The following is a 72,089-nucleotide window of genomic DNA, read 5'->3' as shown; positions in this document are numbered from 1 at the left end:
GAGGGCGCGCAATTCAAATAAATAAACATAACAATTATGGATATTAAACATTTATACAAGTATTTTATGTTGGTTAAAAGCTTCAATTCGTGTTAATCTCTTACATCTAGACGTTCCGCTATCCACCGTGGCTGCCTTCCAAGCAATGGGAAGAGAGACGGGTTATAAAAAGTCAGAGATGATAGGGGCAGAAACCTTAAAACCTCTTACATCTAGATGTTCCGCTAGCGGAACACCGCTCCAATATCCAATGATAGGGCGTGGCGCGAATTACAAACTCCTCAAAAATCCCAAAACTTCAATTTTTCAAACATATGACTATTTTACACCATTTTAAAGACAAGACTCTCCTTTATCTAACCACACTGTCCGATTTCAAAAAGGCTTTACAACGAAAGCAAAACATTAGATTATGTCAGGAGAGTACCCAGCCAGACATAATCAGACACCCATTTTTCAAGCTAGCATATAATGTCACAAAAAACCAAAACCACAGCTAAATGCAGCACTAACCTTTGATGATCTTCATCAGATGACACTCCTAGGACATTATGTTATACAATACATGCATTTTTGTTCAATCAAGTTCATATTTATATCAAAAACCAGCTTTTTACATTAGCATGTGACGTTCAGAACTAGCATTCCCACCGAACTCCTTTATCCCGATGTCCGATTTTAAAATAGCTTTTCGGTGAAAGCACATTTTGCAATATTCTGAGTAGATAGCCCGGCCATCACAGGCTAGCTATTTTGACACCCACCAAGTTTGGTACTAACCAAACTCAGATTTACTATAAGAAAAATTGGATTACCTTTGCTGTTCTTTGTCAGAATGCACTCCCAGGGCTTCTACTTCAACAACAAATGTTGGTTTGGTTCCAAATAATCCATAGTTATATCCAAATAGCGGCGTTTTGTTCGTGCGTTCAAGACACTATCTGAAGGGTAACGAAGGGTGACGCGCCGGCGCATATCGTGACAAAAAATTTCAAAATATTCCATTACCGTACTTCGAAGCATGTCAAACGCTGTTTAAAATCAATTTTTATGGAATTTTCTCGTAAAATAGCGATAATATTCCGACCGGGAGTCGTTGTTTTCGTTCAAAGACTGAAAATGCAAAATGGACTCTTCACGTGCACGCGCACACCCATCTCATTGTTCTCAGATCGACCACTATCCAAATGCGCTACTGTTTTTCAGCCAGGGGCTGCAAAGTCATCATTCAATGTTCTGGCGCCTTCTGAGAGCCTATGAAAGTGTCACGTTACAGCAGAGATCCTCTGTTTTCAATAAAGAGGGTATAGAAGGCCAAGAAATGGTCAGAGAGGGCACTTCCTGTTTGGAATCTTCTCAGGTTTTGGCCTGCCATATGAGTTCTGTTATACTCACAGACACCATTCAAACAGTTTTAGAAACTTTAGGGTGTTTTCTATCCAAATCAAACAATTATATGCATATTCTAGTTTCTGGGCAGGAGTAATAAACAGAATAAATCGGGTACGTTTTTTATCCGGCCGTGAAAATACTGCCCCCTATCCATAACAGGTTAATCTAACTGCATTTACAAAAGGCTTTACAGTGAAAGCATGTCATGCGATTGTTTGAGGACGGCGCCCCACATCAAAATATTTTTCAACCAGCACAGGCTTCCTAAAATCACAAATAGCGATTAAATATTCACTTACTTTTTGAAAAGGGTCCCAGCTACAAGATGCATGGTTGTTTTGTTAATCCTTCTTTATATCCCAAAAAGTCAGTTTAGTTGGCGCCATCGAAAGGAATCCAAAAAGCTACCGCTAAACTTTGTTAAAACAAGTGAAACTATGTTTCTATTTAATCCTCAGGTACCCTAAAATGTAAATAAACAATGATATTTCATACGGAAAGAAGTGCAATAGAAAAGCAAAATTAGTAGGCGCGCCTCTTCATCTCGCGCGCACAGACTGATTTCCAACTGTTGGTTCCTGTATCAAAACTTCCTCGTTTGGGAAGAAACAAGCCTAAAACCTTGAACAAAGACTATTGACATTTTGTGGAAGCCATAGGAATTGCAATCTGAGAGCTGGATTTAACATTGTCCCTATACGTTCTAATGGAAGAGCACGGGATTTAAACAAAAAAAAAAGTTCTGGTTGGTTTTTCTTTGGATTTTCTCCTACCATATCTATTGTGTTATAGTCTCATACATTATTTTTAACATTTCTACAAACATCAAAGTGCTTTCTATCCAATGATACCAATTATATGCATATCCTGGCTTCTGGGCCTGAATAACAGGCAGTTTACTTTGGGCACGGCCCACATAGCCTACATATCAATATATACAGTGGGGGGGAAAGTATTTGATCCCCTGCTGATTTTGTACGTTTTCCCAATGACAAAGAAATGATCAGTCTATAATTTTAATGATAGGTTTATTTCAACAGTGAGAGACAGAATAACAACAACAAAAAATCCAGTAAAACGTATGTCAAAAATGCTAGAAATTTATTTGCATTTTAATGCGGGAAATAAGTATTTGACCCCCTCTCAATCAGAAAGATTTCTGGCTCCCAGGTGTCTTTTATACAGGTAATGAGCTGAGATTAGGAGCACACTCTTAAAGGGAGTGCTCCTAATCTCAGCTCATTACCTGTATAAAAGACACCTGTCCACAGAAGCAATCAATCAATCACATTCCAAACTCTCCACCATGGCCAAGACCAAAGAGCTCTCCAAGGATGTCAGGGACAAGATTGTAGACCTACACAAGGCTGGAATGGGTTACAAGACCATCGCCAAGCAGCTTGGTGAGAAGGTGACCACAGTTGGTGCGATTATTCGCAAATGGAAGAAACACAAAAGAACTGTCAATATCCCTCGGCCTGGGGCTCCATGCAAGATCTCACCTCGTGGGGTTGCAATGATCATGAGAACGGTGAGGAATCAGCCCAGAACTACACGGGAGGATCTTGTCAATGATCCCAAGGCAGCTGAGACCATAGTCACCAAGAAAACAATTGGTAACACACTACGCCGTGACGGACTGAAAACCTGCAGCAAGGTCCCCCTGCTCACGAAAGCACATATACATGCCCGTCTGAAGTTTGCCAATGAACATCTGAATGATTCAGAGGACAACTGGGTGAAAGAGTTGTGGTCAGATGAGACCAAAATGGAGCTCTTTGGCATCAACTCAACCCGCCATGTTTGGAGGAGGAGGAATGCTGCCTATGACCCCAAGAACACCATCCCCACTGTCAAACATGGAGGTGGAAACATTATGCTTTGGGGGTGTTTTTCTGCTAAGGGGACAGGACAACTTCACCGCATCAACGGGACGATGGACGGGATCATGTACCGTCAAATCTTGGGTGAGAACCTCCTTCCCTCAGCCAGGGCATTGAAAATGGGTCGTGGATGGGTATTCCAGCATGACAATGACCCAAAACACACGGCCAAGGCAACAAAGGAGTGGCTCAAGAAGAAGCACATCAAGGTCCTGGAGTGGCCTAGCCAGTGTCCAGACCTTAATCCCATAGAAAATCTGTGGAGGGAGCTGAAGGTTTGAGTTGCCAAACGTCAGACTCGAAACCTTAATGACTTGGAGAAGATCTGCAAAGAGGAGTGGGACAAAATCCCTCCTGAGATGTGTGCAAACCTGGTGGCCAACTACAAGAATCGTCTGACCTCTGTGATTGCCAACAAGAGTTTTGCCACCAAGTACTAAGTCATGTTTTGCAGAGGGGTCAAATACTTATTTCCCTCATTAAAATGCAAATCATTTTATAACATTTTTGACATGCGTTTTTCTGGATTTTTTTGTTGTTATTCTGTCTCTCACTGTTCAAATAAACCTACCATTAAAATTATAGACTGATCATTTCTTTGTCAGTGGGCAAACGTACAAAATCAGCAGGGGATAAAATACTTTTTTCTCTCACTGTACACACAAAATATCTAGGTCAAATAGGGGAGAGGCGTTGTGCTGTAAGGTGTTACTTTATCTGTTTTTTGAAACCAGGTTTGTTGTTCATTTGAGCAATATGAGATGGGAGGGAGTTCCATGCAGTAATTGCTCTATATAATACTGTACTCTACTACTTGTATCTGCTTGGCTGGGTACTACTAGTTCATCAAACAGGGTATTTTTTAATACAATTTTTCACATAACACACATTACCGTTGTTGATCTCGGGTCAAGCTAATTCTAGGTCGTTAATAGTTACCACATGCACAAAGTCATAAAGCCTGCCTATTTCTATAATTTCTCTTCTTGTCACGACTCCTACCGAAGGTAGTTCCCCCTCCTGCTCGGGTGGCGCTTAGCGGTCGTCTTCACCGGCCTACTAGCTGCCACTGATTCCCTTTTTTCCCCCCTTTCCGTTTATTTTTTGCACCTGTTTTTGTGTTGGGCTGATTAGCTGGGCTATTTTAGCCAGTAGGCCCGCCTGCTCTGTGTGCCGGGATTATTGATCTGTGTGTTGCTTATGTACACGCTCATTGTGTTTATGGTGCTAATGCGTGTTTTGCGCCGACTATTTTCTTTCCCCTGTGTTTTGGGGCACTTTGGTTTTGTGTGCGCTCTGGATCGCTGTGGGGTGGCGTGTGTTCGCTGCTTCCTGCGCCTGACTCCTCACCCACAATACCCAAGCTTTACACTTCTTAAAATTGTTATTTTAAACCTAACCCTAAATTTAACAGTGACCTGCTAACCTTATGCCTAAACCTATTTTAAATTAAGCAAAAAAAAAAAAAAAAGGTTTTCATGAATTTCTACTATATAACCGATTTAGACTTTGTGGTTGTGGTAACTAGTGGAAACCCCTTAATTCAATGCGTTACAGATGTTGATTGACTGTGGCTCCAGATTAGATTCAGGCCGGTGACACGGTTACGGTTTGTTGCTCCTGTATTGGTCACACTCAGACATGAGGTAGCTACCACCGTAGATGTATACATTTATTTAGTTTTGCTCTAGACAATAAATAATACACTTCTATCAGCTACGAAGTAACTTGCATATCGTACTTGTAGGCTAACATTAGCTAGCCTGTGTCTATATCTGATCTGGTTTGGTAACATTATCAAATTATAACGTTACATGACTAGCAGCATGTAGACAATACACAATAAACTTGTATTGTCTACGACCTAATTCAATTGTAATAAGGTAGCTAGCTAACGATAGCTAAAAATGTTAGCTAGTCTGGCTCACTTCATCAAAAGATTGCTACCCAGCAACAACTTTAGCGAACATCTTTAGCTAACATATACCAGACAGGTCATTATATTCCAGTTTATCTGGGTATACTCACAACCACTGGTCGTTGTACACCAAGCTAGCGTTACTGCTGCAGACTTGGGGACTGACGAACTCCAATCACCTATTCCGCGTACTAGGGTCCTTCGGCAGGGCATGGCGTGAATTTTAGCTTTGGAGGCAACGTCAATCTGTATGTTGACTATAATCTGGGCAACCCATAGCTAATGTTGATTATAATCTGGACAACCCATAGCTAATGTTGATTATAATCTGGTCAACCCATAGCTAATGTTGATTATAATCTGGTCAACCCATAGCTAATGTTGACTATAATCTGGTCAACCCATAGCTAATGTTGACTATAATCTGGACAACCGAAAGGTAATGTTGATTATAATCTGGTCAACTCATAGCTAATGTTGATTATAATAAAACCTTAATGCACCCACATCATGATGTATACACCTGGTCAAAAACCTGGTCAGAAACCTGGTCAAAAACCTGGTCAGAAACCTGGTCAGAAACCTGGTCAGGAACCTGGTCAAGGGGCTGGGAGTAGACATTGAGTACATATTTAGCATCAGATTACCAATAGCCTCAAATCCTTAACTAAGGGAGTAATGAAAACATTTCTGACACTATATCAGTGGTTAGGGGCAACCAAGCTACTCCTTGATAAATCCATCACACCCATTAAATTACTGTTACTAGAATGAGCAAAGCCCCTAGACCGGATTACAATTTGACTTTAAAACTACCTCTACTAACTGCAGCCAGAGCAGTACCTTACTATCTCTACCACCTGTAGCCAGAGCAGCACCTTACTATCTCTACCACCTGTAGCCAGAACAGTACCTTACTATCTCTACCAACTGTAGCCAGACCTTACTATCTCTACCACCTGTAGCCAGAACAGTACCTTACTATCTCTACCAACTGTAGCCAGAACAGTACCTTACCATATCTACCACCTGTAGCCAGAACAGTACCTTACTATCTCTACCAACTGTATCCAGACCTTAGTATCTCTACCAACTGTATCCAGACCTTACTATCTCTACCACCTGTAGCCAGAACAGTACCTTACCATATCTACCACCTGTAGCCAGAACAGTACCTTACTATCTCTACCACCTGTAGCCAGAACAGTACCTTACTATCTCTACCACCTGTAGCCAGAACAGTACCTTACTATATTTACCACCTGTAGCCAGAGCAGTACCTTAGTATCTCTACCACCTGTAGCCAGACCTTAGTATCTCTACCACCTGTAGCCAGAACAGTACCTTACTATCTCCACCACCTGTAGCCAGAGAAGTACCTTACTATCTCTACCACCTGTAGCCAAACCTTACTATCTCTACCACCTGTAGCCAGAAGAGCACCTTACTATCTCTACCACCTGTAGCTAGAACAGTACCTTACTATCTCTACCACCTGTAGCCAGAACAGTACCTTATTATTTCTACCACCTGTAGCCAGACCTTACTATCTCTACCACCTGTAGCCAGAACAGTACCTTACTATCTCTACCAACTGTAGCCAGACCTTACTATCTCTACCACCTGTAGCCAGAGCAGAACCTTATTATCTCTACCACCTGTAGCCAGACCTTACTATCTTTACCACCTGTAGCCAGAGCAGTACCTTAGTATCTCTACCACCTGTAGCCAGACTTTACTATCTCCACCCCCTGTAGCCAGAGAAGTACCTTACTATCTCTACCACCTGTATCCAGACCTTAGTATCTCTACCACCTGTAGCCAGAACAGTACCTTACTATCTCTACCACCTGTAGCCAGACCTTAGTATCTCTACCACCTGTAGCCAGACCTTACTATCTCTACCACCTGTAGCCAGAGCAGTACCTTACTATCTCTACCACCTGTAGCCAGAACAGTACCTTACTATCTCTACCACCTGTAGCCAGAACAGTACCATACTATCTCTACCACCTGTAGCCAGAACAGTACCTTACTATCTCTACCAACTGTAGCCAGAACAGTACCTTACTATCTCTACCACCTGTAGCCAGAACAGTACCTTACTATCTCTACCACCTGTATCCAGACCTTACTATCTCTACCACCTGTAGCCAGAACAGTACCTTACTATCTCTACCACCTGTAGCCAGAACAGTACCTTACTATCTCTACCAACTGTAGCCAGAACAGTACCTTACTATCTCTACCACCTGTAGCCAAAACAGTACCTTACTGTCTCTACCACCTGTAGCCAGAACAGTATCTTACTATCTTTACCACCTGTAGCCAGACCTTACTATCTCTACCACCTGTAGCCAGAACAGTACCTTACGATCTCTACCACCTGTAGCCAGACCTTACTACCTCTACCACCTGTAGCCAGAACAGTACCTTACTATCTCTACCACCTGTAGCCAGAACAGTACCTTACTATCTCTACCAACTGTAGCCAGACCTTACTATCTCTACCACCTGTAGCCAGAATAGTACCTTACTATCTCTACTACCTGTAGCCAGACCTTACTGTCTCTACCACCTTTAGCCAACAACATATTGATGCAGTAGTATCTAAGATGGGGAGAAGTCTGTCTATAATAAAGGGCTGCTCTACCTTCTTAACAACACTATCAACAAGGCAGGTCCTTCAGGCCCAAGTTTTTTCGCACCTTGACTACTGTTCAGTCATGTGGTCAGGTGCCACAAAAAAGTACTTAGGAAAATTGCAATTGGCTCTGAACAGGGCAGCACGGCAGGCTCTTGGATGTACACAGAGAGCTAATATTAATAACATGCATGTCAATCTCTCCTGGCTGAAAGTGGAGGAGAGATTGACTTCATCACTACTTGTATTTATGAGAGGTATTGACATGTTGAATGCACCGAGCTGTCTGTCTAAACTACTGGCACACAGCTCGGACACCCATGCATACCCTACAAGACATGGCACAAGAGGTCTCTTCACAGTCCCCAAGTCCAGAACAGACTATGGGAGGCACACAGTACTACATAGAGCCATGACTACATGGAACTCTATTCCACATCAGGTAACTGATGCAGCAGTAGAATCAGATTTAATAAACAGATTAAAAAAAACACCTTATGGAACAGCGGGGACCGTGAAGCAACACACACACACACACACACACACACACACACACACACACACACACACACACACGATGACATACGCACTATACATCCACATGGATTTAGTAATGTAGATACTGTATGTGGTAGTGGTGGAGTAGGGGGCCTGAGGACACATGGTATGTTGTGAAATCTGTGAAAGTATTGTAATGTTTTAAAATTGTATAAAAACGGCGTTTAATTTTGTTGGACCCCAGGAAGAGTTGCCGTATCTATCACCTATAGCCAGAACAGTACGACCGACCCATGACCACTTTACCAGTTGGCTTAATAACCTCTCTGGGCTATGTGGGACGATTTCGTCCCACCTACGTAACAGCCACTTCAATCCAGTGGCGCGATTTTTGAATCGTTAGAAATGCTATAACTTCAATTTCTCAAACATATGACTATTTCACAGCTATTTAAAGACAAGAATCTCGTTAATCTAACCCCACTGTCCGATTTCAAAAAGGCTTTACAACAAAAGCAAAACATTAGATTATGTCAGCAGAGTACCCAGCCAGAAATAATCACACAGCCATTTTTCAAGCTAGCATATCATGTCACATAAACCCAAACCATATCTAAATGCAGCACTAACCTTTGATGATCTTCATCAGATGACACACCTAGGACATTGTGTTATACAATACATGCATGTCTGTTCAATCAAGTTCATATTTATATCAAAAACCAGCTTTTTACATTAGCATGTGACGTTCAGAACTAGCATTCCCACCGAACACTTCCGGTGATTTTACTAAATTACTCACGATAAACGTTCACAAAAAGCATAACAATTATTTTAAGAATTATAGATACATTACCCCTCTATGCACTCGATATGTCCGATTTTAAAATAGCTTTTCGGATGAAGCACATTTTGCAATAATCTAAGTACATAGCCCGGCATTACAGGGCTAGCTATTTAGATACCCACCCAGTTCAGCCTCCACCAAAATCACATTTCCTATAAGAAAAATGTTCTTACCTTGCTTGTTCTTCATCAGAATACACTGCCAGGACTTCTACTTCAATAACAAATGTTGGTTTGGTCCCAAATAATCCATCGTTATATCCAAACAGCGACGTTTTGTTCGTGAGTTGTAGAATGCTTCTTCGCGGTGTCGCGCATGGCGCATTGGCGTGTCAAAAATGTCTAAATATTCCATTACCGTACTTCGAAGCATGTCAACCGCTGTTTAAAACCAATTTTTATGCCATTTATGTCATAGAGAAGTGTTAATATTCCGACCGGGAGTATGCATTGAGCCTAAACAGCCGAATAAAATTTCTCCTCAGAAGCGACTCATGCACGCGCATCATTGAAAGGTCCTCCGAGCATCCACTTACAAAAGGCGATAATATATTTCAACCTGAGGTTCCCTCGTAAACCTTCAGTTATTTCGCGGGCTCTGAGAGCCTATTGGAGCCCTGGGAATTGTCACGTTACAGCTAAGATCCTTACTTTTCAATAAAAAGAGGTAAGACGCACGACTCCTTGTCAGACAGGGTACTTCCTGCTTGAAGCCTTGTCAGGTTTTTGCCTGCCATAGGAGTTCTGTTATACTCACAGACACCATTCAAACAGTTTTAGAAAATTCAGAGTGTTTTCTATCCAAACCTGAACAATAATATGCATATTCTAGCTTCTGAGTTGGTGTAGGAGGCCGTTAAAAATGGGAACATATTTTTTCCAAAATTCTCAATACTGCCCCCTATACCAAACAGGTTTTAACGCCTGAGGACTAGACAGACAGACAGACAGACAGACAGACAGACAGACAGACAGACAGACAGACACTCAGGCCCTACAAAGCTTCTGAGAGGCCCATGGCACCAAAGATAATAAATAAATATAGAGAACCCCCCTGCACTCCTCGCCCCTCCATCCACTTTCCAAACAAATCCTATCTAATCTGATGAGCAAAGCAGATTTACTTTCCATTTGATTTCCCCCCCGCACCCCCCCCACCCAACCATCACAGACAGACAGACAGACAGACAGACAGACAGACAGACAGACAGACAGACAGACAGACAGACAGACAGACAGACAGACAGACAGACAGACAGGATTCTGATCCTGCATCCTGTAAACTTGCCGATATGTAAACAACATGCCTGCTGCTATGACCACCTATTTGAGGAAAAATACGGTAGCTCCTCTGGTTGTTCTTGTTCTGAAGTTTGTGAATATTGGAGTTGTCGTTTATAATATATTTTTTTATCAAAATAGTGTTTAATTATTGATGATCTGAAGAGATCTCGTGAGAGGAGAGAGAGAGAGAAGGTGAAACATCTACTCTATCAAATCACATCGTGCTGTAGTTGAAAACGTTACTGAAATGACAGAAAGACATGGATAGAGCAATCGTCAGTATGAACAATGGGACAACAGTGTTTGTAGGCTTGGACAGTATCCCTTTAAAAGCATTGTGTTGTGCTGATGTGTTTTGGGCCTGGACCTTCAATGTATTGATGTGTGTCTACGGTCATAGCCCGGGGCTATGTCAACCCTGGGGACACAGCAAGAAAGACTGTGTGTGTGTGTCTGTGTGTGTGTGTGTGTGTGTGTGTGTGTGTGTGTGTGTGTGTGTGTGTGTGTGTGTGTGTGTGTGTGTGTGTGGGTGTGGGTGTGTGTCTGTGGGAGTGTGTGTGTGTGTGTGTGTGTGTGTGTGTGTGTTTGTGTGTGTGTGTGTGTGTGTGTGTGTGTGTTCTAGCATCACTATAACCATCTCTGACACCTCATCACCCTCATTGTACCTCTCAATTTGTGGGGTTCACACACACACACCACACACACCACACACACACATACACCCACACACACACACCCGCACACACACACACACACACACACACACACACACACACACACACACACACACACACACACACACACACACACACACACACACACACACACACACACACACACACACCAGACACACACCATTCGTGGGGTGTCTTGAGTTGAGCTGCACTATGAGCACCATCTGTCACTACGGTGTCAAGTGACTGTTGCCTGGAATGATTAGGACTGGAGCTGCCTGGTGTGTGTGTGTGTGTGTGTGTGTGTGTGTGTGTGTGTGTGTGTGTGTGTGTGTGTGTGTGTGTGTGTTGTGTGTGTGTGTGTGTGTGTGTGTGTGTGTGTGTGTGTGTGTGTGTGTGTGTGTTGTGTGTGTGTGTGTGTGTGTGTGTGTGTGTGTGTGTGTGTGTGTGTGTGTGTATGTGCGGGTGTGAGTGTTTGTTGAAGCCTGCCTCAGGTGGTCTGGGGCCAACCAGCGGAACTAGGGAAGGGCATATGGTCTGTGAGCATCACAGCTGCACAGTGTGGTCTGGTCAGACAGCAACACCAAGGAGAGTCCCTGTCAATCCCCATGTCTGTCTGCACATCCCCTTGTTGTCATATCCTTCCTGACTGTCGCCCAGCAGACAGGAGAGTCCCTGTCCATCCCCATTTCTGTCTGCACATCCCCTTGTTGTCATATCTTTCCTGACTGTCGCCCAGCAGACAGGAGAGTCCCTGCCCATCCCCATGTCTGTCTGCACATCCCCTTGTTGTCATATCCTTCCTGACTGTCGCACCCAGGAGAGTCCCTGTCCGTCCCCCAGCACCCAGGAGAGTCCCTGTCCATCCCCCATCACCCAGGAGAGTCCCTGTCCATCCCCCAGCACCCAGGAGAGTTCCTGACTGTCCCCCAGCACCCAGGAGAGTCCCTGTCCATCCCCCAGCACCCAGGAGAGTCCCTGTCCATCCATCCCCCAGCACCCAGGAGAGTCCCTGTCCATCCCCCAGCACCCAGGAGAGTCCCTGACTGTCCCCCAGCACCCAGGAGAGTCCCTGTCCATCCCCCAGCACCCAGGAGAGTCCCTGTCCATCCCCCAACACCCAGGAGAGTCCCTGTCCATCCCCCAGCACCCAGGAGAGTTCCTGACTGTCCCCCAGCACGCAGGAGAGTCCCTGTCCGTTCCCCAGCACCCAGGAGAGTCCCTGTCCATCCCCCAGCACCCAGGAGAGTCCCTGTCCATCCCCCAGCACCCAGGAGAGTTCCTGACTGTCCCCCAGCACCCAGGAGAGTCCCTGTCCATCCCCCAGCACCCAGGAGAGTCCCTGTCCATCCATCCCCCAGCACCCAGGAGAGTCCCTGTCCATCCCCCAGCACCCAGGAGAGTTCCTGACTGTCCCCCAGCACCCAGGAGAGTCCCTGTCCATCCCCCAGCACCCAGGAGAGTCCCTGTCCATCCCCCAACACCCAGGAGAGTCCCTGTCCATCCCCCAGCACCCAGGAGAGTTCCTGACTGTCCCCCAGCACCCAGGAGAGTCCCTGTCCGTTCCTCAGCACCCAGGAGAGTCCTTGTCCATCCCCCAGCACCCAGGAGAGTCCCTGACTGTCTCCATGTACGTCCTCCTGTATGTCCCCCTGTCCGTCCCCCATTGCCCAGGAGTCACTCATAACCCTATTCCTATCCCTTGTCCTTCCATTGTATGTTCTGCTGTATGTCCCTGATTCCCCTGACCCTGACCCTTGTCCGTCCCCACTCCGAGCCCTTACAAAAGCATGGCAGCAAATGTTTCTCCCCTCGGATCTAAAACCAGAAGGAACCACAAACTTCTATGACAATTATCTTAAAATTAAAAAACCTATCTAATGTTCCCGTACCTCAATAACATTGTTGCTGTGGAGGGCTTGCTAGCTAGCTACAGAGTTTGACTCACCTCAGCTGTTTTCTTATGAAACAGGTAGCAATGCTAGCTAGCTAATGTTAGGTAGACTGTGTCTAGACTCAGGAGCTCATCATAGGCTTCAGGAGCCAGCTGGTGAGATATGGGGGCTTCAGGAGCCAGCTGGTGAGATATGGGGGCTTCAGGAGCCAGCTGGTGAGATATGGGGGTTTCAGGAGCCAGCTGGTGAGATATGGGGGCTTCAGGAGCCAGCTGGTTAGATATGGGGGCTTCAGGAGCCAGCTGCTGAGATATGGGGGCTTCAGGAGCCAGCTGGTTAGATATGGGGGTTTCAGGAGCCAGCTGGTTAGATATGGGGGTTTCAGGAGCCAGCTGGTTAGATATGGGGGTTTCAGGAGCCAGCTGGTTAGATATGGGGGTTTCAGGAGCCAGCTGGTTAGATATGGGGGCTTCAGGAGCCAGCTGGTGAGATATGGGGGTTTCAGGAGCCAGCTGGTGAGATATGGGGGTTTCAGGAGCCAGCTGGTGAGATATGGGGGTTTCAGGAGCCAGCTGGTGAGATATGGGGGTTTCAGGAGCCAGCTGGTGAGATATGGGGGCTTCAGGAGCCAGCTGGTGAGATATGGGGGCTTCAGGAGCCAGCTGGTGAGATATGGGGGCTTCAGGAGCCAGCTGGTGAGATATGGGGGTTTCAGGAGCCAGCTGGTGAGATATGGGGGCTTCAGGAGCCAGCTGGTTAGATATGGGGGCTTCAGGAGCCAGCTGGTTAGATATGGGGGCTTCAGGAGCCAGCTGGTTCGATATGGGGGCTTCAGGAGCCAGCTGGTTCGATATGGGGGCTTCAGGAGCCAGCTGGTGAGATATGGGGGCTTCAGGAGCCAGCTGGTGAGATATGGGGGCTTCAGGAGCCAGCTGGTGAGATATGGGGGCTTCAGGAGCCAGCTGGTGAGATATGGGGGTTTCAGGAGCCAGCTGGTTAGATATGGGGGCTTCAGGAGCCAGCTGGTTAGATATGGGGGCTTCAGGAGCCAGCTGGTGAGATATGGGGGCTTCAGGAGCCAGCTGGTTAGATATGGGGGCTTCAGGAGCCAGCTGGTGAGATATGGGGGTTTCAGGAGCCAGCTGGTTAGATATGGGGGCTTCATGAGCCAGCTGGTGAGATATGGGGGTTTCAGGAGCCAGCTGGTTAGATATGGGGGCTTCAGGAGCCAGCTGGTTAGATATGGGGGCTTCAGGAGCCAGCTAGTGAGATATGGGGGCTTCAGAGCCAGTTGGTTAGATATGGGGGTTTCAGGAGCCAGCTGGTTAGATATGGGGGCTTCAGGAGCCAGCTGGTGAGATATGGGTGCATCAGAGCCAGATAGTTAGATACGGTGGCTTCAGGAGCCAGCTGGTTAGATATGGTGGCTTCAGGAGCAAGATGGTTAGATATGGGTGCTTCAGAGCCAGATGGTTAGATATGGTGGCTTCAGGAGCCAGCTGGTTAGATATGGTGGCTTCAGAGCCAGATGGTTAGATATGGTGGCTTCAGGAGCCAGCTGGTTAGATATGGGTGCATCAGAGCCATATAGTTAGATACGGTGGCTTCAGGAGCCAGCTGGTTAGATATGGTGGCTTCAGAGCCAGATGGTTAGATATGGTGGCTTCAGGAGACAGCTGGTTAGATATGGGTGCATCAGAGCCAGATAGTTAGATACGGTGGCTTCACGAGCCAGCTGGTTAGATATGGTGGCTTCAGGAGCAAGATGGTTAGATATGGGTGCTTCAGGAGCCAGCTGGTTAAATATGGGGGCTTTAGGAGAAAGCTGATTAGATATTGGGGCTTCAGGAGACAGCTGGTTAGATATGGGGGCTTAAGGAACCAGCTGGTGAGATATGGGGGCTTCAGGAGACAGCTGGTTAGATATGATTCCACCGTGAGCAACAAAAACTGGCTACTTGTTCCTTTTCAGACAAATATGTTCAACTCCGAGGTAGTTTATCCACTGTCCAACACATTTAGAGGGATAGCCACAGACTGAAATGGCTCTGACGCTGGTCATGCAATATCTAACTAGCTAGGTAACAGTTAGATAATCATGGATGCCAAACAACGACGCTAGCTAGACTCGGGAGCTCATGGGTAACATTAGCCAACTGGTTAGACATGACAACACAATGGGTTACATTAGCTGGCGGCTAGTTTGTTTTCAGACAAATGTCTTCAGCTGATAGTTAGTTTATCCACTGCATTTAGGAAGATAGCTAAATTAGGCCTAGTGAAATGTAGCTAGCTAGTTCACTGACCACTGCATTTAGGAAGATAGCTAAATTAGGCCTAGTGAAATGTAGCTAGCTAGCTCACTGACCACTGCATTTAGGAAGATATCTAAATTAAGCCTAGTGAAATGTAGCTAGCTAGCTCACTGACCAGGCAGTAGCCACTACTAGCCAACTAATCATTGAGGACCTATTCTTTGATAAATTTGGGTTAACTCATATCAAGCAACAGAGAGTTTGTGTCGTGGACTCATTTTATGAATGATCGGACAGTGAAACTTAAATAGATTGGTAGCTAGCTGGTGAGGCTTTTCATTAATTAGTTAATTCAGCTGAAGCTGGGGTTCCCAAGTCGTTCGGTGCTTACTGCTCATGCCGGCGAGCAAGCTCCAGACGGCTCTGCAGCTCATCTGTGTGACGTCACACACCCAAGAAGACTTAATCAATCACGGACATACCTCATGAATATTAATGACTTTGCCCGCGGCTATTCTACAAAATAAATGTTCACGTCATGTTCCCCCTCTATCTCCCTGTCCTCCCATCCCCTATCGCCATGTACCTCCCATCCACCCATCCTCCCCTCCACCCGTCCTCCTGTCTCCCATCCCTCCCTGTCCTCCCATCCCCTATCCCCATGTACCTCCCCTCCACCCGTCCTCCCCTTTTCTCGTCCTCCTGTCCCCATCCCTCCCTGTCCTTCCATCCCCTATCCCCATGTACCTCCCCTCCACCCGTCCTCCCCTCTTCTCATCCTCCTGTCCCCATCCCTCCCTGTCCTCCCATCCCCTATCCCAATGTACCTCCCCTCCACCCGTCCTCCCCTTTTCTCATCCTCCTGTCCCCATCCCTCCCTGTCCTTCAATCCCCTATACCCATGTACCTCCCCTCCACCCGTCCTCCCCTCTTCTCGTCCTCCTGTCCCCCATCCCTTCCTGTCCTCCCATCCCCTATACCCATGCACCTCCCATCCACCCGTCCTCCCCTCTTCTCGTCCTCCTGTCCCCCATCCCTTCCTGTCCTCCCATCCCCTATACCCATGTACCTCCCATCCACCCGTCCTCCCCTCTTCTCGTCCTCCTGTCCCCCATCCCTTCCGGTCCTCCCATCCCCTATACCCATGTACCTCCCCTCCACCCGTCCTCCCCTCTTCTCGTCCTCCTGTCCCCCATCCCTCCCTGTCCTCCCATCCCCTATCCCCATGTACCTCCCCTCCACCCGTCCTCCCCTTTTCTCGTCCTCCTGTCCCCCATCCCTCCCTGTCCTCCCATCCCCTATCCCCATGTACCTCCCCTCCACCCGTCCTCCCCTTTTCTCGTCCTCCTGTCCCCCATCCCTTCCTGTCCTCCCATCCCCATACCCATGTACCTCCGCTCCATCTGTCCTCCTGTCCATCCCACCGTCGGACTCCAGTCCTTCCCACTTGACTGTCCCCAACCCCTTTCTCTCCCCCTGTTTCTCCAGCACCCAAGAGAGGTCCCGTCCTTTCGCCCTGTCCTCCGTGTCCTTCCCACTTGACTGTCCACCTTGACTATCCCCCACATCACCCTGCCCCCCCCCCCCCCGCCCCTCTAGCCACCCGTTCCCTCCTCCTAGTAGACCACCTGCAGTAGAGGTCCTTGGAGACATGGAGTGGTCCTTTCTCCGACATTAGACTAATGTTGAGTGGCTGTGTGATGGCAGGTTGACAGGTATCATTCAGGGTCTGGGACTTATTGAAGGAGGACATGGTGACAGGGCTTTCATGCTATTCACAATGTTCTTTATGGAAATAGGAGTTTTTTGGGGGATTGCAAGAGTATGTATGATTCTAGTACATACCTATTGTACTCTGATGCAAGGTCAAGCTAGATACTGTAATCTTGTGTGTGTATTGACCACCAAATTGCTAAATATTACCTCTATTGGTTTAAATTAATGTTGACGCAAAACATCACCTATTGAAAAAAACCTTTAAAAAAACCTTCCCTTTTAAAAGGAGAAAAACAACTAAAACAAATTGTGAGAGATTTATTAAATGTGTCTGAACCATCCCTTTTATCCTACTACTGTATCCAGTAGTGATTTTAGCATGGAAATCGAAGCGAAGCCACTACACCAATACACCACTAAACAATAAATTAAATGCACTACAACGGTGACCGACAGTTATTAATGGCCACAAACTGTTAGGCTCTACATAAAGCTATCCAGACAGCGGAACTTTCATTTCAGCACCACGGAGTGAAACCTTACCACTGCTACACCTGGCTATCACTGCTACACCTGGCTATCACTGTTACACCTGGTTACCACTGCTACACCTGGCTATCACTGTTACACCTGGTTACCACTGCTACACCTGGTTACCACTGCTACACCTGGTTACCACTGTTACACCTGTTTACCACTGATACACCTGGTTACCACTGATACACCTGGCTATCACTGTTACACCTGGTTATCACTGTTACACCTGGTTACCACTGATACACCTGGTTACCACTGATACACCTGGCTATCACTGCTACACCTGGTTACCACTGATACACCTGGTTACCACTGTTACACCTGGTTACAACTGATACACCTGGTTACCACTGATACACCTGGCTATCACTGCTACACCTGGTTACCACTGATACACCTGGTTACCACTGTTACACCTGGTTACCACTGTTACACCTGGCTAACACTGCTACACCTGGCTATCACTGTTACACCTGGTTACCACTGCTACACCTGGTTACCACTGTTACACCTGGTTACCACTGATACACCTGGTTACCACTGATACACCTGGCTATCACTGTTACACCTGGTTATCACTGTTACACCTGGTTACTACTGATACACCTGGTTACCACTGATACACCTGGCTATCACTGCTACACCTGGTTACCACTGATACACCTGGTTACCACTGTTACACCTGGTTACCACTGATACACCTGGTTACCACTGATACACCTGGCTATCACTGTTACACCTGGTTACCACTGATACACCTGGTTACCACTGATACACCTGGTTACCACTGATACACCTGGTTACCATTGATACACCTGGCTACCACTGCTACACCTGGTTACCACTGCTACACCTGGCTGTCACTGCTACACCTGGTTACCACTGCTACACCTGGTTATCACTGCTACACCTGGCTACTACTGATACACCTGGTTACCACTGCTACACCTGGTTACCACTGCTACACCTGGTTACCACTGATACACCTGGTTACCACTGCTACACCTGGCTACCACTGCTACACCTGGCTACTACTGATACACCTGGCTATCACTGTTACACCTGGTTACCACTGATACACCTGGTTACCACTGCTACACCTGGCTACCACTGCTACACCTGGCTACTACTGATACACCTGGTTACCACTGCTACACCTGGTTACCACTGCTACACCTGGTTATCACTGCTACACCTGGTTATCACTGATACACCTGGCTATCACTGATACACCTGGTTACCACTGATACACCTGGCTATCACTGCTACACCTGGTTACCACAGCTACACCTGGTTATCACTGATACACCTGGTTACCACTGATACACCTGGCTATCACTGCTACACCTGGTTACCACAGCTACACCTGGCTACCACTGCTACACCTGGTTACCACTGCAACACCTGGCTATCACTGTTACACCTGGCTATCACTGATACACCTGGCTATCACAGCTACACCTGGCTATCACTGCTACACCTGGTTATCACTGATACACCTGGCTACCACTGCTACACCTGGCTACTACTGATACACCTGGTTACCACTGCTACACCTGGCTATCACTGATACACCTGGTTACCACTGCTACACCTGGTTACCACTGCTACACCTGGCTACCACAGCTACACCTGGCTACCACAGCTACACCTGGCTACCACTGCTACACCTGGTTACCACTGCTACACCTGGCTATCACTGTTACACCTGGTTACCACTGCTACACCTGGTTACCACTGCTACACCTGGCTACTACTGCTACACCTGGCTATCACTGTTACACCTGGTTACCACTGCTACACCTGGCTACCACAGCTACACCTGGCTACCACTGCTACACCTGGCTACTACTGATACACCTGGTTACTACTGCTACACCTGGCTATCACTGTTACACCTGGTTACCACTGCTACACCTGGTTACCACTGCTACACCTGGTTACCACTGCTACACCTGGCTACTACTGCTACACCTGGCTATCACTGCTACACCTGGTTACCACTGCTACACCTGGCTACTACTGCTACACCTGGTTACCACTGCTACACCTGGTTACCACTGCTACACCTGGTTACCACTGCTACACCTGGCTACTACTGCTACACCTGGCTACCACTGCTACACCTGGCTACTACTGATACACCTGGTTACCACTGCTACACCTGGCTATCACTGATACACCTGGTTACCACTGCTACACCTGGTTACCACTGCTACACCTGGCTACCACAGCTACACCTGGCTACCACAGCTACACCTGGCTACCACTGCTACACCTGGTTACCACTGCTACACCTGGCTATCACTGTTACACCTGGTTACCACTGCTACACCTGGTTACCACTGCTACACCTGGCTACTACTGCTACACCTGGCTATCACTGTTACACCTGGTTACCACTGCTACACCTGGCTACCACAGCTACACCTGGCTACCACTGCTACACCTGGCTACTACTGATACACCTGGTTACTACTGCTACACCTGGCTATCACTGTTACACCTGGTTACCACTGCTACACCTGGTTACCACTGCTACACCTGGTTACCACTGCTACACCTGGCTACTACTGCTACACCTGGCTATCACTGTTACACCTGGTTACCACTGCTACACCTGGCTACTACTGCTACACCTGGTTACCACTGCTACACCTGGTTACCACTGCTACACCTGGTTACCACTGCTACACCTGGCTACTACTGCTACACCTGGTTACCACTGCTACACCTGGTTATCACTGTTACACCTGGCTACTACTGCTACACCTGGCTATCACAGCTACACCTGGCTATCACTGCTACACCTGGTTATCACTGATACACCTGGCTACCACTGCTACACCTGGCTACTACTGATACACCTGGTTACCACTGCTACACCTGGCTATCACTGATACACCTGGTTACCACTGCTACACCTGGTTACCACTGCTACACCTGGCTACCACAGCTACACCTGGCTACCACAGCTACACCTGGCTACCACTGCTACACCTGGTTACCACTGCTACACTTGGCTATCACTGTTACACCTGGTTACCACTGCTACACCTGGTTACCACTGCTACACCTGGCTACTACTGCTACACCTGGCTATCACTGTTACACCTGGTTACCACTGCTACACCTGGCTACCACAGCTACACCTGGCTACCACTGCTACACCTGGCTACTACTGATACACCTGGTTACCACTGCTACACCTGGTTACCACTGCTACACCTGGCTACCACAGCTACACCTGGCTACCACAGCTACACCTGGCTACCACTGCTACACCTGGTTACCACTGCTACACCTGGCTATCACTGTTACACCTGGTTACCACTGCTACACCTGGTTACCACTGCTACACCTGGCTACTACTGCTACACCTGGCTATCACTGTTACACCTGGTTACCACTGCTACACCTGGCTACCACAGCTACACCTGGCTACCACTGCTACACCTGGCTACTACTGATACACCTGGTTACTACTGCTACACCTGGCTATCACTGTTACACCTGGTTACCACTGCTACACCTGGTTACCACTGCTACACCTGGTTACCACTGCTACACCTGGCTACTACTGCTACACCTGGCTATCACTGTTACACCTGGTTACCACTGCTACACCTGGCTACTACTGCTACACCTGGTTACCACTGCTACACCTGGTTACCACTGCTACACCTGGTTACCACTGCTACACCTGGCTACTACTGCTACACCTGGCTACCACTGCTACACCTGGCTACTACTGATACACCTGGTTACCACTGCTACACCTGGCTATCACTGATACACCTGGTTACCACTGCTACACCTGGTTACCACTGCTACACCTGGCTACCACAGCTACACCTGGCTACCACAGCTACACCTGGCTACCACTGCTACACCTGGTTACCACTGCTACACCTGGCTATCACTGTTACACCTGGTTACCACTGCTACACCTGGTTACCACTGCTACACCTGGCTACTACTGCTACACCTGGCTATCACTGTTACACCTGGTTACCACTGCTACACCTGGCTACCACAGCTACACCTGGCTACCACTGCTACACCTGGCTACTACTGATACACCTGGTTACTACTGCTACACCTGGCTATCACTGTTACACCTGGTTACCACTGCTACACCTGGTTACCACTGCTACACCTGGTTACCACTGCTACACCTGGCTACTACTGCTACACCTGGCTATCACTGTTACACCTGGTTACCACTGCTACACCTGGCTACTACTGCTACACCTGGTTACCACTGCTACACCTGGTTACCACTGCTACACCTGGTTACCACTGCTACACCTGGCTACTACTGCTACACCTGGTTACCACTGCTACACCTGGTTATCACTGTTACACCTGGCTACTACTGCTACACCTGGCTATCACAGCTACACCTGGCTATCACTGCTACACCTGGTTATCACTGATACACCTGGCTACCACTGCTACACCTGGCTACTACTGATACACCTGGTTACCACTGCTACACCTGGCTATCACTGATACACCTGGTTACCACTGCTACACCTGGTTACCACTGCTACACCTGGCTACCACAGCTACACCTGGCTACCACAGCTACACCTGGCTACCACTGCTACACCTGGTTACCACTGCTACACTTGGCTATCACTGTTACACCTGGTTACCACTGCTACACCTGGTTACCACTGCTACACCTGGCTACTACTGCTACACCTGGCTATCACTGTTACACCTGGTTACCACTGCTACACCTGGCTACCACAGCTACACCTGGCTACCACTGCTACACCTGGCTACCACTGATACACCTGGTTACTACTGCTACACCTGGCTATCACTGTTACACCTGGTTACCACTGCTACACCTGGTTACCACTGCTACACCTGGTTACCACTGCTACACCTGGCTACTACTGCTACACCTGGCTATCACTGTTACACCTGGTTACCACTGCTACACCTGGCTACTACTGCTACACCTGGTTACCACTGCTACACCTGGTTACCACTGCTACACCTGGTTACCACTGCTACACCTGGCTACTACTGCTACACCTGGTTACCACTGCTAGACCTGGTTATCACTGTTACACCTGGCTACTACTGCTACACCTGGCTACTACTGCTACACCTGGCTACCACTGCTACACCTGGCTACTACTGATACACCTGGTTACCACTGCTACACCTGGTTACCACTGCTACACCTGGCTACTACTGCTACACCTGGCTATCACTGTTACACCTGGTTACCACTGCTACACCTGGCTACTACTGCTACACCTGGCTATCACTGTTACACCTGGTTACCACTGCTACACCTGGCTACTACTGCTACACCTGGTTACCACAGCTACACCTGGTTACCACTGCTACACCTGGTTACCACTGCTACACCTGGCTACTACTGCTACACCTGGTTACCACTGCTACACCTGGTTATCACTGTTACACCTGGCTACTACTGCTACACCTGGCTACTACTGCTACACCTGGCTACCACTGCTACACCTGGCTACTACTGATACACCTGGTTACCACTGCTACACCTGGTTACCACTGCAACACCTGGCTACTACTGCTACACCTGGCTATCACTGTTACACCTGGTTACCACTGCTACACCTGGCTACTACTGCTACACCTGGCTACTACTGCTACACCTGGCTACCACAGTTACACCTGGCTACCACAGCTACACCTGGTGAAACACTTCATTCAGCCTCATTTACTGCCTTTTCGTTTTTTTCTTTGTAACCATAGCTGATATGGCTGACTAGCTTAAATAATTATGATTTCAACTGACTCCTTTTCGGATTTGTGTAAGTCGATAAGAACTGCATTCTCTTTCGGTAATAACGACTGTCGACATGACCTTTGAACCATACACAAACACTATTATGTTTCCGTTTGCTCCTATAGCATTACTAATCTGTGGAACAATCTGTAGAGTTCACTGCAGTTACGTGTACTGCTGCCACTCAGGCAGTTTAAATAATTGACTGAGGACCTCTATGTAGTTGAATGTGATTGCTTCAATTAAATACGTTTATTTTGTTATTGTGTGCCGAATTATGTTGTTTTATACACATTATATTTTTATGTTTTCTTAAGCTGTTTTTATTGTAATGTGTACAGGGCTCTCTTATAAAATAGAGTATTAATCTCAAGGTGACTTCCTGTTTAAATAAAGGTTAAATGAAATAAATTAACATAAATTAACACTAAGATCATAAGCAGAAGCAAATGATAAATGATAAAAGATTTCTCATTTCTGTCACTGAGATGTTTTCTTTTCAGTGATTTTCCTGTGTTGCTCTGAAGACAGTTTTTTCCTCAGTACAAACTATAATCACAGCAAGTATACCTGCCAAGGTACACACACACACACACACACACACACACACACACACACACACACACACTCTCTCTCTCTCTTTCTCTCTCTCAGCTCGGAGAGCACTCAGCTGAACATAGGAGCATTAGGTCTGGGAGAGAGAAGTGACGGCAAACACACAAAGGAAGTTCGACACTGTTCTCCTCTCTCTCTCTGCTAAGGACCCCCTCTGGGAGGTAAACAGACTGTTCTCCTCTCTCTCTCTTCTAAGGACCCCCTCTGGGAGGTAAGCAGACTGTTCTCCTCTCTCTCTCTGCTAAGGACCCCCTCTGGGAGGTGAACAGACTGTTCTCCTCTCTCTGCTAAGGACCCCCTCTGGGAGGTAAACAGACTGTTCTCCTCTCTCTGCTAAGGACCCCCTCTGGGAGGTAAACAGACTGTTCTCCTCTCTCTGCTAAGGACCCCCTCTGGGAGGTAAACAGACTGTTCTCCTTCTCCTCTCTCTGCTAAGGACCCCCTCTGGGAGGTAAACAGACTGTTCTCCTCTCTCTGCTAAGGACCCCCTCTGGGAGGTAAACAGACTGTTCTCCTTCTCCTCTCTCTGCTAAGGACCCCCTCTGGGAGGTAAACAGACTGTTCTCCTCTCTCTCTCTGCTAAGGACCCCCTCTGGGAGGTAAACAGAATCATGTAGGTTGTCTGCGCTGTGGCATCTGATATACACACACACACAAACACACACATGCATGTTTAATGTCCACTTTGTCATGTTGCATATATCTCTTTGTCTTTATATGAACTGCTGAATGTTTACAGAGTGATGTTGTATGTATCTTTATGTGAACTGCTGAATGTTTACAGAGTGATGTTGTATGTATCTTTATATGAACTGCTGAATGTTTACAGAGTGATGTTTTATGTAAACTGCTGAATGTTTACAGAGTGATGTTGTATGTATCTTTATGTGAACTGCTGAATGTTTACAGAGTGATGATGTATGTATCTTTATGTGAACTGCTGAATGTTTACAGAGTGATGATGAATGTATCTTTATGTGAACTGCTGAATGTTTACAGAGTGATGATGTATGTATCTTTATGTGAACTGCTGAATGTTTACAGAGTGATGTATGTATCTTTATGTGAACTGCTGAATGTTTACAGAGTGATGATGTATGTATCTTTATGTGAACTGCTGAATGTTTACAGAGTGATGTTGTATGTATCTTTATGTGAACTGCTGAATGTTTACAGAGTGATGATGTATGTATCTTTATGTGAACTGCTGAATGTTTACAGAGTGATGTTGTATGTATCTTTATGTGAACTGCTGAATGTTTACAGAGTGATGTTGTATGTAAACTGCTGAATGTTTACAGAGTGATGTTGTATGTATCTTTATGTGAACTGCTGAATGTTTACAGAGTGATGTTGTATGTAAACTGCTGAATGTTTACAGAGTGATGTTGTATGTATCTTTATGTGAACTGCTGAATGTTTACAGAGTGATGTTGTATGTATCTTTATGTGAACTGCTGAATGTTTACAGAGTGATGTTGTATGTATCTTTATGTGAACTGCTGAATGTTTACAGAGTGATGATGTATGTATCTTTATGTTAACTGCTGAATGTTTACAGAGTGATGTTGTATGTATCTTTATGTGAACTGCTGAATGTTTACAGAGTGATGTTGTATGTATCTTTATGTGAACTGCTGAATGTTTACAGAGTGATGTTGTATGTAAACTGCTGAATGTTTACAGAGTGATGTTGTATGTATCTTTATGTGAACTGCTGAATGTTTACAGAGTGATGTTGTATGTAAACTGCTGAATGTTTACAGAGTGATGTTGTATGTATCTTTATGTGAACTGCTGAATGTTTACAGAGTGATGTTGTATGTATCTTTATGTGAACTGCTGAATGTTTACAGAGTGATGATGTATGTATCTTTATGTGAACTGCTGAATGTTTACAGAGTGATGTTGTATGTATCTTTGTGTGAACTGCTGAATGTTTACAGAGTGATGATGTATGTATCTTTATGTGAACTGCTGAATGTTTACAGAGTGATGTTGTATGTATCTTTATGTGAACTGCTGAATGTTTACAGAGTGATGTTGTATGTATCTTTATGTGAACTGCTGAATGTTTACAGAGTGATGTTGTATGTAAACTGCTGAATGTTTACAGAGTGATGTTGTATGTATCTTTATGTGAACTGCTGAATGTTTACAGAGTGATGTTGTATGTATCTTTATGTGAACTGCTGAATGTTTACAGAGTGATGTTGTATGTATCTTTATGTGAACTGCTGAATGTTTACAGAGTGATGTTGTATGTATCTTTATGTGAACTGCTGAATGTTTACAGAGTGATGTTGTATGTATCTTTATGTGAACTGCTGAATGTTTACAGAGTGATGTTGTATGTATCTTTATGTGAACTGCTGAATGTTTACAGAGTGATGTTGTATGTATCTTTATATGAAATGCTGAATGTTTACAGAGTGATGTTGTATGTATCTTTATGTGAACTGCTGAATGTTTACAGAGTGATGTTGTATGTATCTTTATGTGAACTGCTGAATGTTTACAGAGTGATGTTGTATGTATCTTTATGTGAACTGCTGAATGTTTACAGAGTGATGTTGTATGTATCTTTATATGAAATGCTGAATGTTTACAGAGTGATGTTGTATGTATCTTTATGTGAACTGCTGAATGTTTACAGAGTGATGTTGTATGTATCTTTATGTGAACTGCTGAATGTTTACAGAGTGATGTTGTATGTATCTTTATGTGAACTGCTGAATGTTAACAGAGTGATGTTGTATGTATCTTTATGTGAACTGCTGAATGTTTACAGAGTGATTTTGTATGTATCTTTATGTGAACTGCTGAATGTTTACAGAGTGATGTTGTATGTATCTTTATGTGAACTGCTGAATGTTTACAGAGTGATGTTTTATGTATCTTTATGTGAACTGCTGAATGTTTACAGAGTGATGTTGTATGTATCTTTATGTGAACTGCTGAATGTTTACAGAGTGATGTTGTATTTATCTTTATGTGAACTGCTGAATGTTTACAGAGTGATGTTTTATGTATCTTTATGTGAACTGCTGAATGTTTACAGAGTGATTTTGTATGTATCTTTATGTGAACTGCTGAATGTTTACAGAGTGATGTTGTATGTATCTTTATGTGAACTGCTGAATGTTTACAGAGTGATGTTTTATGTATCTTTATGTGAACTGCTGAATGTTTACAGAGTGATGTTGTATGTATCTTTATGTGAACTGCTGAATGTTTACAGAGTGATGTTGTATGTAAACTGCTGAATGTTTACAGAGTGATGTTGTATGTATATTTATGTGAACTGCTGAATGTTTACAGAGTGATGTTGTATGTAAACTGCTGAATGTTTACAGAGTGATGTTGTATGTATCTTTATGTGAACTGCTGAATGTTTACAGAGTGATGTTGTATGTATCTTTATGTGAACTGCTGAATGTTTACAGAGTGATGTTGTATGTAAACTGCTGAATGTTTACAGAGTGATGTTGTATGTATATTTATGTGAACTGCTGAATGTTTACAGAGTGATGTGTGTGAGTTGTCTTGGCCTAAAAAAATATTCCCTGAGGGTTGTGGTCGGCCTGAATTATTAAATACTATCAAAGTATTGGAGCAGAAAGACATCTTTAACATTTGAATTAGTTTATTTCCAAAATGCTGTATCCACCCCCCAAACAAATATCCTCAGAAATGTTTTATTGGTGCTTTCATGTGTGTGTAAAATATTACTATTCTTAGGTTTTTAATTCATATATTTTAGATGTGTATAAACATTTGCTTGCATTTGGAAAGTATTCAGACCTTTGTTACGTTACAGCCTTATTCTAAAATGGATTTAAAATAAAATCATCCTCAGGAATCTACACAAAATACCCAATAATGACAAAGTGAAAACAGGGTTTTAGAAATGTTTGCAAATTTATTAAAAACAAACAACATGAACACCTTATTTGCATACGTATTCAGAACCTTTGCTGTGAGTGTCACGATCCTCGTATTCTCCCTCATCGGAAGATATATCGAAATCACTCGATGACCAATACGCAGCAGGTTGACTGTTCCACATGTTTATTTTAGATAGGAACGACAAAACAAAATAAATACGCAAAGGAGAAAGGTGACAGTTTCACAGGTGAAACGAAACACAGTGCAAATACAATTACCCACAAACATCGTGGGGGGAAAAGGAACTTAAATATGATTCCCCAATCAGAGGCAACTAGCGACAGCTGTCTCTGATTGGGAATCGACATAACCCAACATAGAAAATAAACTATAGAAATGCCACACCCTGACCAAAATAGAAGAGTTCACCTGGTCAGGGCGTGACAGTACCCCCCCTCCAACGGTGCGTACTCCCGGCGCACCAACCTAAAGTCTATTAGGGGGGGGGACCCGGGTGGGCGCCTCACCCTCGGTGGAGGCTCTGGCCCCGGGCGTGTTTCTCCCCCTGCCTCCACCCTAGCCCTACCCCTCTGGCCCGGACTGGACCACGGTGGAGCGGCATGCTCAGGCTCCGGAGCAGAGCCGCCGACCGGAACAGGACTGATCACCGGTGGACCGGACACAGGCCGTGCCAGACTGTGGACACGCGCCGTGGGCCTGCTGCGGGGGACAGGGACGGGCCGGACAGGACCGGGGACACGCACCACCAACCTGGTGCGGGGAGCAGGGACGGGCCGGACTGGCCTGGGGACACGCACCACCAACCTGGTGCGGGGAGCAGGGACGGGCCGGACTGGACTGGGGACACGCACCACCGGCTTGGTGCGGGGAGCCGGGATGGGCCGGACAGGACTGGGGACACGCACCACTAACCTGGTGCGGGGAGCAGGAATGGGCCGGACAGGACTGGGGACACGCACTACTAACCTGGTGCGGGGAGCAGGGACGGGCCGGACTGGACTGGGGACACGCACCACTGGCTTGGTGCGGGGAGCAGGGACGGGCCGGACTGGACTGGGGACGCCTGGCAGCTCGGGACAGTCTGGGCAGTCTGGCCACTCCGGCAGTTCAGGGCAGTCTGGCCACTCCGGCAGTTCAGCGCAGTCTGGCCACTCCGGCAGTTCAGCGCAGTCTGGCCACTCCGGCAGTTCAGCGCAGTCTGGCCACTCCGGCAGTTCAGCGCAGTCTGGCCACTCCGGCAGTTCAGCGCAGTCTGGCCACTCCGGCAGTTCAGCGCAGTCTGGCCACTCCGGCGACTGTTGACTGACGGGCAGCTCCGACGACTGTTGACTGACGGGCAGCTCCGACGACTGTTGACTGGCGGGCAGCTCCGACGACTGTTGACTGGCGGGCAGCTCCGACGACTGTTGACTGGCGGGCAGCTCCGACGACTGTTGACTGGCGGGCAGCTCCGACGACTGTTGACTGGCGGGCAGCTCCTGCCCCGTCAAACAGCCCTTGTGCCCCCCCCTAAAAAAATCTTGGGGATGCCTCTCGGTCTCCCTAAACTCTTCCATCGCCCTGGAAATGCTCCTCCTTAACTCGGCCCATGTCCATCCTTCCTCTTCGTTCCTCTGCTGCTTGGTCCTGGTTTGGTGGGTAATTCTGTCACGATCCTCGTATTCTCCCTCATCGGAAGATATATCGAAATCACTCGATGACCAATACGCAGCAGGTTGACTGTTCCACATGTTTATTTTAGATAGGAACGACAAAACAAAATAAATACGCAAAGGAGAAAGGTGACAGTTTCACAGGTGAAACGAAACACAGTGCAAATACAATTACCCACAAACATCGTGGGGGGAAAAGGAACTTAAATATGATTCCCCAATCAGAGGCAACTAGCGACAGCTGTCTCTGATTGGGAATCGACATAACCCAACATAGAAAATAAACTATAGAAATGCCACACCCTGACCAAAATAGAAGAGTTCACCTGGTCAGGGCGTGACAGTGAGACTCAAAATTTAGCTCAGGTGCATCCTGTTTCCACTGATCATCCTTGAGATGTTTCTACAACTTGACTGGAGTCCACCTGTGGTAAATTCACTTGATTGGATATGATTTGGAAAGGCACACACCTGTCTATATAAGGTCCCACAGTTGACAGTGCATGTCAGAGCAAAAACCAAGCCATGAGGTCGAAGGAATTGTCCGTAGAGCTCTGAGACAGGATTGTGTCGAGGCACAGATCTGGGGAAGGGTACCAACACATTTCTGGAGCATTGAAGGTCCCCAAGAACACAGTGGCATCGATCATTCTTAAATGGAAGAGGTTTGGAACCACCAAGACTCTTCCTAGAGCTGGCCGCCCAGACAAACTGAGCAATCGGGGGAGAAGGGCCTTGGTCAGTGAGGTGACCAAGAACCCGATGGTCACTCTGACAGAGCTTCAGAGTTCCTCTGTGGAGATGGGAGAAACTTCCAGAAGGACAACCATCCTTGCAGCATTCCACCAATTAGGCCTTTATGGTAGAGTGGCCAGACGGAAGCCACTCCTCAGTAAAAGGCACATGACAGCCCGCTTGGAGTTTGCCAAAAGGCACCTAAAGGCTCTCAGACCATGAGAAACAAGATTCTCTGGTCTGATGAAACCAAGATGAAACTTTTTAGCATGAATGTCAAGCGTCACATCTGGAGGAAACAAGGGACCATCCCTACGGTGAAGCATGGTGGTGGCAGCATCATGCTGTGAGGATGTTTTTCAGAGGCAGGGACTGGGAGACTAGTCAGGATCGAGACAAAGCTGAGAGAGAGATCCTTAATGAAATCCTGCTCCAGAGCGCTCAGAACCTCTGGGGCGAAGGTTCACGTTCCAACAGGACAACGACCCTAAGCACACAGCCAAGTCAACACTGGAGTGGCTTGTGTGTCCTTGAGTGGCCCAGCCAGAGCTCGGACTTGAACCCGATTGAACATCTCTGGAGAGACCTGAAAATATCTGTGCAGCAATGCTCCCTATCCAACCTGACAGAGCTTGAGAGGATCTGCAGAGAAGAATGGGAGAAACTCCCCAAATACAGGTGTGCCAAGCGTCTAGCATCATACCCAAGAAGACTTGAGGCTGTAATCGCTGCCAAAGGTGCTTCAGCAAAAGTACTAAAGGGTTGAATACTTATGTGAATGTAATATTTAATTTTGAATAAATTAGCAAAAATGTTAATCATTTTTTTAAAATATTTCATTGTATGGTATTGTGTGTGGATTGATGAGGAAGAAGAACTATTTAATCAATTTTAAAATAAATCTGTTAAATGACTAAAATGTCAAATGTAAATGTTTTACATTCAGGTCTGATAATACTGTATTTAAAAATAAGATTAAAAATAATATTGACGTCACAAATGTATAATTTGTACATTTCTTAATTTAAAACATAATTATTTGTTCCATTTTACAGTGTACCTAGCAGTACAACTCATTTCTCTGAGAGTGATGTGTGTACATAGCATTTAGCAACAACAAAAAAAACATGATTATTTGTCTCTCTGAAATAAAAACATCAAGTGGTAGATTTAAAACAAACACATATCTTTCAGTGAACAACACCATTATTAGATATTGAAGAAAAAAAACACCAATATATTTCATAATTTCTTTTAAACAATAAAAAGCTAATTTACCAAACATTTCCCGAAAATGTAACATATAGTGTTTTGGAATTAAACTCTTCATTTGCACGTTATATTTGACAGGTCGGTTTACATACATGAGAAATATTAATCTCCAAATCAACATGAATCCATGCTTTGATTCTAATTGTTTGCTTTCACTAGATATTGTATCCAAAAACTAGGCTTTTTCCCTTTTCCCATTATAGTGTGTTTTATCAAGGAGACCTTGATCAAAATCTGTTCTTCTGCCCATGACCTGCTGTTCCCCGGTAGGCCGTCATTGGAAATAAGAATTTGTTCTTAACTGACTTGCCTAGTTAAATAAAGGTAAAATAAATCAAAAATTCCTTGGGTAAACACTAACTACTGAATGACCCCTATGGTTTATCTTGAAGCGACCCAACAGGTTCAAACAGATGAGATTGGTCTAATATAAGACTTGTTTTCAATGGGGACATCTTGTTCTTAGCTTTAAAACTCTGTATAAACACAACACGATGAATTAAATATTGCAGGGACGTAAATTATTTGTTAGGGACAAGAAATAAGGTCATAAGAGACCTTTTTTTTTAAATGTCTTCCATCTGGCCCTTCCTTCTGCACGGTTTCTCTCTTAGTAGCTGTGGTAAATGTCTACAGTAAGGTCCCAAACCCGCTGGATAAACACATCATTTCAACAGTGAGGTCCCAAACCCGCTGGATAAACACATCATTTCAACAGTAAGGTCCCAAACCCGCTGGATAAACACATCATTTCAACAGTAAGGTCCCAAACCCGCTGGAAAAACACATCATTTCAACAGTAAGGTCCCAAACCCGCTGGATAAACACATCATTTCAACAGTAAGGTCCCAAACCCATTGGAAAAACACATCATTTCAACAGTAAGGTCCCAAACCCGCTGGACAAACACATCATTTCAACAGTAAGGTCCCAAACCCGCTGGATAAACACATCATTTCAACAGTAAGGTCCCAAACCCGCTGGACAAACACATCATTTCAACAGTAAGGTCCCAAACCCGCTGGACAAACGTCATTTCAAGATCTAGTTTTGATTTAATTTTGGTTGAGTTGTAAGTTAACGACAACTAAACGTGAGATCAACAAAAGATTTCACCATGTCACTGGATTTATGTTAAAAGTTGGTTGAAAAAAATACGAAATTCCCTTATTTTAGTGACTTTTAGCAAAACCAATCAGTTTTCCATGTCATTTCAACATCATCACATTAGCATAATACAAAGGTTTCTACCACTAGGCTGTATATCTCCATTCATTTCAGACTTATTCTACATGTTCTATCCTCTATTATGGCTCCATGAGGAAAGTTGTTAATTTTCCTGTTTTGGATAAAGAGAGTATGTGTCATCATGGACGATAATGTAAAATACAGATAATGTATGTAACATATCATGTAAAATGCAGATAATGTATGTCACATATCATGTAAAATACAGATCATGTATGTCACAGATCATGTAAAATACAGGTAATGTAAAATAGAGACAATGTAAAATGCAGAATGTATGACACGATAATGTAAAATACAGATAATGTAAAATAAGGATAATGTATGTAACATATCATGTAAAATGCAGATAATGTATGTCACAGATCATGTAAAATACAGATAATGTATGTCACAGATCATGTGAAATACAGATAATGTAAAATACAGATAATGTATGTCATATATAATGTAAAATACATGTAATGTAAAATACAGATAATGTATGTCACAGACCATGTAAAATACAGATCATGTAAAATAAGGATAATGTATGTAACATATCATGTAAAATGCAGATAATGTATGATACCGATCATGTATAATACAGATAAGGTAAATTACAGATAATGTATGTCACAGATCATGTAAAATACAGAGAATGTAAAATACAGATAATGTATGTCACAGATAATGTAAAATACAGATAATGTATGTCACAGATCATGTAAAATACAGATAATGTATGATATGTTTTCCCACAAGTACTAGGGTTGTTTACTCTCCTTCTCCTCTTCCTCCTCCTCTTCCTCCTCTCCTCCTCCTCTTCCTCCTCTCTTCCTCCTCCTCCTCCAAAAACGATCAATCAATCCAAAACAGAACAGAGAAGCCAAGGCAGAAGTTGTAACTGAATGGAGTTGCAGTTTGAGTGGAACTAAGAGATGAGAGAGAGCGATGCTCATACCCTTAAATAACAGGCTGTAAATCAAAGTGTATCATCCACTCTGTGTTACACAGCTGAATCATCCCTGCAGCTTGATGTATAGGGGCCATATTGTATTGTGTAGAAACTCACAATATTGTAACTCACTATATTTGCAATCTTAATATGCTTTTTTCCCCCTTTTATTCTATTGACTTCCTGATCATATATAAACATAATAATTAGAAAAACAAGAGATCACCTCAGTCACCAAAACGAGCTACTGACTCAACATGCAAAAAAAAAAAAAAGACATTTCTTGCATTTCGTATTCAACCTATGAGGGTTCAAATTCCCAGTTTCAATACAGTTGACAGTATATCACCACTCTTTATAGGGAGGATGCCATGGTGGGGGGGGGAGGGTCATATGAGTTATTGTGGTCGCATAGTGCTGCACACAAGGTGCAGGTGCAATAAACGATATGAAAGAATAAATCACTCAGAAACCTTTCCTGGGAAGTAAGACTCTGAAAGTGTAGCTGTTATGAATGAAATGGGCCTACTGTCATGACCTGTCACACACCCAGATATATAAACGCCTACCCATCTATCCACTACTAAACCATGTGACACGTTATCTGATGCTAACAATATCAGCTTACAGTGTTTTATAACATCAATTATTTTTCTATATATATTTTTTTTTAAATCACATGAATAGAGGTTTATTATGATTCTGACTAATCCAAAATATAATTTTCATAAATGTTTGTATTATTATTACTATTATTACTGAGAAGAAGAAAAATATTTGTATTAATACTATATTATTCTATTCAGATTTTTATTAGAACTATTACATTAATTATTATAAACTTTAATAACCATAGCTGTGCTGCTGTTACAGTTGAATTATCAGCGACTTTTATGAAATTGTTGAGAAGTTATTTGTTAGACTGTAATTTAGTCAAGCCCTAAATATGTAGGCTAATCATTCTTCAATTTAACAGTGCAGTTTTGAACAGGTTAATACCTATAATTATCTGTTAGAGCATCCACGGTGCTCCTGAAAAGAAGAGTGACCACAAAGAGATGTTTCCCCTTTTCATAGGTCCCACGTCTCTCTCTCTCTCTTTCGCTCTCGCTCTCACTCTCTCTCTCTCTGTCTCTGTCTCTCTGTCTCTCTGTCTCTCTGTCTCTCTCCCTCTGCTCCCTCTGCTCCCCCCCTCTCTCTCTCTCTCGCAAGCTCTCCCTCTCTCTCTTTCTCCCACCCTCCCCTCTCTCTCTCTCTCTCGCAAGCTCTCCCTCTCTCTCTTTCTCCCACCCTCCCCCTCTCTCTCTCTCTCTCTCTCTCTCAAGCTCTCCCTCTCTCTCTTTCTCCCACCCTCCCCCCCTTCTCTCTCTCTCTTTCTATCTGCCCCATTCTCACTCTCTCGCTCTCTGTCTCTCTCTCTCTGACCCCCCCCCACCCATTTCAGTAATTTCAGATAATGAAATACAGTTAATTTCAGTAGTAATTATAGTAATAATAATAATAGTAGTAGCAGTAATAATAAAAGTTCATATAATCATGGATACAGGTACAGCACAACTGCAGTTGTATTGGGGAATCTTCGGTCGATATATTTAATTAAATACAAATACGATTCTATAAAGTAACAATGGATAATAAATCAACAACAATGGGTACATGGATGATGGCTCCACTATGTATTACTAGTCAGTTATATACAATGGAAATATTACAGGGAAGGAATGGTCATGGGATGTCCCTCAGGCTATTGTAGTAATATTTGTAGTAATATTTGTAGTAATATTTGTAGTAATATTTGTAGTAATATTTGTAGTAATATTTGCGGTTTCTACCTCACCCAGAATTAGTAAATGCACAGAAGTTGGGAATTGATTGAGATATTGTCTTGAATTGTATTTATTTGTATTGTATCTGGGAGTATTTGTGACAGTAGAGGGAGAAGTGCATCTCTGTCTCCAGCTCCCATGTCGTGCAGTGATCACACAGATTCTCCTCTTTCTGTTAGTCATGTCTTTCTGTGCCAGCCCTTTTTTCTACAGCCAATCGGCGGGTCGTTGAGCCTGTATTTTGGTCAGGATCCGTCTCTGTTTTGTATCTCTGACAGAGTATAAATATTCTGCAAATGTTGTATTCTCTTTTGAGGATTAAATAGGTAATTTAGTATATTCTGTGGGGTTTTTTTGTTTCATATTCCTAAATTTGTCAAATATGAGGTTTATATATATTTTTTTTTTTGTAACAATCTGATTGTTCTCCCTGTGTGTTTGGATCATGGAGTTGTTTAGTGTTCCTAACAGATGCCATAGGGGACTATATAGGGGTTAAGCTGTTGGGTTTCCACTGTTTTGAATTGTAAGGTTGTTTTGCCTAACAAAATGTCCTTTCCTTTCTATGAACCATTAAAGGGAATCTGAGTTCTGCACTGCATGCATTGTTTGATCATTTCTTTTGGATAGTTAGGATAATTTTGCAGAGTTCCGTATATAGATTTTCTGTTGGGTTTTTATCCTAATGTCTCTCTCTCTCTCTGTCTCTCTGTCTCTCTGTCTCTCTCTCTCTCTCTCTCTCTCTCTCTCTCTCTCTCCCTCTCCTTCTCCCTCTCCCTCTCCCTCTCTCCCTCTCTCCCTCTCCCTCTCTCCCTCTCCCTCTCTCCCTCCCCTTCTACCTGACACTCAAACACACTATTGAATGTTCTCTAGAATGAATTCAGGTTTTTAATGCTATAATCTCCAGAAAAAAAGCTTTTCAGAGGAAAAGTAATGCAATTATACTCCACTGTCTACCATATAAATTATTTCTGACGGTCTTGTATCACGATCTTCTGTTACTAAAATTACACCTGCCTGTGAATGAAAGCCTGTTCAGTATAGGACATCACAATTCTACATGATGATGTCTATGTCTCTGTGTGTAGGGTTAAAGGGTGGTCTCTATGTCTCTGTGTGTAGGGTTAAAGGGTGGTCTCTATGTCTCTGTGTGTAGGGTTAAAGGGTGGTCTCTATGTCTCTGTGTGTGGGGGTTAAAGGGTGGTCTCTATGTCTCTGTGTGTGGGGGTTAAAGGGTGGTCTCTATGTCTCTGTGTGTGGGGGTTAAAGGGTGGTCTCTATGTCTCTGTGTGTGGGGGTTAAAGGGTGGTCTCTATGTCTCTGTGTGTGGGGGTTAAAGGGTGGTCTCTATGTCTCTGTGTGTGGGGGTTAAAGGGTGGTCTCTATGTCTCTGTGTGTGGGGGTTAAAGGGTGGTCTCTATGTCTCTGTGTGTGGGGGTTAAAGGGTGGTCTCTATGTCTCTGTGTGTGGGAGTTAAAGGGTGGTCTCTATGTCTCTGTGTGTAGGGTTAAAGGGTGGTCTCTATGTCTCTGTGTGTAGGGTTAAAGGGTGGTCTCTATGTCTCTGTGTGTGGGGGTTAAAGGGTGGTCTCTATGTCTCTGTGTGTGGGGGTTAAAGGGTGGTCTCTATGTCTCTGTGTGTGGGGGTTAAAGGGTGGTCTCTATGTCTCTGTGTGTAGGGTTAAAGGGTGGTCTCTATGTCTCTGTGTGTGGGGGTTAAAGGGTGGTCTCTATGTCTCTGTGTGTGGGGGTTAAAGGGTGGTCTCTATGTCTCTGTGTGTGGGAGTTAAAGGGTGGTCTCTATGTCTCTGTGTGTGGGGGTTAAAGGGTGGTCTCTATGTCTCTGTGTGTGGGGGTTAAAGGGTGGTCTCTATGTCTCTGTGTGTAGGGTTAAAGGGTGGTCTCTATGTCTCTGTGTGTGGGGGTTAAAGGATTGCTGAATAGGGCCATCCTGCTAACACAAGAGGGCGTGTTTTGGTCGAATATGTCCCAAACTGTTTCTGCTGCTGGCCTGGTGAGCTATTCAGACATCGACCGAAGGTTGTTGGGTCAGGGATGTGTAGTCTAATCCATGTACAGAAATACACCACGTCCTCCCGATTTGCAATAGATTAAATCTCGAGGAATGTTTAATAGACTTATTTCAACTATTTATTGTTTGTCTATACATCGGTTAATAATAACAACATAGATTGGTCAACACATTAAGTCAAAAATGAAATAAAAACATCCTCTTAAAAAAAGACCCACTCGTGTTGTCTCTTTCTGTACCAGGTTATTATCTGATGCCCCACAATGTGAGTTTATATTCCAGCCCGCGTCTCGACGGGTTTAGGGCTGTCATTATGTGTAATTATATATGGTAATACCGGTTGGGTTGCCCACCCTGCAGACTGATGACACACTCTAACATTATGACCATGTCTGTAAAATAAAAAGAATAACGATGAAAAGAAAACACTAGCAGCTATATATTACCCAGACAAACTTAGAAAACCATCCGAGGGGCTGTTTTGGGGGGTAAAATCATTTCAATATTGGTTCATTATGTGAGTAATTCGGTTCCTTTTTAACAAACTAAAAATTACGATTAAAGATGCAGCATACAGTAGATTACCACAAAATACAAGGCATTCTGGACTATTATATTCTATTCCGTTATATTCTGTTGTGATACATTATATTCTGTTATAATCTATTCTATTCTGTTCTATTCTGTTCAACATTTTATTTTACATTATGGTTAACAAGATAACTAACATTTTTTCTTTGCATTTTAACTAATTTTACCTCTCCAAGAGAAATAATGTAAATCCTTACAGGCCTATATATGGCCATATATATGTTTATAACGACTCAAGACGTTGCATGTATATCCCGCCATAGAAAAAGAAGCGAGAGTCGTAGCCTATGGCTGTGTTGAACTGGGTTTGTTGACACCAATATGCAAATTCATAATTTAATGAGTAAACACATTAATGATTTCATAATATCAATGACAAAGTTAGGGGGGGAAAAGCCTTGTTTCAGTGGAGTATAGAGAGGTCCATAACATGGGTCGGGTGGGCGGGTACTTAGACCGGGCTAACGTTAACAGCTGCTTCTGGCTTCATAACCAATCAGCATCACATAAAGATGACGTTAAAGTGTCCTACGTCAGCCCAATGGCGATAGAGTAGAGTTGGTGCAAGGGAGTTTGAGTGGGAGATAGGGACTAGCGTGCCCCATCACAGCACAGGGACCAGGGACGGCAGCACAGACACTCACACCCCCACCTTCCTCCTCCTCCCCCCCGACTAAAACAGCTCCTCCGCGGCCAAACAAGTCCTGCAACACCCGGCTACCCCTCAGACAGCACCGGCCAGCACACAGGCTACTACTCTATAACGCCGTCCGGAGGAAAAGGGAAAAACTCCCCCAGCTTCAAAACTGTTACACCACGTTTTAAAAGTGGACCTCACACCTCCTTACTTCTTGGACATGGGCGATATGGGGGATCCGCAGAAAAGTAAGTGAAGCTGGTTCAAGTGTTTATTCTAATTTTTATTTTATTTTGAGTGATGCAAAACTTCGGCGACATTAGACTCATTTTTTTTGTATGGTCAATTTTGTTTTCTTTTGACGTTTGCCAACTGTTTTGTGCAACGTTTATTGTGGTAGCAGGTCCCAATTCCACGGAATTGTCTTTACAATACCTGTCCAGAGGATGCAGTCGTTCAACGTCAGTAAAGTTACTCTGGATCATTGAACAGCAGTGTACATTAAAACTACATTCATAAATAATGTTATTAGTGTTACTAACGAATGTATATTATTTATAATAAATTATAACATTAACTAAAGTATGATTATCATTATGAGACATTATTTATATTCAATATAATCTTTATAATTGTCCTAATATATATATATTCTGATATATTTTTTTCTTCTTCTTTTGACTTGGTTCTCCAGAAAAGCGGCTGATCTCGCTGTGTGTCGGCTGTGGGAACCAGATCCACGACCAGTATATTCTGCGGGTCTCTCCGGACCTCGAGTGGCACGCTGCCTGTTTGAAGTGTGCGGAGTGTAGTCAGTATCTGGACGAGTCTTGTACCTGCTTTGTCCGAGACGGGAAAACCTACTGTAAAAGAGACTATGTTAGGTAAGAGATGTTTGTTATGAAATGTAATAGCGTTGATAACATTGTTTCATATTGATTGATTGGTTGACACATTCACTTATTAACGTTATGTAATTAACATGGTTATACAGCGAACATCCGCATTTATTTTTGACGTGACTATCATATCTAATGGTCTGGACATTTCTATTTCAAAGTAATGTTTAGATATTCTATCAAAAATACAGTTTTATATTGTATTTTCAGACCACACAGTGTTAATATATATATATATATATATTTTATAACCACCAAATCAGCATAATTGCAATTAAGTCGTTATTATCTTGTCAGTATAATAACAGGCTAGTAATAATATTGTCGAAACCCACATCAGAACTCACACAGTTAGGTGATTTGTACTGTCATTTACAACACGTTTACATATTCAGTACCAACTATTTTATAGAAACAAATGATTTCATGTACTGTGATATTTCACTGTATTGGGATGGCCTTTTAAGTGAAGTCTAGCTGGATATTATTTACATAGGCCTATAATTGAAATATTTTGTTATCCCTCAAATTGACCAAATATATTAGGCCTACATATAGACTACAATTGAATTAATACATTCGACAATTTGTAACGTTATCGCCTGTAGTAGTAATAATAATATTAATAATAATATGAAGAAGAATGTTACTATGAGTCTTTTAAGAATATTTCCAGATATAATTGCACTATTTCATGATAAATACGTGATCCATTCATCTCTGTTACCGCAGAACAGGTCTTCTGTGCTTTGTCTTTATGAATGTAATATGTTATACAGAATCCAAGTAATCTCATGTGATGTAAACACAACTCAATATTATTAAGGCTTAACAATCCTGCTTTATATATATATATATATTAAAAAAAGAAGAAAGATGCCCCTGTGCTTGTTCTGTTATGTGTGCTGTCCAGCCACGGTGGGTCGTGGGCCCTAGTGACGCCGTTAGCTCTGACCGGTCACCCAATCCCCCCCTCTCTTTACCCCCCTCTCTAGGTTATACGGGATAAAGTGCGCTAAATGTAACATCGGTTTCAGCAAGAATGACTTCGTGATGAGAGCTCGCTCCAAGGTGTACCATATCGAGTGTTTTCGGTGTGTGGCCTGCAGCCGACAGCTCATCCCGGGGGACGAGTTCGCTCTGAGGGAGGATGGCTTGTTCTGCCGGGCCGACCATGATGTCGTGGAGCGGGCCACAATGGGCTCCGGCGATCCCCTCAGCCCCCTCCACCCGGCCCGACCTTTACAAATGGCAGGTAGGTTAACACTTTATATCAATGGCAGTGCTGTTTCTTTTGTTTCTTTTTTTGTTGTGTGTGTGTGTGTGTGTGTGTGTGTGTGTGTGTGTGTGTGTGTGTGTGTGTGTGTGTGTGTGTGTGTGTGTGTGTGTGTGTGTGTGTGTGTGTGTGTGTGTGTGTGTGTGTGTGTGTGTGTGTGTGTGTGTGTGTGTGTGTGTGTGTGTGTGGGGGGGCTTGTTTGACCGGTGTAGGTGTTGGCCATTCGGTTAATGTTGTAGTCGTTGGAAACTTTTATTTTGTTTTATTTATGGTTGTGGCATTGCTTGGATTCTTTGTGAAAGGTTATTAATATTGAACACATAAAGACAACGATGAATGTATAGCGTCATAGACTCAAATGTTTCGATAGGTCTCGGCTAAGCTTTATCATGTCCCCAAATACAACAGGCTACGAACAAATATAAACACATAAACCCAAAAAAACGTATTTTATTGAATAAGGTTGTCATGATGCGCAGTTTGCCGTGTGTAGCCTACATCTCTACAGTACAGGCCTACGTTTTTTTAAATTTCTTATTTATTTATTTATTTAAGGTTTAAGTTTCAATATATATTTCTAACACTTACAGGCATCATTGAGTCAATATAATATGATATGTAAATATATTGGGTGATATATTTGTTTACATGTCATAATTATAAACAGATAATGTAGCCTATTATTTCATCTAGTTGGGATACTAGTCGTTTATACGCACCACATTATCGGTTTGATAATGTCAACAGTGCAGTGATTATATCATTTGCATAAATGCGCTTTTTTGTTGTTTTGTTGTCAAGGTCCCTCCGCAAGGAAGAATATCTGGACAAAGTATGTTCATGGCTGAATGGAGGAACTATGAATTTAAATCCAATGTTTTAAGCTAGTTAAATGTTTTGAAGCATCGCCATAAAAGAACAATCCGCAGTCTACATTTTGGGGGCCGGTCTCATACGTAAACGTGTGTACTGAAGTTTGAGGGGCCTGTAGACTGGATAAATGTGACCTACATGCATTATGTTGCTTTTGGGGGAGTTTTGTAAGCCAGTTGGCCACGCATTCAGAATGGTTGAATATGCTATTTCCTCAGGTTAAATATCTATAGGCCTATGTGTAAGCAGCGAACTCGCACTTAGTGCTGATGTTAAATAGACTACATAACCCAAGCTCGGCAGAAAAGCCACAGCAATGCTTCGTTCATAATGATTCATCCAATCATAAAGTCTGCACCAATGTAAAAAGAAACATAGACTATTTGACAGTCCATTCTCGCTCATGGCCTGCGCCCTGGTCCAAGTTTTAAGACCGCAACAACTCATTTAAACGACATATTAAAACAAGACATGAATGCACTTTATAACTGAAAGTTATAAACATTTGACTTTAAAGTTATACCGTTTTATTAATTATAACCATACACAAGCTAATATCAAAGTATATCAACATATAACCCATCCACCCCATAAGAAGGTGACGATGCTGGACGTTGGTTATTTACATTTACATTTTAGTCATTTAGCAGACGCTCTTATCCAGAGCGACTTACAGTAGTGAATACATACATTTCATACATCTCGTCCGTACTGGCCCCCCGTGGGAATCGAACCCACAACCATGGCGTTGCAAACACCATGCTCTACCAACTGAGCCACAGGGACGTCCTGTGGACTCTCTTGTTAACTAGGACTATAGCTGGTATAAAACAAGGCATTTTTGTTGTTGATTTTTATTTTATTTTAGACATTATTACATTCTCAGTGGCTTCAGTTAAAAAAACCAAAAAAAATCTAGGGTCTAATACAAGTTTGAACAATCTGAAATTGAAACAGAAGTGAATATTGATTAGTCAAGAATGAGATAGTTGATAGTAATAAAATATTTCCATAAGTCCTCCACTACTGGGGCGTTTATTGATATCCTTATAAGGCCTATGGGCTACCGTGCTTTATTGTGCTGGTGTAGTTTTCAAAGTGTATATTTTTGTATTGTCAACTTTTACATCCAACACAATGTCTTTATATAGCCATGGTGTTTGAGTGCCGATAGATAATGTTTTTTTCTTTGTCTGCACTCTTTCTCAACAGCAGACCCAATATCAGCCAGACAGCCCGCGCTCCGACCGCACGTCCACAAACAACCGGAGAAGACAACACGCGTCCGCACTGTTCTTAACGAAAAACAGCTCCACACGTTGCGAACCTGCTACAACGCAAATCCCCGACCAGACGCTCTGATGAAGGAGCAGCTTGTCGAGATGACCGGTCTCAGTCCCCGAGTCATCCGGGTCTGGTTCCAAAACAAGCGTTGCAAGGACAAGAAGAGGAGTATTCTGATGAAACAGTTACAGCAACAACAGCCCAACGACAAAACGGTGAGGACCCTGTCTGATCTTTATTTCAATAAAGGATTCAATACAGTGGTGTTCTTATCGGTCCAAAATGCTGGTAGCTGTTGTAACTGTTTCAGTAGAATACTCCTGTTCTTGTCTGGTCATTTGATGTTATGAAAGAACTGGGATGAAATAGAAACAGGGACATGGTCCTATACGTCTGTCTGTGGATGTGTGGTATATATCCAGATACAGGCGTATACGTTCATACGTCCCCACACACACACACACACACACACACTATATATCCAGATACAGGCGTATACGTTCATACGTCCCCACACACACACACACACACACACACACACACACACACACACACACACACACACACACACACACACACACACTATATATCCAGATACAGGCGTATACGTTCATACGTCCCCACACACACACACACACACACACACACACACACACACACTATATATCCAGATACAGGCGTATACGTTCATACGTCCCCAGACACACACACACACACACACACACACACACACACACACACACACACACACACACACACACACACACACACACACACACACACACACACACACACAGCATGCCCGTTCTCGCATCCGTATCATATTCTAAATACCTAATGTTGTTGGTGTTGTTGTTCGGTCAATGTTGACGTGCTAATTTAAACTTTATATGACAATCAGTTTCTCTGGGACTATCTGCAGAATATCCAGGGAATGACGGGCACTCCGATGGTAGCAGCCAGTCCGGAGAGACACGACGGTGGTTTACAGGCTAACCCAGTGGAAGTGCAGAGTTACCAGCCGCCTTGGAAGGTCCTCAGTGACTTTGCGCTACAGAGTGAGATCGACCAGCCTGCGTTTCAACAACTGGTGAGTTGAGATAGGAGAGAAGCTTTGGCTGTACACTAACACTAAAACCAGCCGTCTGTCTGGGAGAGTTGAGATAGGAGAGAAGCTTTGGCTGTACACTAACACTAAAACCAGCCGTCTGTCTGGGAGAGTTGAGATAGGAGAGAAGTTAGGCTGTACACTAACACTAAAACCAGCCGTCTGTCTGGGAGAGTTGAGATAGGAGAGAAGCTAGGCTGTACATTAACACTAAAACCAGCCGTCTGTCTGGGAGAGTTGAGATAGGAGAGAAGCTGTACATTAACACTAAAACCAGCCGTCTGTCTGGGAGAGTTGAGATAGGAGAGAAGCTAGGCTGTACATTAACACTAAAACCATCCGTCTGTCTGGGAGAGTTGAGATAGGAGAGAAGCTAGGCTGTACACTAACACTAAAACCAGCCGTCTGTCTGGGAGAGTTGAGATAGGAGAGAAGCTAGGCTGTACACTAACACTAAAACCATCCGTCTGTCTGGGAGAGTTGAGATAGGAGAGAAGCTAGGCTGTACATTAACACTAAAACCATCCGTCTGTCTGGGAGAGTTGAGATAGGAGAGAAGCTAGGCTGTACATTAACACTAAAACCAGCCGTCTGTCTGGGAGAGTTGAGATAGGAGAGAAGCTAGGCTGTACATTAACACTAAAACCAGCCGCCTGTCTGGGAGACAGTGAAATCACAGGTAATGGTTAGGTTGTCATTTTAATGTTTTTCATGTTTCATGTTATGTTTGTTATTATTTGATATAATTAGGCTATTTATAAGTGACGTGTGGGGTAGAAATGCGACTGTCATATTAAGGGCTTACATTTGACATTACATTTTATTGCATTGTCTAAAGTATGTTATTGAAATAATTTTTGGAGCTAATATCTTGACGTGTGTCAATAATGTAATGTATTGGTTGACATGTCACTGTCCTATCCAGGACAGACACTTTACATTTTATTTTAATGTCTAAAATATATTATTGACATTCAATATTGACCTGATGTCTTGACGTGTGAATAATGACAGTCAGCATAACATAGTTTTGTTTCTTTGTTCAGGTCAATTTCTCGGAAGGAGGCCCTGGTTCCAACTCGACTGGGAGCGAAGTCGCCTCGATGTCATCCCAACTTCCAGATACACCCAACAGCATGGTTTCGAGCCCTATAGAGGCGTAGGGCCTCGCTCACCGACTGTAGACTACGTTAGACTATTGTCATATTTCTGACTGACGACGAGTCGATGTTAGTTGGACAAAGGCCGAACAGACTGAAAAACCGAAAGAAAAAAAAAACTTGACTCCGGGGTGGAAAGAAACAAAATGTCACTCTCTTGTTGATTTCATTCGAACTGAGAGATACGAGAGAATCCCTCTCCTCCAACTGCACGAAGCCTCTTTAACAACTACTGGTTGTAGTTTTACACTGTGAAGACAATCATGGGATTTATTACCCGAGCTAGATCTGTCCAAGCGTCCGTCATACGTCCGTCTGTCCACTCGCCGCAAAACAACCCTGGAGAGAAGAGGAGGAGAGAGAGGACCATGGTGTACACTAGAAGAAGAAGCGTGTTACAAGGGACGGTGGAGAGCGCATCTGCCTGCATCATAACGTGTCTGCGACTCATGCGACTCATGCGACTCAGGCGACTCATGCGTAACGAGATGTATAGGTTTCACTACTTCATCCATGACTGGTGCTGCCCGTTGGAAATGCCTGTTTACAGTTTTGCCAAAAACAAAAAAAAGAATACAGAAAACACCATACATACACTTCGACAAAAAACCCCTTGGACCCCATGGACCTCTAGGAAAAATACAAACTTTATTATTGAAGATGAAATCTGAAATCTTGGCTACATTTGCGCATTGTTGTGCGCGATGTTTGAATATACAAACAAATGACTGTCTGCCATTTCGGTTTCTCTAAAATAGCTTGACTTGAGATTCGCCCGCTGATATGACGACGTTTGGAGGGGATTGCAAATAATGCTTTTCCATAGTTTTGTTATTATCTCCTTGATAAAGCCCAAGTAGGTCTACTAAAGCATTGCAACAAGGTATACCTCTATTATGCCACAAGCTTCGTGGGACTATTGTGTGTGAGTTTGTGTCCGTCCAATAATATTGTTTTCTTTCCCAAAGATGTGTATAGTACTAAGTTATAAAGACCGTTAGCTCTGAAAAAAAAAACTTTTTTTTCTCGTTAATTCCTGTACAACAAAATTATGCTTAATTTATCGTCGGAAGACTTGCCACTTTTTTTTTGTGTAACCTTCTATACTGAAGTAAAAAAAGAAAAAAGATTGTATCGTGTTTTCTGAATTATCTATCCAAATTGTATGTGTCCTGTCCCTTTCTTAAATATTATTATGTAAATCAACATCACATGTAGAAATATATCTCCAGGATTATTTCACTAATAAACATGGACTTTAATGTAAACCATACGACGGCAGATATAGTCTGCGCCTCTTTTGGTCCTCGCCCTGCATTCACCCCATTATTTTACACCTCTTTCTAGTCCTAGTGATTTCATATGGAACTCGATTAAAATGAAATTGCACGTAGCTATCACTGTGATTAAAAGAAGACTGGGTTTAGATGGAATGTTTGAATTGCATTAAAAAAACAAACAACAGTTTATCTATAGGTATAAACACGGACATGTTCTGGCATTAGTAACAACGTCCCATATAAGATACAGTGTGTTGGCATTATAGAGAAGACGAGATGCAAGCTATAGGCTATCATAATCACTATAGTGGAGAGGTGTTGGCTATATTATTCTGTAGGTCTGTGTAGGCTAGCTCTGACCTGACATTCCCTAGAGCTTGGTCCTATCTGCAAATAGATGATTGTGAGACATTTGGCTTTAAAGTTCACCGAATCCTCATTGGTTTGAACCCTCATTGGTTTGAATGGTGTCACCAATGTTTATTTCTGTATTCTTAAGAACATGAATTGTGGGTATTTAGAATACTATTTATGTAGAGAACATTTGAACAGAAACAAGGCTATGTCAACAACTACATTTGGACAAAAAAATATATAGATTGAACTTTATAGTCCCAAGCTCTCGATATGCTATGCAGAATTACGCATAACGGCATCCTATCCACTCCATAACCTAATACATTCACTCATCCATGTCGGTGTTTTACAAGTCTGATTATGAACAAGTGACTGTACAATGACGTGCGCCATATGCATTTTAAAGCCATAATGAAGACGTTTCATGGATATAATTCTGACAATAGACACTGGTTGTTTAACAGGCCTAGGCTACTCTGTAGGTATAAAGGGTTTTGTAAGGCTGACGGGAGGACAGATGATCGGTAACTGTAGTTAGCCTTTCATATTTGCATTCAACTTTTTGAGCCGAGTATACATTTAACAGCAGAATAACTCAATCCATTAAATACGATTGAAAGGTGGACTGGTTTTGAGTATCACTCAATACAATGTATATCACTCAAAAACTTCCAACACAAATTCAACTTCACCTCCAAAGGGCATTTTTATTGGAATATGGAACAACAGATCAGTGAGAACCAAAGGACCCCTAACCCATCCAGGGACCCCTAACCCATCCAGGGACCCCTAACCCATCCAGGGACCCCTAACCCATCCAGGGACCCCTAACCCTTCCAGGGACCCCTAACCCATCCAGGGACCCCTAACCCATCCAGGGACCCCTAACCCATCCAGGGACCCCTAACCCTTCCAGGGACCCCTAACCCATCCAGGGACCCCTAACCCATCCAGGGACCCCTAACTCATCCAGGGACCCCTAACCCATCCAGGGACCCCTAACCCATCCAGGGACCCCTAACCCATCCAGGGACCCCTAACCCTTCCAGGGACCCCTAACCCATCCAGGGACCCCTAACCCATCCAGGGACCCCTAACCCTTCCAGGGACCCCTAACCCTTCCAGGTACCCCTAACCCATCCAGGGACCCCTAACCTATCCAGGGACCCCTAACCCATCCAGGGACCCCTAACCTATCCAGGGACCCCTAACCCATCCAGGAGTAAACCACTATGAAGAATCACATTAGGCCCAACAAAGCCTGAGGTCTAAACTAGAGATGTCCGGTATGTGTGTGTGTGTGTGTGTGTGTGTGTGTGTGTGTGTGTGGTAGGTGTACAAAGCTTTATATCCAGCTAGCCCTATGATAAGCTACTGAAGCACAATGCCCTTGGGAGCAGGGAAACAAAAAACAAGATATAGAAGGAAGAAGAGAAGTGCCATCATCATAAAGGGCACTCAAGACACTTTAAGTGTGTCTGCCTCCCTGCCTGCCTGCCTGCCTCCCTGCCTCCATTTCTCCCTGCCTCCATGTCTCCCTGCCTGCCTGCCTCCATGTCTCCCTGCCTGCCTGCCTCCATGTCTCCCTGCCTGCCTGCCTCCCTGCCTCCATGTCTCCCTGCCTGCCTGCCTCTCTGCCTCCATGTCTCCCTGCCTGCCTCCCTGCCTCCATGTCTCCCTGCCTGCCTGCCTCCCTGCCTCCATGTCTCCCTGCCTGCCTGCCTCCCTGCCTCCATGTCTCCCTGCCTGCCTGCCTCCCTGCCTCCATGTCTTCCTGCCTGACTCCCTGGCTGCCTCCCTGCCTCCATGTCTTCCTGCCTGACTCCCTACCTGCCTCCCTGCCTCCATGTCTCCCTGCCTCCCTGCCTCCATGTCTCCCTGCCTGCCTCCCTGCCTGCCTCCCTCCATGTCTTCCTGCCTGACTCCCTGCCTGCCTGCCTGCCTCCCTGCCTCCATGTCTCCCTGCCTGCCTGCCTGCCTCCCTGCCTCCATGTCTCCCTGCCTGCCTCCATGCCTCCCTGCCTCCATGTCTCCCTGCCTGACTCCTTCTTGCCTCCCTCCATGACTCCCTGCCTGCCTCCCTCCATGTCTCTCTGCCTGCCTCCCTCCCTCCATGTCTCCCTGCCTGCCTCCCTCCCTCCATGTCTCCCTGCCTGCCTCCCCCCATGACTCCCTGCCTGGCTCCCTGCCTGCCTGCCTCCCTCCCTCCATGTCTCCCTGCCTGCCTCCCTCCCTCCATGTCTCCCTGCCTGCCTCCCTCCATGACTCCCTGCCTGGCTCCCTGCCTGCCTCCCTCCATGTCTCCCTGCCTGACTCCCTGCCTGCCTGCCTCCCTCCATGTTTCCCCACCTGCCTCCCTTGTCTCCCTGCCTGCCTCCCTTGTCTCCCTGCCTGCCTCCCTCCTTGTCTTCCTGCCTACCTGACTGCCTGCCTGCCTACCTTCCTCCCTCTATGTCTCCCTGGCTCCCCGCCGGTCTGCCACAAATCCTCAAAAGCCTCCTGGCTAATTCTCCCTGATCCTGACCCAGCATTCCCTGCCCTAGAACTAGAAGCCTAGACTGAAGGCTGTCTTCAATGAAAATCAGTTCCCTAGGCAGTGCACAACCAGGGCTCTGGTCAAAAGTAGTGGACTACATAGTGAATAGGGTGCTATTTTAGATGCACCCTCAGTTAGAGATACCGTGAATAAGGGGAAATACAGGGAGGACAACAGATGGCACAATAAACTAGGATACAGCTGTTTTTATACGTTATTATAATGGCTTGTTTCTGTCTGTAGTGTGCCATTGTTTTGAGGTACCAATATTCAAATTCATTCACGCAGGTTCACTTCGAAAGTTTGCTGTATTGGATGTGTTTTGGAGGCACCGACACACTCCAGGCTGTTCCTCTCTTGGACATAGTCTTCGGATTATGATGCAAACCCACAACTGTATTGATAATCCTATAAAAGTCTAAGGCTTTACTCCTATAGCCCATGGAAAGGAGTAAGGCGTTGAAATGTAGAGATATCAGAAAGCTCACGTCCATTAATTTGTATGGGTTATCATCACTGTAGCTCGGCCACCTTCCACCGCGAGATGCGGAAGGCTGACATAGTTGGATTTGGTGAATTGAGATCCAGCCTCTATCTTAAATTGACCGATTTTGATTGGGTGTTTTTTATTATGTTACACGGGTGACTCGAAAGGAATCATTCTAATCTAAATGACCCCGTCGGTAACATTCTAATCTAAATGACCCCGTCGGTAACATTCTAATCTAAATGACCCCGTCGGTAACATTCTAATCTAAATGACCCCGTCAGTAACGTTCTAATCTAAATGACCCCGTCAGTAACGTTCTAATCTAAATGACCCCGTCAGTAACATTCTAATCTAAATGACCCCGTCAGAAACATTCTAATCTAAATGACCCCGTCAGTAACATTCTAATCTAAATGACCCCGTCAGTAACATTCTAATCTAAATGACCCCGTCAGTAACGTTATAATCTAAATGACCCCGTCAGTAACATTCTAATCTAAATGACCCCGTCAGTAACATGCTAATCTAAATGACCCCGTCAGTAACATTCTAATCTAAATGACCCCGTCAGTAACATTCTAATCTAAATGACCCCGTCAGTAACGTTCTAATCTAAATGACCCCGTCAGTAACATTCTAATCTAAATGACCCCGTCAGTAACATTCTAATCTAAATGACCCCGTCAGTAACGTTCTAATCTAAATGACCCCGTCAGTAACGTTCTAATCTAAATGACCCCGTCAGTAACGTTCTAATCTAAATGACCCCGTCAGTAACATTCTAATCTAAATGACCCCGTCAGTAACGTTCTAATCTAAATGACCCCGTCAGTAACATTCTAATCTAAATGACCCCGTCAGTAACATTCTAATCTAAATGACCCCGTCAGTAACATTCTAATCTAAATGACCCCGTCAGTAACATTCTAATCTAAATGACCCCGTCAGTAACATTCTAATCTAAATGACCCCGTCAGTAACGTTCTAATCTAAATGACCCCGTCAGTAACATTCTAATCTAAACATTCTAATCTAAATGACCCCGTCAGTAACATTCTAATCTAAATGACCCCGTCAGTAACATTCTAATCTAAATGACCCCGTCAGTAACGTTCTAATCTAAATGACCCCGTCAGTAACATTCTAATCTAAATGACCCCGTCAGAAACATTCTAATCTAAATGACCCCGTCAGTAACGTTCTAATCTAAATGACCCCGTCAGTAACGTTCTAATCTAAATGACCCCGTCAGTAACATTCTAATCTAAATGACCCCGTCAGTAACATTCTAATCTAAATGACCCCGTCAGTAACATTCTAATCTAAATGACCCCGTCAGTAACGTTCTAATCTAAATGACCCCGTCAGTAACATTCTAATCTAAACATTCTAATCTAAATGACCCCGTCAGTAACATTCTAATCTAAATGACCCCGTCAGTAACATTCTAATCTAAATGACCCCGTCAGTAACGTTCTAATCTAAATGACCCCGTCAGTAACATTCTAATCTAAATGACCCCGTCAGAAACATTCTAATCTAAATGACCCCGTCAGTAACGTTCTAATCTAAATGACCCCGTCAGTAACGTTCTAATCTAAATGACCCCGTCAGTAACATTCTAATCTAAATGACCCCGTCAGTAACATTCTAATCTAAATGACCCCGTCGGTAACATTCTAATCTAAATGACCCCGTCAGTAACATTCTAATCTAAATGACCCCGTCAGTAACATTCTAATCTAAATGACCCCGTCAGTAACATTCTAATCTAAATGACCCCGTCAGTAACATTCTAATCTAAATGACCCCGTCAGTAACGTTCTAATCTAAATGACCCCGTCAGTAACGTTCTAATCTAAATGACCCCGTCGGTAACATTCTAATCTAAATGACCCCGTCAGTAACATTCTAATCTAAATGACCCCGTCGGTAACATTCTAATCTAAATGACCCCGTCAGTAACATTCTAATCTAAATGACCCCGTCAGTAACATTCTAATCTAAATGACCCCGTCAGTAACATTCTAATCTAAATGACCCCGTCAGTAACATTCTAATCTAAATGACCCCGTCAGTAACGTTCTAATCTAAATGACCCCGTCAGTAACATTCTAATCTAAATGACCCCGTCAGTAACGTTCTAATCTAAATGACCCCGTCAGTAACATTCTAATCTAAATGACCCCGTCAGTAACGTTCTAATCTAAATGACCCCGTCAGTAACATTCTAATCTAAATGACCCCGTCAGTAACATTCTAATCTAAATGACCCCGTCAGTAACATTCTAATCTAAACATTCTAATCTAAATGACCCCGTCAGTAACGTTCTAATCTAAATGACCCCGTCAGTAACATTCTAATCTAAACATTCTAATCTAAATGACCCCGTCAGTAACGTTCTAATCTAAATGACCCCGTCAGTAACATTCTAATCTAAATGACCCCGTCGGTAACATTCTAATCTAAATGACCCCGTCAGTAACATTCTAATCTAAATGACCCCGTCAGTAACATTCTAATCTAAATGACCCCGTCAGTAACATTCTAATCTAAATGACCCCGTCAGTAACATTCTAATCTAAATGACCCCGTCAGTAACGTTCTAATCTAAATGACCCCGTCAGTAACGTTCTAATCTAAATGACCCCGTCAGTAACATTCTAATCTAAATGACCCCGTCAGTAACATTCTAATCTAAATGACCCCGTCGGTAACATTCTAATCTAAATGACCCCGTCAGTAACATTCTAATCTAAATGACCCCGTCAGTAACATTCTAATCTAAATGACCCCGTCAGTAACATTCTAATCTAAATGACCCCGTCAGTAAAGTTCTAATCTAAATGACCCCGTCAGTAACATTCTAATCTAAATGACCCCGTCAGTAACGTTCTAATCTAAATGACCCCGTCAGTAACATTCTAATCTAAATGACCCCGTCAGTAACGTTCTAATCTAAATGACCCCGTCAGTAACATTCTAATCTAAATGACCCCGTCAGTAACATTCTAATCTAAATGACCCCGTCAGTAACATTCTAATCTAAATGACCCCGTCAGTAACGTTCTAATCTAAATGACCCCGTCAGTAACATTCTAATCTAAATGACCCCGTCAGTAACATTCTAATCTAAATGACCCCGTCAGTAACATTCTAATCTAAACATTCTAATCTAAATGACCCCGTCAGTAACGTTCTAATCTAAATGACCCCGTCAGTAACATTCTAATCTAAACATTCTAATCTAAATGACCCCGTCAGTAACGTTCTAATCTAAATGACCCCGTCAGTAACATTCTAATCTAAATGACCCCGTCGGTAACATTCTAATCTAAATGACCCCGTCAGTAACATTCTAATCTAAATGACCCCGTCAGTAACATTCTAATCTAAATGACCCCGTCAGTAACGTTCTAATCTAAATGACCCCGTCAGTAACATTCTAATCTAAATGACCCCGTCAGTAACGTTCTAATCTAAATGACCCCGTCAGTAACATTCTAATCTAAATGACCCCGTCAGTAACGTTCTAATCTAAATGACCCCGTCAGTAACATTCTAATCTAAATGACCCCGTCGGTAACATTCTAATCTAAATGACCCCGTCGGTAACATTCTAATCTAAATGACCCCGTCGGTAACATTCTAATCTAAATGACCCCGTCGGTAACATTCTAATCTAAATGACCCCGTCGGTAACATTCTAATCTAAATGACCCCGTCAGTAACATTCTAATCTAAATGACCCCGTCAGTAACATTCTAATCTAAATGACCCCGTCAGTAACGTTCTAATCTAAATGACCCCGTCAGTAACATTCTAATCTAAATGACCCCGTCAGTAACGTTCTAATCTAAATGACCCCGTCAGAAACATTCTAATCTAAATGACCCCGTCAGTAACGTTCTAATCTAAATGACCCCGTCAGTAACATTCTAATCTAAATGACCCCGTCAGAAACATTCTAATCTAAATGACCCCGTCTGTAACATTCTAATCTAAATGACCCCGTCAGTAACGTTCTAATCTAAATGACCCCGTCAGTAACATTCTAATCTAAATGACCCCGTCGGTAACATTCTAATCTAAATGACCCCGTCAGTAACATTCTAATCTAAATGACCCCGTCGGTAACATTCTAATCTAAATGACCCCGTCGGTAACATTCTACTCTAAATGACCCCGTCGGTAACATTCTACGCACACTTTGCTGTGTAACTGTCTCATTATCTTTCGATACTGGTAAGCGAAATAATAAGTTTAGAACAGACCTGGAAACACGTTATGTACAGTTACATTCTCAGAGTGAGCGACTACTCAAAATACAGAGTAGGTCTCGCAGGCTTCAGGCCTAGTCTGAGTTCCATGACAATTCACACTCCAAGCCGTTATTGAATCAGACATAGGCAGAATACAGAGGGGGGACCCCCCCCCACCCCCCACCCCCCCACCACTACCACTACTTCAGCCAGATGCTTCACTTAAATTGCACCAGTTAGTACCACAGTAGATATGGAGTACTTCCACAGCGTTTGGTGCTACTTGTGCTTTTAAAGCTTTTAATTTACTCTGCAGCAAGTCAGATGATTAGCCTAAGACCTGGTGATGGCTTACAAGGACACTTGTTAGCTTTTAGCAACAATGCCTCAACGGGATAAACCCGGAAAGCCACACATTATGGCGTTCGCGTGGCGGTGAGGTTGCCTTAACGCCGTGTAGTGTATCTGTGGGGTAGTATTATTAACATAAGAGACAGAGAATGAATGGTAGTGTTTTTGTCTCTTCTTACCATGTTTTCCCTAGTGTGCCAGTTGAAGAACCCCACGCTCTGGTCTCCGGTTCTGGAGAGACAGTTACAGTAGGACTGAGCTTTCATCTTCTATTCTTTGTTCGTCCGTCCCGGGATTGCCTCTCTTAAAATCGTACTTTATCAAACTTTGCTGTGGATTAAATTACCATGTAAATGTTTATATATATATATATATATATATACAGAACGGTATACATTTCACTTGCCCTATATCTTTTTTGAGGGACAAGTTTATGAAATACAATATTCATAATATTCATTGATAAATGATTCATGACTCATGATAATTCATGATTCCTCACAGATTCATCAATGATCAATTATTACAATGACATTCAGTAAGAGAATGAATATTTGTATTGAAAGGGAACCATTTTGTTGAGTGAGACATTATTTGATGAGTCACCTTACCATCAGCTACAGCTCTGACAGTGAGGTCAGTCATCTGGAATCACGGCTCATTGGTTTCACAATACCCACAATACCCACAATACCCACAATACCCACAATACCAACAATACCCACAATACCCACAATACCCACAATACCCACAATACCCACAATACCCCCAATATTCACAATACCCACAATACCCACAATACCCACAATACCCACAATACCAACAATACCCACAATACCCACAATACCCACAATACCAACAATACCCACAATACCCACAATACCCACAATACCCACAATACCCACAATATTCACAATACCCACAATACCCACAATACCCCCAATACCCACAATACCCACAATATCTACAATACCCCCAATATCCCCAATACCCACAATACCCACAATACCCACAATACCTCCAATACCCACAATACCCACAATATCTACAATACCCCCAATATCCCCAATACCCACAATACCCACAATACCCACAATACCCACAATATCTACAATACCCCCAATATCCCCAATACCCCCAATACCCCCAATACCCCCAATACCCACAATATCCACAATACCCACAATACCAACAATACCAACAATACCCCCAATACCCACAATATCCACAATACCCACAATACCAACAATACCAACAATACCCCCAATACCCCCAATACCCAAAATACCCCCAATACCCCCAATACCCCCAATATCCCCAATACCCCCAATATCCCCAATACCCACAATACCCACAATACCCCCAATATCCCCAATACCCACAATACCCACAATATCCCCAATACCCCCAATACCCCCAATACCAACAATACCCCCAATACCCCCAATACCCACAATATCCCCAATATCCCCAATACCCACAATATCCCCAATATCCCCAATACCCCCAATACCCCCAATACCAACAATACCCCCAATACCCCCAATACCCCCAATATCCCCAATATCCCCAATACCCACAATACCCACAATACCCCCAATACCCACAATATCCACAATAGTCACAATACCCACAATACCCACAAAACCCTGAAATACCGACAAAACCCACAATACCTAAAATATTCACAATACCCACAATACCCACAATAACTGTCTCATCAAGCACACATTCAGTTGGGGGAAAAGAGCCCGGTCAGAGCGATGATATATCCTTCACCAGGACCCATAGGACTCCGGTCAAAAGTAGCTCTCTATGTCGGGAATAGGGTGCCATGTCATGCACAGCCCTGGGGGATCAGCATCTCTCATATCAACAACTATTATCCTGTCTAAGGAGACTGTGATGGGGACTATTATTCAGTGTAAATGGACTGTGATGGGGACTATTCTCCTGTCTAAGGAGACTGTGATGGGGACTATTATTCAGTGTAAATGGACTGTGATGGGGACTATTCTTCAGTGTAAAGGGACTGTGATGGGGACTATTCTCCTGTCTAAGGAGACTGTGATGGGGACTATTCTTCAGTGTAAATGGACTGTGATGGGGACTATTCTTCAGTGTAAATGGACTGTGATGGGGACTATTCTCCTGATAAAGGGACTGTGATGGAGACTATTCTCCTGTCTAAGGGACTGTGATGGAGACTATTCTCCTGTCTAAGGGACTGTGATGGGGACTATTCTCCTGTGTAAAGGGACTGTGATGGGGACTATTCTCCTGTGTAAAGGGACTGTGATGGAGACTATTCTCCTGATAAAGGACACTGTGGTAGAGACTATTCTTCTGTCTAAGGGACTGTGATGGAGACTATTCTCCAGTGTAAGGAGACTTTAACGGGAGACTAAGAGGCAGGACAAAGGGCACTGATAGAATACCCCTCCGGCCTGTCTGGCTGCCTGACTGTATTCAGCTCTATGAGGCCTGGAACAAAAACATCTCTGTACCTGGAGCTACGGCTGAGGGGAACAATCGAGCTGGGGCCTCTGGATGAGACCACATTGAATTGTGGGGGAAAATGAGCATCCCAACGGTCCGGCGCCTGACTCCCAAAAGCCCAACACTGGTTGTGTATGGAAAGGCACAGACAGAGATAGAGTCAGAAGACCAAGGCACACAGCAGAAACTGTGTCAGCAGGATGAGATAACTGCATATTTAAGTCAGAGCGTCGGATGTTTTGATAGGTCAAAACAGTTTAGGTGACAGAATGGTTTTCTTTGAAAAACCACGGATAAAGCCATCTTAGAGAGAAGCAGTGAAGTCCTCAGGGGACACAAGATGTCTGTCGGCAAGCGTGGAGAGAGGTAGAAAGGAACAAGCATGGAGAGAGACAGAAAGGGACAAGCATGGAGAGTGACAGAAAGGGACAAGCGTGGAGAGAGGTAGAAAGGAACAAGCATGGAGAGAGACAGAAAGGGACAAGCATGAGAGAGGCAGAAACAGACAAGCATGGAGAGAGAAATAAATGGACAAGCATGGAGAGAGGCAGAAAGGGACAAGCATGGAGAGAGACAGAAAGGGACAAGCATGGAGAGAGACAGAAAGGGACAAGCATGAAGAGAGGCAGAAAGGGACAAGCATGGAGAGAGGCAGAAAGGGACAAGCATGGAGAGAGGCAGAAAGGGACAAGCATGGAGAGAGAAAGAAATGGACAAGTATGAGAGAGGCAGAAAGGGACAAGCATAGAGAGAGGCAGAAAGGGACAAGCATGAAGAGAGGCAGAAACAGACAAGCATGAAGAGAGCGATACAGAGAGAGAGATTGGGAGTGAGAGCAATTCAAAGAGAGAGATGGAGAGAGAGTATGAGAGAAAAAGAGAGAGATTGATATAGAAAAATACAGAGAGAGACATGTCAGAGAGAGAGAGAGAGAGAGAGAGAGAGAGAGAGAGAGGGAGAGAGAGAGGGAGGATATTTCTAAACTCGAGACAAGCCTCTTTGGATGGAATGTGTCCATGAAGAGGACACTCCAAGTGTTACTTGTCAGCGGAGCGCGTGTGAAAAGAGAACGTTAAGAGCCTTGGAAGGGCCCAAGAGTCCCGCCACGCTGGTCTGTAGGGAACCAGGCTGCGTGCTGAAAGACCCACACTTCAACTTTTCAGTGTGTGGCACAAGACACCTAAAAAAAGCACTCCATCTGTCTGTCCGTCCCACAACACCAGTCACTTGTGTGACTCTCAACTCTAGTGGAAAGGCCAGGCCAGCATCAACAGCATGGCCGCAGGGAGATTGCAGTAAAGGGGAAAGGTGGTTCCTGTCGAGTATATTAGTGTTAGATCAGAGGCAAAGCCACCTACAGCATAATCCCAGGCTCCTGACCAAGCACCAATATTTCCATTGACAACTCAACATTTTTGAAGGTATTGACAGTTTTTTTTTTCCTGCTAAATCTTTAACCTGAGACTGCCATGGCTTAGCGAAGCGAGTTATGAACTAATACTTTCTGATCCTTTTACTTGACCAGGGCTCTCTTATAACAATTAGAGATGTCGATGTCAATGTGTTTTTCCCAGGTTCAATCAGAATCACCTTTATTCTCCAAGTACATACACAGAATTTGACACAGTGATTAAGTGCTGCCAGCAATAGACATATGACAGAGGAATTTACACAGCCAACGTATAAATACAGTAACACAAAGTAGAAAACTCTAGATAAAGGATTAATCAACTCAAATAACAGTCATCCAATTACTCAGCTGTGTTTTCTATATATATATAAAGGATTAATCAACTAAAATAACAGTCATCCAATTACTCAGCTGTGTTTTCTATATATATATATATCCTTTATATATATATATAGGATATATATATCCTTTATATATATATAGAAAACACAGCTGAGTAATTGGATATATATATATATATATATATTATATATTCATTATATAGATGCATTACTTACATTGATTGACCCTCATACAGTTCTTGGTGTTCTCTCCTGAACATTCTTTATTTTCCAAGCTTGAACTTGGGGGCCACGACTCATAACCAACTAACTCGTAACCAACGGAGCAGCTCACTGAGCTCAGGCGTATTTTAGCAGGCTACCACAACTGTCTCTCTAAGGAGAGTTGTTGACTGGTGGTGGTTCGGTGTGGTTCAACCTGAATTGTGGTATTTAGGAAGCTCCCGATGATCACAGAGATAGCATCCAGGAAACCACGGCAACACAAATCCTCTGGTGGGAGGTTGAAACATCACAATGGACCAACGACCAGACCTAAGGTGTGTGGCCGTAACGTTCGTCTAGAATTACTCGGACTTTTAGAAAGACTGAAGTAAATTGGTTCATGTTTGAACGCCTTAAAAAAAAATATATATATATATATGTTTTAGAATGATTAGTAAATTAAATGTGTCATTCGTTGTGAGACATGCACTAAATCAATCTCACCAAAACCCACATTCAAATATTACCTGTATGAGGGTCAGTACATTATAGCTCATGTACAATATTTAAGTAAAATGTTTTTTTTTGTTTGTTGTATAAAACAAAACCTATACTCACAAACCTCAAAGCTTGCTGATTAAAAAAACAAACAATAAAAAAACATATATATTTTACACTTTACCAATCAAAGTTAACTGTATTTACCTTTATGACCAAATTGAATAGACTACTTGTGACTGTGAAGTATCAGACATATCATCTGATACAGGGACCACATGTGGTTGGCAAATCGTAAGTAATAAACGGAGGAACATTAGGGGGGGAACAGAACAGAAGAGAACAGGTGGCAGGGCAAAGCCCTTCACATCCAGGGAAGATCTCTGGATAATGCTGACAATGACAGTCAAACACACACACACACACACACACACACACACACACACACACACACACACACACACACACACACACACACCCACACACACACACACAAATGCTCATTTGGCCTCCACACCACACTATTAGTAATATCTAGTGTATATTTAAAGCAGTGGAAAGGTCCATTTCTACTTTGACCCTCTTGGCTGAAAGCCAAAGGAGATAGCTTTTATAAAATATTAACCAAGGGTGCACCTTCATAATTTATTCCCAGGGGAACAGAGGAGTGGGCTGGGACAGACATGCACTAATGCTTTCAGACTCAATAGACATTTCCATTATTCCTCCCAAGCCAATTTGAGGCTGATAATGATGTTTATAGACAGAGGGAGCATGAGGAGTGGTTGGAGATAAAGGAGGGGACTGTTTCAGATTGTGTGTGTGTGTGTGGGGGGGGGGGGGGGGGGGGGGGTTGGAGGCTCCTCAGAGGAGGAAGGGGAGAACCATCCTCCTCAATGAATATCATAAAAAATAGTGAAACATTATAAACATTATCCTTTTTAGATAATACTATACTAACTATATTCACATGTCACCAAATAGTTGTTTAAAATACACTGTTTATTAAAACACACTGTTTTGCAATGAAGGTCTACAGTAGCCTCAACAGCACGGAGGACAGCTAGCTTCCGTCCTCCTCTGGGTACACTGACTTCAATACAAAACCTAGGAGGCTCATGGTTCTCACCCCCCCCTTCCATAGACTTACACACTAATTATGACAACTTCCGGAGGACGTCCTCCAACCTATCAGAGCTCTTGCAGCATGAACTGACATGTTGTCCACCCTATCAAAAGATCAAGGAATTGATCTAATACTGAAAGCATAAACTACAGCTAGCACTGCAGTGCATAACATGTGGTGAGTAGTTGACTCAAAGAGAGTGAAAGACAATATTTGAACAGTTTTGAACAGATTCATTTCATGAAAAATAAGGGAGATGAAAGAGAGAGAGCTAGCTATATTTTTTCACTTTCAATTTCACTTAGCTAGCAAATGCAGCAAGCTAGTTTAGCCTACTCAAACACTTGGCTCAAACAGAGAGGGATGCGATGTTAGCTAGCTGGCTATGGCTATCCAACATTGGAACTCTTCCAAGTCAATGTAAGCTTTTGGTTTTATAAATGTATTGCCACCGGGGCCCGCTGGTATAACTGCTAAACTGCTTGCTGACTGTACTGTATGACTGTAGCAGGTTTACTATTGTGTTAGTTTTAGTAGCTATGTTGACTGACTTTAGCTAATACGGTAACAATGATGTAGGCTATGTGTAGTGGTTAGCAGTAATGATACAAAGGTTTGGCTTGGAAAGGTTTTCTCGCCTGGTCACAGAAAGCTGAGAGGAGGACAACGTGTAGATACGAAAAGGAATTATGTGATCATGCTGTTTGTACGTGGCTGCTATGAAAGTGAACTGTTTGTGCTTGTGTTCAAGGGTGTATTCATTCCGCCAATTCTGTTGAAAAAAAAACTTTTCTTAAAAATGTGATGTCCGCGCACCCACGTACATCTAATTAGCATAATACAAAAAAATAGCAGTTTAAACAGAACGATCTGATGCGTCTCAATCCACCTATGTAACATTCCCGCATGAAAGTTGACAGAGACGACCACTACAAGCATCTCGGGACTCATCTGAAGACGTTACAGCCGATTGTCCACCTTCTGTCTGTAGCGTCCGAACAGTCTGGACTACACACTATGAGAGACTCTCACAAACACCTGCATGTCGGTTGTTTTGCTCTAAGATGCCCTCAGAAGACTCGTCTGATGGTCCCCTTGGAAGAAAAGGTATGGAAGTACTTTATATATCTGTTTAGTGACAAAAATAAGGGGTTAAAAATGTTTCCTGATCTTTCTTACATATAACAAACTTTTGGGGAGACTATATGTTGGTCCATGAAGTGAATCTGTTATTCAGTGTGTTTCTATTGGCTAATAGCAGTAAGCCCAAATACATTTTTTTTAATCAAATCATTTTTTAAACATTTTCTTTTGATACTTCAAGGGGTCTTCTTAATTCAAAATTTAACAGCAAAATAATCATTGATATGACCTTCTTAACACATTTCTTAAAACGGGTATAAACATACCTGAATTTGTCCAATAGAAGCTCTCACTTGCAATTGTTCGACTAGTGATTACACCCTAGATCGGATGGATGCAGACAAGAGTGTGAAAGCCGGTATATATATATAGTCGCTGTCTGACACCTTGATTACAAAAAAATGATCTCGGCCTGTGTGCACCTACGTTGTAAACTTTCATTCAAAGGCTAGGTTGTAGCAACCTCATGATGGGTACATTTTAGTATCATGTAGTAGCCTAAACCTATTGCTGTTACATTGAACTGGGTGAATGGAATATGAATGACAGTCATCCAATATGTTGTAATAGAAATAACGTCCTCCCTAATCTTAAACATCCCAAATGGCACCTTACCCTATTCCGGTCAGAAGTAGTGAATAGGATGTAATTTGGGACATGAGGTGTCTTCTAACCAGCCTATTCAAAAGTTAACGTCCTTTATATGGGGCTCCCGAGTGGCACAGTGGTCTAAGCCACTGCATCTCAGTGCAAGAGGTGTCACTGCAATACCTGGTTTGAATATAGGCTGCATCATATCCAGCTGGCATTGGGAGTCCCATAGGGTGGTGCACAATTGGCCCAGCGTCGCCCGGGTTTGGCCGGGGTAGCCCGTCATTGTAAATAAGAATTTGTTCTTAAAACTGACTTGTCTAGTTAAATAAAGGTTAAAAACTTCACTAGGGTAGGGGGCAGCACTCGGAATTTTGGATGAAAAGCGTGCCCAAATTAAACTGCCTGCTACTCAGGCCCAGAAGCTAGAATATGCATGTAAGTGGTAGATTTGGATAGAAAACACTCTAAAGTTTCCAAAACTGTTAAAATAATGTCTGTGAGTATAACAGAACTGATATGGCAGGTGAAAACCTGAGGAAAATCCATCCAGGAAGTACTATTATTTTGAAAGGCTGTTTTTCCATTGAAAGCCTATCCACCATACAAAGACTTAGGACCCAGTTCACAATCTCTATGGCTTCTTCTACATGTGGCCAGTCTTTAGGTATTGTTTCAGGCTTTTACTCTGAAAAATGAGGGAGATACAGCACTTTCAATGAGTGGACAGTGGAAATTGAAGCCATGTGTGATCGGGAATGCGCCTTTCTTGTTTCTCCTTTTCTATTGATGAAGCTTTTGTCCAGTTGAAATATTATTGATCATTTATGACAAAAACAACCTGAGGATTGATTTTAAACATCGTTTGACATGTTTCTATGAACTTTTATTGTACTTTTTTGACTTTTCGTCTGGATGTTGAGAGCGCGCTTTGTGCCTTTGGATTACTGAACTAAACGCACCAACAAAACTGAGGTTTTTGAACATAAAGAGGGACATTATTGAAAAAACAAACATTTATTGTGTAACATGGAGTCCTGGGAGTGCCACCAGATGAAGATCATCAAAGGTTAGTGATTAATTTAATCGCTATATCTGACTTTTGTGAGCCCTCTCCTTGGCTGGAAAATGGCTGTATGGTTTTCTGTGACTAGGCGCTGACCTAACATAATCGCATGGTGTGCTTTCGCCGTAAAGCCTTTTTGAAATCGGACACTGTGGTTGGATTAACAAGAAGTTTTTCTTTAAAATGGTGTATAATACTTGTAAGTTTGAGGAATTTTAATTACGGGATTTCTGTTGTTTTGAATTTGGCACCCTGCAATTTCACTGGCTGTTGTTAATACCAGAGAGGTTAAATAAAAATGAAATAAATAAATTGTCACACTACCTCCTTGACTGTATTTGTAGCTGTTGTTAGAGGTCCTCAACATATCCCCCCTCTCCCACTGTGAAAAACATCGTCTGGGATGAAACTAACTCTGCCTGCTTGAGTTGTGTTGTTGAATGACTGACGGTCAGCTGGGAGCTGGGATAGAGACATAGCCAGATGTCGTGTGTGATGGGTGTACATGTCACATTTTTTATTTTTTTTAATCATATATACAGTGTTGCTATGTACGGTATTTAATGGCTCACTTCACTGCACTAGCAGGATTGTGTCTTCAGTCAATGTAACATCCAGACAAAGGCCATGGAATCTACAGTCTAGACATTTTGGAACGGAATGGAAAACTCCCAGCATATTGGTCTGGAAAAGTTTACCGTCCTACATGGATATTGTTTAGCTGGAAATAACCTGTTGGAATTATATTTTGTAACATAGAATAACTCAACAATAAGGAAAAATGTCAAACACAGCTAACAGTTTCCTGATAATAATTTTTACTTTATTATATTTAACAAGAAGATCTGGATTGTGTGATATAAACGTATTTCCCGAATGAGCCGACATATGCAATGTTTACCGTGAATGCAGTCTCCGCTAAATGTAATTAATTTAATTTGTCGATAAAATTTAAATCACGCTGTAACACTGAACTTCAGCTATATGGATTGAATAGAGGCCTGGATATGTGAGCCAAGGGGTATATCCACAAAGAGTTTTAGAGAAGTAGTGCTGAACTTCAGCTATACCGACTGAATAGAGGCCTGGATATGTGAGCCAAGGGGTATATCCACAAAGAGTTTTAGAGAAGTAGTGCTGAACTTCAGCTATACCGACTGAATAGAGGCCTGGATATGTGAGCCAAGGGGAGCTATACTGACTGAATAGAGGCCTGGATATGTGAGCCAAGGGGTATATCCACAAAGAGTTTTAGAGAAGTAGTGCTGAACTTCAGCTATACCGACTGAATAGAGGCCTGGATATGTGAGCCAAGGGGAGCTATACTGACTGAATAGAGGCCTGGATATGTGAGCCAAGGGGGTATATCCACAAAGAGTTTTAGAGAAGTAGCGCTGAACTTCAGCTGTACAGATTGAATAGAGGCCTGGATATGTGAGCCAAGGGGGTATCAGAGAAGTAGTGCTGATCCAGGATCACTTTTCCCTTTTAGATCATAATGAATATGATTATCAGACTATAGATTAACTAGTTGGTCTTCTTCTCTGACAAGCTTTGGTCCGTATGAATCTCCTCTGGCTTAAACTACACGACCAAAACAATGTGGACACCAGCTTGTCGAGCATCTCATAAGAAAATCATGGCAATTCATATGGAGTTGCCCCCCCCCCCCCCTTGCTACTATAACAGCCTCCACTATTCTGGGAAGGCTTTCCATTAGAAGATGGAACATTGCTGCGGGGACTTGCTTCCATTCAACCACAAAAGCATTTGTGAGGTCTGGCACTGATGTTGGGCGATTAGGCCTGGCTCGCAGTCAACGTTCCAATTCATCCCAAAGGTGTTCGATGGGGTTGGGATCAGGGTTCTGTGCATGCCAGTCAAGTTCTTCCACATCGATCTCAACAAACCATTGCTGTACGGAGCTCGCTTTGTGCACGGGGGCATTGTCATACTGAAACAGGAAAGGGCCTTCCCCAAACTGTTGCAACAAAGTTGGAAGCACAGAATCGTCTAGAATGTCATTTTATGCTGTAGCGTTAAGCTTTCCCTTCACTGGAACTAAGGGGCCCAAACCATGAAAAACAGCTCCAGACCATTATTCCTCCTCCACCCGACGCTTGGCTTTGGTGATCTTAGGCTTGTGTGCCATGCAAACCTATTTTGTGAAGCTCCTGATGAACAGTTCTTGTGCTGATGATGCTGCTTCCAGAGGCAGTTTGGAACTCGGTAGTGAGTGTTACAAACGAGGACAGACGATTTTTACTCGCTTCAGCACTCGACGGTCACGTTCTGTGCGCTTGTGTGGTCTACCACTTCGGGGCTGAGTCGTTATTGCTCCTAGACATTTCCACTTCACAATAACAGTACTTACAGAGAGATCCTTGATGAAAACCTGCTCCAGAGCACTCAGGACCTCAGACCGGGGTGAAGGTTCACCTTCCAACAGGACAACGACCCTAATCACACAGCCAAGACAATGCAGGAGTGGCTTCGGGACAAGTCTCTGAATGTCCTTGAATGGCCCAGCCAGAACCCGGACTTAAACCCGATTGATCATCTCTGGAGAGACCTGAAAATAGCTGTGCATAATTTGGAACAAGTCAAAGGGTATGAATACTTTTCCGAATGCACTGAATTTGCTTTTGTACTCAAAATAACCCCATTTGGGGCCTTGCTTTTTGTGACCGACCACTGCTGGTTTTGGGTTTGCTGCCGCCATTGTTCACGCCTATGGTTCATGCTCATGCTCCTCACTCGACCTCGGATTTGTTCCCTGCTACTGATATCTAGTCATTGTGAAGCTATTTGAAACATTTACCTGCCAGATCCAGAGGTCTGAAAACTCCATTAGAAACATTGCTTGAAAACCCCATTATATTTTTGGCCCAAAGTAAAAAAAATAAATATATATATATATATATATATATATAAATAAACATATTACATGATGGGATTTATTTTATTTGAGTTAGTTTGGCAGTCAAAGATACTAGTTTCAGTATAATTTTAGTTAGTTTGGCAGTCAAAGATAGTTGCTTCAGTATAGTTTTAGTTAGTTTGGCAATCAATGATAATAGTTTCAGTATTATTTTAGTTTTTCAAATGCTTTTCTTGATTATTTTACTTCAGTTTACTAAATAGTTTTTTCCAATTTTATTATAGTTTTAGTTTTCGTTTACTATAACAACAGTGATAATTGGATAATTGGATAATTTACTGGCAAAAATAAGGGGTTAAATGCATGTAAAAAATGTTTCCTGTTGTCCCATGTAGTGAATCTCGTACTCAATACGTTCATATGGACTTAAAGCAGTAAAGCCAAAAAATATTTCTAGTCAAATATTTTTTCTATATATATTTTTTTAAATACTTCAAGGGGTCTTAAATTAAAAATCAAATAGCAAAATGATCATTGGTATGATCTTCTTAAAACTATTTAACATAGCTTAGTAGACAGGGCTTAGACTCCTATGCGTTACAGTCAAGTTTGTCTTGTATTTTATATCATATTGTACTGACACAGCTGACGAAACTAACACTGTAAACGTGTGAAAACATTTGATCAGTGTTATTTCCTGATAGTTGTTTGTTGAAAATACAATCTAAACAGGACCTTCTAATTAGAAGGTTTGCGTGGACGAGATTTTCTGCTTTCAAAGGTGGACACCACCATGAAGTAAAATTGGTTAAAAGGCTCAGTGTAGTCAAAAACTAGATTTCTCTGAGTTTAAAAAATATATTTCCACATTATGAAGTTGAAATAATATTGTGAAATTGATAAATTTATGATGATGCCCTTTTAGTGTAAGAGGTGTTTGAAAACATTTCAGCCTGTTTTGGTTGGATGGAGTTTTCGCCTGTTTGGTATCATCTCTTCATTTATTTAATAGACCAATAAGAAAGAGAGTTCCAAACCTCTCTGCCAATAACAGCCTAACATTCAGTTTTCCCTTTCCCAGTCAGACCATTCACAGGCAGTACTAGCTATATTCTTGCTTGAGCATTTTAATGGAAATCTATTATAGTAAGGTACATAATAGTTAGCCAGAAATTATGGTTGCATTTGGGCCTTTAAACTGCGATTAATTTTTAAAAAGTAGAAATTTAACATACGTTTAATTTTGTTGGATTTTATTTATAAGAAACTTTTAGGGGTGTTAATAATGTTGACCCTGCCTTTTTGAGAAAAATAAATATTACTTGTTAAACAAAATCTCTTTCTCTGAGCAATTGGATTGCTATAAAATAATATAATTTAACATTTATTTTAGCTTACAATGTACTGTAGCTCAGTATTTGAATTATTTATTTTATACAGCCATTTTTTGCTCATCTTTATCAAGTGTGTCAATCATTTAGGACTGACTGAACACACACACACACACACACACACACACACACACACACACACACACACACACACACACACACACACACACACACACACACACACACACACACACACACACACACACACACACACACACACACACTGGGCCAGGCCAGCAGTAGCTACTCTAACACTGCTGTTTTCTCCAGTGGATGGGGTTTTATCTAAGGAGAACAGATATGTAGAGTTAGCCAGGATCAGGTGAAATACCTTGTGAGGTTTCCACCTTCCACTCAGCCGTTGTCAGCGTGTGTAAAAGAGGCGAAGTCAGGTGCAGGAGAGTAACGTGATGTAAACAGGCACACTTTATTAAAGTTCCAAAAACGAGAGCACAACATAAATCAAATGCGCTCAAAAACATGGAACGTAACAAAAGTAAAGCCTGTAAAAAAGACACCACAGCAACATGAAACAATTACACACAAAGCATGATGGGAAACAGAGGGTTAAATACAAGTAGCTTCACTGGGGGAATGAAAACCAGGTGTGTATGGAAACAAGACAAGACAAATGGATGATAGAAAAATGGAGCGGCGATGGCTGGAAAGCCGGTGACGTCGATTGCCGAACGCCGCCCGAACAAGGAGAGGAGCCGACGTCGGCGTAAGTCGTGACAGCCGTTGTTTATCTACCATCTTTACAGAAGATAGACTTAAAATGAAGAGTGTGCGTTAGTATTTTTGTACCTTTATTTTACTAGGCAAGTCTGTTAAGAACAAATTCTTATTTTCAATGACGGTCTAAGAACAGTGGGGTTAACTGCCTTGTTCAGGGGTAAAACAACAGATTTTTACCTTGTTAGCTCTGGGATTTGAACTTGCAACCTTTCGGTTACTAGTCCAACACTCTAACCACTAGCCTACCCTGCCCAGCTGCCTTCCATACCTGGTTTAAATAGTATTTGAAATCATTGTATAAACGTTAGCTGGGCTTGATTGAGTCTGCCTGACGCAATGGAACCAATAGAATTCTGCAAATGTGCAAAACCTTCCCATCTGGCACTGCAAGCAGGCTAAAGACACCCCTGTCCATCTGGCACTGCAAGCAGGCTAAAGACACCCCTGTCCATCTGGTACTGCAAGCAGGCTAAAGACACCCCTGTCCATCTGGCACTGCAAGCAGGCTAAAGACACCCCTGTCCATCTGGCACTGCAAGCAGGCTAAAGACACTCCTGTCCATCTGGCACTCCAAGCAGGCTAAAGCAAGTATTTCAAAGAATACTATTTGAACCCAGGTTTGCTGCCTTCCTAACCCAGCTGGAGACTGTTTTGGGGAACAATCATGCTTGGAGCAGCGAGCAATATCCCGTCTAGCCTTAATATTGGCGACTTCAATTTAATGTTGACTTCCCAATTTGGCAAGATAAAGAATATGCTGCTAAGTCTCTTACTGCACTAGGAGATCCTTTGTCTTCATCAAGACATGATTGTTTGTCATCAGATACAGATCATATCATACTGATAGCATCAGATTTATATCATTATCAACATTACACAGGTGCACTTTGTACTGGGGACAATGAAATGCCACTCTAAATTGTGCAGTTTGTCACACAACACAATTCCACAAATGTCTAAAGTTTTGAGGGAGGGCGCAATTGGCATGCTGACTGCAGGAATGTCCACCAGAGCTGTTGACAGAGAATTTAATGTTAATTTCTCTACCATAAGCCACTTCCAACATCGTTTTAGAGAATTTGGCAGAACGTACAACTGGCCTCACAACCGCAGACCATGTGTAACCACGCCAGCCCAGGACCTCCATATCCGGCTTCTTCACCTGCAGGATCTTCTGAGTCCAGCCACCCGGACAGCTGATGAAACTGAGGAGTGTTTCTGTCTGTAATAATGCCCTTTTGTGTGGAAAAACTCATTCTGATTGGCTGGGCCTGGCTCCCCAGTGGGTGGACCTGGCTTCCAAGTGGGTGGGCCTATGCCACCCCAGGCCCACCCATGGCTGCGCCCCTGGCAAGTCATGTGACATCCATAGATTAGGGCCTAACGAATTTATTTAAATTGACTGATTGACGGATGAACTATAACTCAGTAAAATCTTTGAAATTATTGCATGTTGCGTTTATGTTTTTGTTCAGTATAATTAACTTTCTACTAGTTTCTCAAGGTCCTTGGGAATTTCAAAATATATCTTACAATGCAAAAAGCATTAAAATATTCAATATCTGTAGGTATATATTGAACACCGTACATTCCAATAGGTGAATAAGACACCAACATTATGTTATTATAGGTGAATAGGTAGGTCATTATGTTATTAATAACACAATGACCTACCTACTAATAACATAATGACCTACCTATTATAAACACAATGACCTGCCTATTAATAACATAATGACCTATCTATTAATAACACAATGACCTACCTATTAATAACATAATGACCTACCTATTAATAACACAATGACCTACCTATTAATAACATAATTACCTATCTACTAATAACACAATGACCTACCTATTAATAACACAATGACCTACCTATTAATAACATAATGACCTACCTATTAATAACACAATGACCTACCTATTAATAACACAATGACCTTCCTATTAATAACATAATGACCTACCTAATAATAACATAATGACCTGCCTATTAATAACATAATGACCTACCTATTAATAACATAATGACCTACCTATTAATAACACAATGACCTACCTATTAATAACATAATGACCTACCTATTAATAACATAATGACCTGCCTATTAATAACATAATGACCTGCCTATTAATAACACAATGAACTACCAATTAATAACACAATGACCTACCTATTATGTTAGTATTACTGTAGGTAAGTCATTATGTTAGTAATATGTAGGTAGGTCATTATGTTATTAATAGGTAAGACATTATGTTATTAGTAGGTAGGTCATTGTGTTATTAATAGGCAGGTCATTGTGTTATTAATAGGTAAGACATTGTGTTATTAATAGGTAGGTAATTATATTATTAATAGATAAGACATTATGTTATTAATAGGTAGGTCATTATGTTATTAATAGGTAGGTCATTGTGTTATTAATAGGTAGGTCATTGTGTTATTAATAGGTAGGTCATTATGTTATTACCAACATTGTAAAATCACCCTCAATTGAACCCCCTCCCAGAATAATGCCTTTCGGTGTTTAAGTTTAAAATGTAATACTAATTCCTTTTTTTACAAAGCTAAAAAATAAAAATAAATAGTTGAATTTTTTTGTTTGTTAAATCATTTTGTCTACATCCAGAGAGACTTTTCAAGACATAAACCAGATTGATACCATTGGGGAAATAAACATTATGGAGGTTTATGAGTTGAAGAGAGCGGAGGGTCCATTTGAAGTAACATCACACGAAGAGGTGTTGGGTGATATCTCTACAGCTGCCACCGCCAGGATGAGGTGTGTGTGTGCGTGTGTGTGTGTGCGTGTGCATGTGCGTGTGTGTGTGAATGCGTGTGTGTGTGTGTGTGTGTGTGTGCGTGTGCATTTGCGTGTGTGTGTGAATGCGTGTGTGTGTGTGTGTGTGTGTGTGTGTGTGTGTGTGTGTGTGTGTGCGTGCGTGTGTGTGTGTGTGCGTGTGCATGTGCGTGTGTGTGTGAATGCGTGTGTGTGTGTGTGTGTGTGTGTGCGTGTGCATGTGCGTGTGTGTGTGAATGCGTGTGTGTGTGTGTGTGTGAATGCGCGTGTGTGTGTGTGTGTGTGTGTGTGTGTGTGTGTGTGTGCGTGTGTGTGTGTGTGCGTGTGCATGTGCGTGTGTGTGTGAATGCGTGTGTGTGTGTGTGTGTGTGTGCGTGTGCATTTGCGTGTGTGTGTGAATGCGTGTGTGTGTGTGTGTGTGTGTGTGTGTGTGCGTGCGTGTGTGTGTGTGCGTGTGCATGTGCGTGTGTGTGTGTGTGTGTGTGTGTGCGTGTGCATGTGCGTGTGTGTGTGAATGCGTGTGTGTGTGTGTGTGTGTGTGAATGCGCGTGTGTGTGTGTGTGTGTGTGTGTGTGTGTGTGTGTGTGTGTGCGTGTGCGTGTGCGTGTGCGTGTGCGTGCGTGCGTGTGCGTGTGTGTGTGCGTGCGTGTTCAGGACTTTACAGGGCAGATGTGCCGGAGCCACTCCGTGCCTCAGCACACTCCTGGAACCCATTACGGACCT

The 72,089-nt window shown here is 43.3% G+C and overlaps 2 protein-coding genes and 1 non-coding gene across 6 annotated transcripts; 1 reads left to right on the top strand and 2 right to left on the bottom strand.

The window, feature by feature from the left end:
* Positions 1-24,755: 24,755 nt before the first annotated feature.
* On the bottom strand, positions 24,756-37,942 carry LOC115199682 (zinc finger protein 664-like). The gene is made up of 3 exons (XM_029761989.1): positions 37,915-37,942; positions 26,081-26,680; positions 24,756-26,045 (listed from the first exon to the last, which is right to left on the bottom strand). The coding sequence occupies exons 1-3, from the start codon at positions 37,940-37,942 to the stop codon at positions 25,657-25,659; spliced, it is 1,017 nt and encodes a 338-aa protein (XP_029617849.1). The 3' UTR covers positions 24,756-25,656.
* A 750-nt stretch (positions 37,943-38,692) lies between these two features.
* On the top strand, positions 38,693-46,838 carry isl1a (ISL LIM homeobox 1a). 4 transcript variants are annotated; one of them, XM_029763840.1, is made up of 6 exons: positions 38,693-39,037; positions 39,484-39,673; positions 40,684-40,943; positions 43,053-43,336; positions 44,023-44,211; positions 45,276-46,838. In XM_029763840.1, exons 1-6 carry the CDS (start codon positions 39,010-39,012, stop codon positions 45,390-45,392), a joined length of 1,068 nt encoding a protein of 355 aa, XP_029619700.1. In that variant the 5' UTR covers positions 38,693-39,009; the 3' UTR covers positions 45,393-46,838. The 4 variants fall into 4 exon arrangements, with proteins under 4 accessions (XP_029619700.1, XP_029619699.1, XP_029619703.1 ...); XM_029763839.1 differs by having other exon boundaries at positions 43,050-43,336; XM_029763843.1 differs by having other exon boundaries at positions 38,695-39,037; positions 44,044-44,211.
* trnaa-ugc (transfer RNA alanine (anticodon UGC)) lies at positions 42,551-42,623 on the bottom strand. The gene has a single exon. It is a non-coding gene; the product is annotated as a tRNA-Ala (tRNA).
* Positions 46,839-72,089: the final 25,251 nt, after the last annotated feature.

Source organism: Salmo trutta, chromosome 9 (assembly GCF_901001165.1).
Source record: "Salmo trutta chromosome 9, fSalTru1.1, whole genome shotgun sequence".
NCBI classification, from domain to species: domain Eukaryota; kingdom Metazoa; phylum Chordata; class Actinopteri; order Salmoniformes; family Salmonidae; genus Salmo; species Salmo trutta.
This window is presented reverse-complemented; position numbering and strand designations above follow the sequence as displayed.

Excerpts from the sequence above, each read along its gene's own strand:
- LOC115199682 (XM_029761989.1), bottom strand. The coding sequence starts at position 37,942 with ATGTTAGAGTGTGTCATCAGTCTGCAGG. Across the intron at positions 26,681-37,914 it reads GTGTGTCATCAGTCTGCAGG|TTCACATAAAGATACATACA; the intron begins GTGGGCAACCCA and ends AACATTCAGCAG. Across the intron at positions 26,046-26,080 it reads AGCAGTTCACATAAAGATAC|ATACAACATCACTCTGTAAA; the intron begins ATACAACATCAC and ends TCAGCAGTTTAC.
- isl1a (XM_029763839.1), top strand. The coding sequence starts at position 39,010 with ATGGGCGATATGGGGGATCCGCAGAAAA. Across the intron at positions 40,944-43,049 it reads CCGACCTTTACAAATGGCAG|CAGACCCAATATCAGCCAGA; the intron begins GTAGGTTAACAC and ends CTTTCTCAACAG. Across the intron at positions 44,212-45,275 it reads AGCCTGCGTTTCAACAACTG|GTCAATTTCTCGGAAGGAGG; the intron begins GTGAGTTGAGAT and ends TTCTTTGTTCAG.